Source organism: Phaseolus vulgaris, chromosome 5 (assembly GCF_000499845.2).
Source record: "Phaseolus vulgaris cultivar G19833 chromosome 5, P. vulgaris v2.0, whole genome shotgun sequence".
In the NCBI taxonomy this organism is placed as follows: Eukaryota; Viridiplantae; Streptophyta; class Magnoliopsida; order Fabales; family Fabaceae; genus Phaseolus; species Phaseolus vulgaris.
Window position 1 is genome coordinate 12,955,164 of NC_023755.2, and position 72,089 is coordinate 13,027,252.

General features: G+C 36.3%; 2 protein-coding genes across 2 annotated transcripts; both read right to left on the reverse strand.

Moving 5' to 3' along the window:
- Positions 1 to 30,277: 30,277 nt before the first annotated feature.
- On the reverse strand, positions 30,278 to 33,616 carry LOC137835181 (protein DETOXIFICATION 19-like). Its single transcript, XM_068643556.1, has 7 exons — positions 32,961 to 33,616; positions 31,916 to 32,460; positions 31,607 to 31,693; positions 31,454 to 31,510; positions 31,114 to 31,352; positions 30,793 to 30,911; positions 30,278 to 30,669 (listed from the first exon to the last, which is right to left on the reverse strand). Exons 1-7 carry the CDS (start codon positions 33,285 to 33,287, stop codon positions 30,538 to 30,540), a joined length of 1,506 nt encoding a protein of 501 aa, XP_068499657.1. The 5' UTR covers positions 33,288 to 33,616; the 3' UTR covers positions 30,278 to 30,537.
- Positions 33,617 to 44,177: 10,561 nt separating this feature from the next.
- Positions 44,178 to 51,301, reverse strand: LOC137835182 (protein DETOXIFICATION 19-like). Its single transcript, XM_068643557.1, has 7 exons — positions 50,926 to 51,301; positions 45,784 to 46,328; positions 45,248 to 45,334; positions 45,102 to 45,158; positions 44,779 to 45,017; positions 44,568 to 44,686; positions 44,178 to 44,432 (listed from the first exon to the last, which is right to left on the reverse strand). Exons 1-7 carry the CDS (start codon positions 51,202 to 51,204, stop codon positions 44,298 to 44,300), a joined length of 1,461 nt encoding a protein of 486 aa, XP_068499658.1. The 5' UTR covers positions 51,205 to 51,301; the 3' UTR covers positions 44,178 to 44,297.
- Between the last annotated feature and the right edge of the window lie 20,788 nt (positions 51,302 to 72,089).

Genomic DNA, 72,089 nt, shown 5'->3' on the forward strand with positions numbered 1-72,089 from the left:
CACAAGTTTGTCATGGGATTGGCGGACCTGATCGCCATTCCCAATATATCAGCTAGGTTGAAAGCGCCCGAGAAGGTGGGTGACAAGGTGCTGGGACCAAAGCCAGACGCCTGGTGTGAGTTCCACCAGGGCTTTGGCCACACCGTGGATTCGTGCTTGGCTTTAGGATACCAGCTCGACGATTTGGTCAAGAGCGGGTTCCTAAACGACTACTTGCTGGACAGAAGGACGGGGGGCGCGTCGAGCTCCCAACCAGCAGGTGGTGAGGCTCAGCAGCACGGGATGCCTACACACGGGGAAATCCACACCATTGCAGGGGGTTTCTCGGGTGGTGGATGCACCGCGTCACAAAGGAAGAAGTACGCGAGGTCTGTGATGACGGTGGATATGTTTGAAGACCACTCGCCGGATGTGGACATTACGTTCACAAAGCAAGATCTTCGGGACGTTGTGCCTCATGACAACGACCCCATAGTCATCTCGCTGATCACAGCAGGAAGGAAGGTCCACAGGGTTCTGGTGGACCAAGGAAGCTCGACAGACGTGATGTTCTGGCCGACTTTCACGCAGTTGGAGCTACCCCTTGACCAGCTGAGGCCCTATGGAGGGTGTTTGTATGGTTTCGCTGGTGACCAGGTGGAGGTCAGGGGGTACATTGAGTTGAGGACTACGTTTACAGATGAGGCGGGTTCGAGAACAGAGAAAATCAAGTACCTTGTCGTAAATGCTCCCTCAGCATACAATATTCTGTTGGGAAGACCCACGCTCAACAGAATAGGCGCTATACCGTCGACCCGGCACATGAAGGTGAAGCTGCCGTCTATGGAGGGGGTGGTGATCACCATCAAATCCGACCAGAAAGAAGCGAAGAAGTGCTACGAGAATAGCCTGAAGAACAAGAGGTCGGTGAGTTACGTGACAACCACCCCGCCTCCTGGTGTGAAGCCCAGATCGACGGTAATAGAAGAGACCGCCGGGAGTGACGTGGTGATGGTGGATGCTGAGTTGGGGGAGGGGAACGCCGGTCTAGAGGAAGAAGAGGCAAGGAATCGCCCTGAGGAAGCGAGGGAGCTGGGAATCGCCAGGGCGGTGATCGCCAGAGAAACCAGGCCAAAACCCGTCGAGCAGTGGCTCGAAAGAGAGATTGGAGGAAAGATCTTCAAGCTGGGAAGATCTCTGGAGGTTGAGCTCTAGGACCAGATCGCCAAGGTGATAGAACGGCATCTGGATGCGTTTGCATGGTCCGCTTCGGACATGCCCGGGATCGATCCCGATTTCCTGTGCCATCATTTGGCGATGGACAATCAGGTCAGACCGGTACGCCAGAGGAGAAGGAAGTTCAACGAGGAGAGGAGGCAGGCGATTAGAGACGAAACACAAAAACTCCTCGCTGCAGGCCATATCAGGGAGGTGCAGTACCCTGATTGGTTGGCCAATGTCGTACTGGTGAAGAAGAGCAATGGGAAATGGCGCATGTGCGTCGATTTCACTGATCTAAACAAGGCTTGCCCAAAGGATTCGTATCCTTTGCCAAGCATAGACGCCCTGGTGGACAGTGCTGCAGGATGTAAGTTGTTGAGTTTCCTGGATGCCTTCTCGGGGTATAACCAGATCAAGATGCATCCCATGGATGAGGAGAAGACTGCCTTCATGACCGAGAGATCGTGCTACTGCTACAAGGTGATGCCTTTTGGGTTGAAGAACGCGGGGGCCACGTACCAAAGGTTGATGGATCGAGTACTTGCACCAATGCTGGGAAGGAATGTGCAAGCGTACGTGGATGACATGGTCGTGACCTCGCCAGAGAAAAGCAAGCACGTTGCGGACTTGGAGGAGTTGTTCACTACGATCGCCAAGTTTAGGTTGAAGCTGAATCCTGAGAAGTGCATCTTTGGCGTGGAGGCTGGAAAGTTCTTGGGTTTCCTCTTAACCGAAAGAGGAATAGAAGCCAACCCTGACAAGTGTGCCGCCATCTTGGCGATGAGGAGCCCGACCACCGTGAAGGAAGTGCAGCAGCTTACAGGTCGGATGGCCGCCCTGTCTCGCTTCGTGTTGGCTAGCGGAGAGAAGGGCCATCCATATTTCCAGTGCTTAAGGCGCAATAACAAATTTGCCTGGACGAAGGAGTGTGAGGAAGCCTTCGTCAAGCTTAAGGAATATCTGGTGAGCCCGCCGGTTTTGTGCAAACCGCTGGTGGGAACCCCTCTCAGGTTGTATTTTGCTGTAACTGAGAGGGCGGTGAGTGCGGTGCTCGCCCAGGACCAAGATCAGGCTCAAAAGCCTATTTATTTTGTTAGTAAGGTGCTGCAGGGCCCCGAAACGAGGTATCAGGCCCTGGAGAAGGCTGCACTGGCAGTAGTCTTTTCGGCGAGGAGGTTACGCCACTATTTCCATAGCTTCATGATACTGGTGATGACCGACCTGCCCATCCAGAAGTTCTTGAAGAAGCCCGATGTTGCGGGGAGGATGGTGAAGTGGGCAGTGGAGCTGTCGGAGTTTGATATTAAGTATGAGCCCCGAGTTATGAGGTAATTTGAGTTATGATTACATTTAAAATGTTCTTCTATTATTCTACAATGTTTTTTTTGTAATTGATTTTTCATGCAGAAATAGTATAGGCAGGGATCTGGAACAAGACCAACTTATTAGATTTATTTTTTGAAAAAAAAGGCTCCCGTATCTTTAAAAATGCTATGAATAAAGTTAGGCATGGTCAAGATAAGGGGGCCTGAATTCCACCACTTGTTCGAGCAACCTTGGATGAAAATTAGAATTTTACAAATTTAGAAAACAAGAGTGTCATTGTCAAGGCAAATCGGGGTGTTGAGAAGGGAGCCTTAGCCTATTGTGGTGGTTCCATATCTACAACATCTCACTTTGAGAAAATGGTAATATTTTTATGTTTTCTATATTTAATTTAAATACAATATATTAGACTTGGTTATTAAATTATATCTTTTCATTAAATTTATATATACTAAGGAGCTTGAACGACAACCAACTATTTGGAAGACTGTAGAGAAAACAAAGAAATTGAAAACTGGTCAATGAGTCAATGACAAGACCTGCGACCTTGCGGTATGTTTAAACTTTAAGTTATAATTTACTTTTTACTATATGTTTTCTTCACAATAATCAATTTGACTTTATTTTCAGGAGAAATATAAGCAACGCCGAGGAAAAACCAAACAACAATAGATGCTTGAAGGCTCATCTTCGCAAAACTCTCATGATGCCTCCATTGATGACAATGAAATATACATTGATGTTGTTGGAGGTGGAAATAAAAAAAGGGAATGTCTATGGTCTTGGTGTATTGAGCAAAAGGTTTAATAGTTCTACAAGTGCTCACTCTGCTACAAGCCAGACTCCTGATAAGTGTCTGATTTCAATAATATTTCATATTAAAATATAGGAACTTATGAGGATTTATTGCTAATTACATATAAAATAATCCCTAATTTATGAATTTATACATTTTTACATTTTTTATGATCATTATTTGAATAAGAGCATTTTATTCCCAAATTTGGTGTCAATTGCAGATGTTTAGGTATGATTGAAGATTTGGAGTAAAGGAGAATAATTCGAGCTAAAGGGAGAAAGCTGGAAGGTCCCAGAATAGAAAAAGATGGAGAAAAAAAGACTATTTCGCAATAGTAGTATCTCGCTCAAGTGAGATATTCTCGCTTGAGCGAGAATGCGTCAAAAAGATTGGGCCTTTTTTTATGTTTTATCACTTAGCCCATTAGCGCCACACAGGAAGCGACCTAACCTTAGAAAATTAGGTTAAATAAGGGGCTAGAGGCTCAACCCTAGTGTGCCAGATTGAGAGGAAAACAACATAGAGTGAATTGTAACCCAATTGGGAGAATGGAAGGTGCTAGAAGTATGCGTGTCTAATTCTACCCTTTGAGATTTAAAGTAATATGTTCAAACTCTTATGTATTGAGGTGATATCTTATATATTAATATTCAGTTCTTGATTGATTATTGGTATTGTTTTTTACTTTTAACTTTTAATGACAAATTGAGAATCTTAAATCTGACCAGGGGGTATTTTTAGGGTTCAGACCTGAACAACAATACTTAACATATTTGAGTGTTAGGGATAGACTTGAAATGTTAATGCCATTAACCTCTGAATGTGATTCTAAGTTGTTTTTATAAATATGCGAGGGATCGATATTTAGGAAACATTCTTAAGGATTTTATATGCGAGGGATCGATATAAATTAAATTTTCTACGCGTTTCAATTTCAATCAAAGAACTCAATATTATCATGCTAATTAAAATACATGAGAATAGGAGAGATGAAACCTAATCCCTATTTTTCTAATTAAAGCAACTAATTCTTTGTTTGTTTTCTTATAGATCAGTGCCAACACAATCACTTCAAACTCTTTTTATTGTTCTGTTGTTATATTTAACGAATATTGTACTCGATAATTCATTGTTCCTTGTGGGATCAATATCCTTAGGGACAATTATTACTTCTGACAAACACGGTGCACTTGCCGTAAAAAGTCATTAAATTTTTGGCACGTTGCCGGAACAAGTTTGATTTGTTGAACGTTGTCGGGAACAAGTTTGATTTGTTGAGTATAATTTTTTAAATATTGTGAATATTTTAATTGTTTCAATTTTTTTTTAATTTTGTGTTTATATTTGTTACTATTTTTATTTTGTTTTAAAAAAAATTATTTTTATTTTATTTTAATTTTGCAGAGCTGTTATTATTTTAATTCCTATTTTGTTTTTATTTGTTTCTATTTATTTTGATTTTCTTTTGATTTTATAATATTTTATTATTCTTTATTTTAGTTATTTTTTTTAGGTTTAGTTACGTAGTTTTATTTAGGTTTACATAATTTTTATTTATTTGTTTTAATTATTTATCATTACTAATTTTAGTTTTTATTTTTACGTAAACTTAGTTTACGTAGTATCTTTAAAGTTAGTTAGTTGTTTACTATTATAATTTTCTGCTTTAGATTTATTTTGTTTTTATTTTACTCCTAGTATTTATTTGTTATTTTAAGTATGTTATTTTGAAGTTTTTATTTATTTTTGTTTTATATTTTTTATTTATTCATTTTTTTTTGTTTTATTGTTTTGTTTTATTTTGGTCTTTAGTTTTTAGTTTACGTAAGTTGTTATCTATATATTTTTTTTTTCTGAATATTTTCGTTATTTTTTTTCTCTTATCGTCATTTTAGTATTTTTTTTGTTTATTCTTTTAATTTTTGTTTATTTTATTTTAAAAATTTGTTTTTATTTTATCTTCAATTTTTTTGAATTTTTTTTTATTTGTTTTTAATTTTTTTAAAAAAGAAAATAAATATACTCTGTTTTTTTCTCACTAATATTTTTCAAGAAGATAGCAACATGACAGAAAAGGAGGCAACAGGACACTTGGAGATTATATCATGTACTGGAGGCCAATGCATTATTCTAGCATTGCAATACTTGCTATCACCAAAGCCTTGGAAATAAATCTCGATTTTCTCACTCTCATTAGTACCCATCAATTCATAGTAATGGAACATGAGGATCCATATTCACATTTGGACACATTTTATGAATTGGTGAGAACAATGAGTTTTTAATCAACTGATATTGAAATTGTTTAAATGCGTTTGTTTCCTTTTTCATTGGCAAGAAAGGCTAAGGATTGACTCAGATCACTTCCAAATCATAGCCTCACTAGATGGAAGGATGTAAATGAAAAATTTATGCAAATATTTTTTACAATCTTTCGCTACATCAAAGCAAAGTATGAAATTTATGTGTTCAGACAAGGAGCAGATGAATCATTCTGTGAGACATGAGAAAGATTTAAAATGATGCCTAGAAAATGCCCAAATCACGAGTTTGAAGATATTGCTCAACTGAGCATATTTCTCATTGGTCTTAGATCAGACACAAAGATGTTGTAACTGGCGGCACAATGATGGCTCTTGATGTAGAACAAGTGACAAGGATTATTGTTGCACTGGCGTCAACTGATTATCAAGCCCAACATGATAAACAAAATACTCATAAGGAAGGGTTGTTAGAATATGCACTCTTGGTTCAAAATAAAATTCTAACACAACAGAAATGGCTAAATTGCCCAACAATTATATGTTGTTCATTCATCTCAAAGCCAGAGTTAATCAACCAGGTTTGATTTTTGTGGAGGTGGTCATCCTAATGGTCATTGTTCTTATCAGAACAATTCACCTGAAGCTGAGGGGCCATCCATGCTTGAAAGAATGAGTAAAGTTGAAGATGCCCTAACAATGCTTGTGATAATGGAAGAAAATAGCATGGCAACGATAAGGAATATAGATATCCATATGGGAAAAATGGCTAAACAATTTGAAGAAATACAAAGTGGCCAGTTTTCAGTCGACAGCCAAACCAACCCAGAAGTGTTGAAGATGAGGAAGCTTTGATGTATCAAATCCTCATGGAACCTAAAGCTATGTTACTTTTTAGGCTTGAGTTTAGTTAAGGGGGGTTTAGAATCTTTGTAAGATCAGTCTTGATTCTCACACAAAGCTTGTTTCAATATGTTTCAAAGAACTAAGTGTTTTCCATGCAAAGGGAAAAACAACCGATTAAAGTTTCGAGACAATCGGTTGTTTGTCACTTAGCTGGCAAAGGAGTTTTGAAAATGCTTTTTGAATCAGTTGTATAACTGTTGAAACCATTCAACCGGTTAAATCTCAGTTTCAACCGATTAAATGTGAGTTTTCATAACAACTTTTTGAAAACCTGTTTTAACTGTTTCAGTTGTTTAAATTTGTCTTAAACGGTAGTTTTTCAAAGGTTATAAATATAACCTTCTTTCAAATATTTAACACGAATATAAAAGAGAGAAGTTTTATCAAAAAGAGAGATTACCAACTGTATGTGAAAAGGTGTTTTTCCAAGTTTAACAAAATTGTTTTTGGGCTTTGTTGTGATTCAAGAACTAATCAATAGGGTTTCTGGTGTACTGTAATTCCAGGTGTTTCCTACCCTTTCTTAGTTTCTTGTAATTATTCAAATTACACTTTGTAAAATTGTTTGTAAAAATTTTGCAAAGTCAGTGTGATTCTGGCTTGAAGTGTTTGTTGTGTGCAAAGAGGGTGAGTATGCTTTTTGGGATTCAAAGTCACCTCTTTGTTGTGTGTTGTTGTAATCTGTGATTGGTTACTTAGTGGAATACTCAGTGCTTTGACTGAGAACTGGATGTCGCTCAGGGATTAAGTGAACCAGTATAAATCTTGTGTGTAAATCTCTCTATCTCTCTTCTCCATAACTGTTTGATATATCCGCTGTCATAAACAACCGGTTAAATCGTGTTTTTAACCGATTGAATTTATTATATCAGTTTCTGTTTGACTATTTGATTGACTTTCTGAATTTCTTATCCGAATTGATTGTTAAAGATTCATTCTAAAGAAAGTATTTGTGAAAATCTTTTATAAACAATTGACCTCTCCCTCTTGTTTTAGCCATCAATCCTAACAATTGGCATCAAGAGCTATGTTCTTGAAAGGTACTCAAGTCTTTGTTTTCTGAAAATCTTTTGATGGCTGATAAAAGTTTTTTTTTTGGGAAGGTGCCTCTTTGAATAAACCACCTTTGTTCTGTGGTCAAAATTATCCAATTTGGTGTATAAGAATGAAGTTCTTTATTCAATCCTTATATAAGAATATTTGGAATGTTATTTCAAATAATACCTATGTGCATATGCCTGAAATTAATTATGCATCATCTAAAGAACATCTTGATTGTATGGCACAACATATTATTGTGTTTGCTTTAGACTCTGATGAATTACTCAAGATTTCATAATGCACTTTAGCTAAGGAAATGTGGGAACACTTGAGAAATGGCACAAGAATCCAAAGAGTGACTTGATGGATAAAGAAGAGTCTTCTGCTGATTTAATCTCTTCTGAAAACAAGTTAGAAGTCTTCTTAATGACCAAGGGAGAATCAGAATCAAGTCAGGTAAGTACAACCTCTTCTAATAAGTGTGAAAGTTATTTTCAATTACTTGATGCTTTCCAAGAAATCCATGAAGAAGCTAAGAGATTAACTTTTTCAAATAACCGATTGAAATGTGAAAATAACAAGTTGAAAATGAGAATCACAATTCTGGAAAAAGATTTGAATCAATCAAAAGCTGATTTAGAAAATTCTGAACTGATTTATGAAAAATCCTCTTGCAAATGTGATTCAAGTTTCTGCAAAAACTGTAAGTCTCTTTAAGAGAAAGTTTTATATCTTGTGAAAACAATTGATATCATTTCGAAAGGAAAATCAAATTTTGAAGATGTGTTGGCATCCCAAACATGTGTTTTTGGAAAATCTGGCTTGGGTTTTAACCCCCAAAGCAAACAAAGTGGGTTCTGTAGGATCAGGAGGTTTTCTGTTCCTAAGGGTATTCTGAAATGGGTTCCTAAGGATCCTAATGTTCATTGGAAACACATTAACACTTATGGACCCAAATTCGTAAGGGGACCAGATCTAGGAACTTGATTTTGTTTCTTTTGTAGGGTTGTTTGGGGAGAAAACAGCACCTATGGTATCTACATAGTGGTTGTTCAAAACATATGACAGGTGATGCATCCAAGTTCATCAGCATCTCTCTCAAACAAGATGGGCATGTAACCTACGGTGACAACAACAAGGGAAAAATCCTTGGCAAAGGTACATAGGTAATGAAAATAGCTTGCATATTCATGATGTGCTCTATGTTGAAGGTTTGAAGCACAACTTGCTCAACATTAGTCAGCTATGTGACAGAGGTTACCAAGTTACTTTTAGGACTAATTCATGTGAGATTCGCTTGCCTAATTCAAAGGATGTTCTGTTCATTGGTAAGAGGTCTAACAACATCTATTTGCTTGATATATCTAGTTCTACTTCAATAGGTTGTCTTTTATCAAAACATGAGGAATCATGGCTTTGGCATAAAAGGATTGCTCATATTCATATGAATCATTTAAATAAGCTTGTTTCAAATGAACTTGTCCACGGCTTACCCAAACTCAAATTCGAAAAAGAACATGTGTGTGAAGCATGTCAAAGGGGGAAACAAAGTAGAAAATCTTTTAATTTGAAAAACTGTGTTTCAACTTCAAAACCCCTTGAACTTTTGCACATGGATCATTTTGGTCCTTCTAGGACTATGAGTCTTGGAGGAAATATGTATGCTCTTATGGTTGTAGATGATTTTTCCAGGTACACTTGGACTCTTTTTCTACACTCAAAGAAGGAAGCATATTCAGAATTTAAGAAGCTTGCAAGGAAACTTCAGAACACATGCTGCAGCAACATAGGAGCAATAAGAAGTGATCATGGAGGGGAGTTTCATAATGAAAAGTTCATCATCTTTTGCAACAAGATAGGAATCTCTCATAACTTCTCTGCACCAAGAACACCTCAACAGAATGGAGTGGTGGAGAGAAAGACTAGGTCTCTAGAAGAGCTTGCAAGAACCATTCTAAATGACTCTGCCCTACCAAAATGCTTCAAGGCTGATGTTGTGAGCACTGCCTGCTACGTGATGAATCGTGTGCTGATCCAGCCTATTCTAAAGAAAACTTCCTATGAGTTGCTGAATGGAAGAAAGCCAAACGTGAGCCACCTGAAAGTCTTTGGTTGTAAGTGTTATATTCTAAACAATGGCAAAGAAAGCTTAGGTAAGTTTGATGCTAAATCTGAAAAAGGTATCTTTCTTGGCTACTCTCTTAATAACCATGGTTATAGAGTCTATAATAAAAAGCTTATGACTGTTAAGGAATCTATTCATGTTGTTTTTTATGAGACTGACAAGTGTGAACAAGGTGCAGCTAAGATCAACACAAATGAAGATGATCAAAATATCTTTTTAAAGAATCTTGACAACAACACAAAAATCCAACCGGTTGAACCCTCGAGACAACCGATTGAAAATCTGCAGCAGGAAGATCTTCCAAAAGATTGGAAGATTCCAAAGGATCTGTCTATTGATAACATCATTGGTCAAATCCACAAAGGAGTATCCACCAGAAGGAATATGGCGAATTTCTGCAATCATACAACATTCGTCTCAAAGGTTGAACCTCAATCAGTTTGTGAAGCTCTCAAGGAAGAGTATTGGATAGCAGCAATGCATGAAGAGCTCAATCAGTTTGTGAGAAATGATGTATGGACTCTTGTTCCAAAAACCACTCAAATGAATGTGATAGGTACCAAGTGGGTGTTTAGAAACAAATTGGATGACTTAGGCATCATTACAAGAAACAAAGCTAGACTCGTGCCAAAGGATACAACTAAGTTGAAGGAATCGATTATGATGAAACCTTCGCACCTATGGCAAGGTTAGAAGCGGTAAGACTATTATTAGTTTTTGCTTGTATGAGCGGTTTCAAATTGTTTCAGATGGATGTGAAAAGCGAATTTCTCAATGGAATCGTGAATGAAGAGATCTATGTCTCACAACCACCTGACTTTGAAGATCACAAGTATTTAGAGTATGTATACAAGCTTAAGAAAGCCCTGTATGGCCTCAAACAAGCTCCACGTCAATGGTATGAAAGGCTAAGTCATTTTCTTTTATCCCATGAATATGAAAGAGGAAAGGTAGATAAAACTTTGTTCATTAAGAAAGTTGGATCTGATATCATCTTAGTGCAAATATATGTAGATGACATTGTATTTGACTCTTCTAATGCAAAACTTTGTGAAAATTTTGTCAAAGCTATGCAGGGGGAGTTCGAAATGTCAATGATGGGAGAGCTTTCATTCTTCCTCGGTCTACAAATTAAGCAATCCAAAGAAGGAATCTTTGTATGTCAATCCAAGTATTGCAAAGACATTCTTAAGAAATTTGAGATGGAAGCATGTAAAGCAGCAACAACACCTATGTCAACAAACTGATATTTAGGTGTTGATGAAGTTGGACCAGAAGTTGATAAAACCATATACAGGGGTTTAATAGGTTCTCTTCTTTATGTAACTGCAAGCAAACCAGATATTATGTTTGTTGTTTGTCTTTGTGCTAGATTCCAGTCCTGTCCTAAGGAGTCACATCTCAAAGCTGCAAAGAGGATCCTAAAATATCTAAAAGGCACAATATCCATGGGTTTATGGTATCCCTCACACTCTCCTATTCATTTAGTAGGTTATTCTGACTCTGATTTTGCAGGTTGCAAATTAGATAGGAAGAGTACAAGTGGGACATGCCACTTACTTAGATCAAGCCTCATTTCATGGCACAGTAAAAAGCAAGCATGTGTAGCTCTATCAACTGCTGAAGTTGAATATATAGTTGTTGGTAGCTGTTGTGCGCAAATTTTGTGGATCAAACAACAACTTGAAGACTTTGGATTAAAGATTAACAAAGTACCTCTTATGTGTGACAACACAAGTGCCAGCAACTTGACAAAGAATCAAGTTCAACACTCAAGGAAAAAACATATTGAAATAAGACATCACTTCATTCGTGACCATATAAACAATGGAGACTGTGAAATCAAGTTCGTTTCAATAGAGAGTCGGCTTGCTGATATCTTCACTAAACCTTTATCAAAGGACATGTTCTATTCTCTAGGAAATGAATTGGGAATACTTGATATGCATGCTTTACCTTAAATGTATCTTCTTTTAATTTGTCTATTTGATGAGATAAATAGGGGGAGAAATTGGATGATTGGCTTTGTAATGTAATGTTCTTAATTGTGTTTTACTGTTTCTTTTTTAACATTGCTATTATAAACTGTTTTAGTTGGTTTAATTTTATCTGTTATTTCTGGTTTACAGAATTTTAACCGGTTATCTATGTGAAATAACCGATTGTTCTTATATATCTCTATTTATTTGAAAACTGATGTATAATGTATATCTGTTTTGGATTAGATTATCCTGTGTTTGTTCAGTGAATGCAGGATTCAACAAATTCTAAACAAAGAACATTTCTAAAAGCATCCCAAGGATTTGTCTCCATCAAATAGGGGGAGATTGTTGAAGATGGGAAGCTTTGATGTATCAAATCCTCATGGAACCTAAAGCTGTGTTGCTTTTTAGGTTTGAGTTTAGTTAAGGGGGTTTAGAATCTTTTTAAGATCAGTCTTGATTCTCACAAAAAGATTGTTTCAATATGTTTCAAAAAACTAAGTATTTTTCCATGCAAAGGAAAAACAACCGATTAAAGTTTCGAGACAATCGGTTGTTTGTCACTTAGCTGACAAAGGAGTTTTGAAACTGTTTTTTGAATCAGTTGTATAACTGTTGAAACCATTCTACCGGTTAAATCGTAGTTTCAACCGATTAAATGTGAGTTTTCATAACAACTTTTTGAAAACCTATTTTAACAGTTTCAGTTGTTTAAATCTGTCTTGAACGGTAGTTTTCAAAGGTTATAAATATAGTCTTCTTTCAAATGTTTAACACGAATATAAAGGAGAGAAGTTTTACACTCTGATTTGAGATCAAAAAGATAGATTACCAATTGTATGTGAAAAGGTGTTTTACCATGTTTAGCAAGATTGCTTTTGGGCTTTGCTATGATTCAATAACGGATCAATAGGGTTTCTGGTGTACTGTAATTCCAGGTGTTCTGGTGTACTGTGTTTCTACCCTTTCTTAGTTTTTTGTAATTGTTCAAATTACACTCTGTAAAACTGTTTATAAAATCCTATAAAGTCAGTGTGATTCTGGCTTGAGGTGTTTGTTGTGTGCAAAAAGGGTGAGTAGGCTTTATGGGATTCAAAGTCACCTCTTTGTGGTATGTTATTGGAATTTGTGATTGGTTACTTAATGGAATACTCAGTGGTTTGACTGAGGACTAGATGTAGCTTAGGGATTGAGTGAACCAGTATAAACCTTGTGTGCAAATCTCTCTATCTCTCTTCTCCATAACTGTTTTATATTTCCGCCGTCATAAACAACCAGTTAAATTGTATTTTTAACCGATTGAGTTTCTGATATCAGTTTCTGTTGGACTATTTGATTGACTTTCTGAATTGCTTATTGATAAGTGTCAATGTGTAGTTTTTATGATTTAGAAAATTGAACACTTTGGAATTTAATTGTTGCTTAATGTAAGAAAATTACCCTAATCTGAGAATTATTGAATCTGATTATATATTTTGAACCAAGAAACAAATGAAGAAATTTAATCTCAATTTTTGTGTAAATTGCAGATGAATATGAAGCATTGAAAGAATGTACTCAAGCTGACATTGAAAGAAAGAAAGTAAAAACTTAATTGGATCATAAGAAGATTTAGCTCAAGCTAGAGGATTTAGCTCAAGCTAAAACTGTCCAAAGTTGATTAAAGGTGCAGTACTAATCTAGCACAGGCTAGAATTGCTAGCTCAAGCTAAAACTCTCAAGAGTTGATTAAAGGTGCAATACTGATCTAGCCCAGGCTAGAATCGCTAGCTCAAGCTAAAAATGCACCGAAAGATATAACTTAAGCTAAATTGGCTAGCTTGAGCTAAAGTTCATTATATAAATTTTGAAACACAACTCAAAAGGAAGCGGTGGAAAAAGATTGGATTTTTATAGAGAGAGGTTAGTGAGAGAAAAAGAAGAAACCTCTGTTCTTAGGAGAATAACTTGCTCAGATCAGCCCTTCTTATGCAATCCAGATCAAGAATGAAGATTGGAGGAGCTGTCATGAGTGGCTAAGTTCTTTCTACCTTGGGATTGAATGTAATTTACCTTGATCAAATGTATTCTTGGTGATATATATATATATATATATATATATATATATATATATAATATTCTCTTTTCTACTTGTTCTTGGTATTTTCGTTTTATGCTTATTGCTTGATTCTGTCTGATCAATAGAGTCTTGATTTTGATCCTTAAATTTAACTGGAAAGTACCTTTAAGGATCTGAAATAGACGAAAATACTTGATAAATTGTAATGCTAGGAATAGATTCCAGGTTATTAATTGCATCATAATTCTGTTCATAAAGCTGGATGATTTGTTAGATATCTGAGGAATCAGTATTTGAGAAATTATCTTATGAATTTCATCTGTGAGGAATCAAGGTGAATGACTTTAAATTAAGCATCAAGAATAAGTAGTTTTGAGTATTATGTATTATATTATTCCAAAATACAGATGATTGAGATAGACGCAATTCAATCCCAAGTATCTTTCTCAATATTTGATAAGTTGGTTTTGTTTTTGGTTGAATCGAACCCTAAACCTTTGAGTTACTTCTTGTGAAATCTTTTATTTGGTTATGAACAAGTTCTCAACATTATTTTCTATACTTAATGAGTTTTATAACAGAACATCTTAATTAGGATTGTTCCCTGTGGGTTCGACATTCATACTTTAAAGAGTACTATATTACAGTTGATTCGGTACACTTGCCAAGAAATATCAACACTTATCTGAATTGATTGTTAAAGATTCATTCTAAAGAAAGTATTTGTGAAAATATTTTATAAACAATTCACCGCCCCCTCTTGTTTTAGCCATCAATCCTAACAAAAAGAGCATTGCAATAATGTAGTAGCTGAAAAAGAAGATGAGACTGAGAAGTTAGAGAGAGAAAAGAAAAGAAGTGAGGAAGAAAAAATTAAAAATAAGGAGAGAAGTGTTCTTGAAAAAGATTTATCATATCCTCATCCTCCTTCAAAAAAAGAGAAGGAAAGAAAATTCTTTGACAAATTGCTCCCTAAAAATTATTTTGTAGGAAATTTGAAGCAAGATTAAACATTTGAAAGATTTCGAAAGAATAGGAGCTATATTGAAGAAAGAAATAAGTGCTGGAGGATAGATACAATGTCATTATTAAAAAAGGCTTGCCTAAAAAATTCAAGGACCCAGGGAGTTTTAACCTTCCCGTGTCTATAGGTGCTTTATTTGTAGACAATGCTTTATTGGATTTGGGAGCAAGTGTAAATATAATTCCTTTGGCAATGCTGAAGAAAATAGGTGATTTGGAGATTAAAGCCACCAAGATGACTTTAAAGTTAGTTGATCAAGTAACCAAGTATCCATATGGTGTGGTTGAAGATGTTCTCGTCAAGGTGGATAAATTCACATTCATTGTGGATTTTGTTGTGATGGACATGAAAGAAGATGAGGAGGTTTCCTTGATACTTGGAAGACCCTTTATGAAGACTGCTAGAATCATAGTTGATGTTGACAAAGGAGAACTTCAAGTTAGAACTCAAGATAAGGAGGTAACTTTAAATCTTTTTTATGGTCTTAAAATTTTTAATGCAGGGGAAGAATGTGTACAAAAGGATGGATCAAAGAGATATTCCACCTTGAAATAAACAGGCGTCAAGCTAGATGACATTAAACGAGCACTTACTGGGAGGCAACCTAGTCCACATTTTAGTTTTATGTTGTTTTGTTACCTTTGTTGATTTTATTTTTCAAAAAAAAAAAAATTCCTATATGCCTCCTAATCATTTTGCAGGTTATGTATTTTGACCTGGGGACAAGTTTTATTATTCAAGGGGCAGATCCAGAAAATGAAACAAGACTATAGATAAAGATTTTAACAAAAAGTTGGATGACTTCTTAAGAAGAGAGGATTGAGCAAAAATATGATTTTATCTTTCTAATTATTTATTCTTTCAGTTATTTGAATTTTGTCTTATTTTTTTGTTTAGTTTTTCGGTTATTTTGTTTATTTGCTTATTTTCTTAGTTGTTTATTTGGTAATTTGAATAAATTTGGTTTTGTTAGTTTTATGTCTTGAATTAATTTTATTGAATAAATTTCAATTTAATGTTTTGTTTTCTAGTTTTATTTTTCTCAAATAAAAAAGGACTAGAATATTAGTTTTGAATTGTGGGAAAAAAATTGTTTTTAAATAATAAATAGTGAGATGAATTAAACACAGGTTAAAAAAGAAAATATGATTGAATCCCTATTCAAATGTAGTTGAAATTATGATACATGAAAATTTAATAGGATGATTGATTATGACAGAGAATGACAAGACAAAAAAGGAATGAGACCAATTAAACTGAGTGTGTAAATCTTAAACAATTTTGAGAGTTTTACTGATGAATTGACAATTGTGGTTGCTTAATTTTTATTTTTGTTACATCATAAAAGAGAATGAAGATGATTGAGGCATTTGTTGTGTTAATTAGGAACCTAGGGCCAAATAGCCAACCTTTATCTTATTAGAATTCCATTTTCTTTTTATCCCTTTTGGGCCAAGATTTTTTTTGTTAATATTGCACCTTAACCTTTATGATATAATTTCCTATCCTTTAGCATGTCTAAGGAAGGAGAACATAGATTGCAATACATATAGAAAAGGGAATGGTTGGTTCTGATTGTTGAAAATTCAAAAAGTTGAAAATAGGAAAAATCTATTCCTATTGATTGAAAAAAAAGAAAAAAAATTGTTGAAAATAATAAAAAGATAGAAAGAAAAATGAGAAAAGTGTGACATTGAAAGAAAGTGGTGATTAGATAACATATATGTTCTCTATAATTAGATTGTAGCTATGTTCTTCTTTAAGATGTGCATTTTGTTATCTAAGAAAAAACAATATTTTTTGGAAGCCCAACCTCATTACAACCCTAGAAAAGACCTTAAGATTCATGTTTCTAATATGTTTGTGATTTGAAGATGAAATGAAAAACAATTATGATTTGTTATGATTAAGTGAAAATAGAGAGAAACACTTACCCGTGAGCATATGAGAAGATATTCCTTGATGAATTATCATTTATTTGTTTTGATTTGATCTTGGAAGTTTATTGTGTATATATTTTTCAATATTTGAATTTGGAAGCATCATAAGTTTCTAATTTGATTTGTTGTTTAGTGTATTAAGCTGTTTGATGTTTAAATTCAAATATATTCATTTACTTTGCTTGAGGGCAAGCCAAATTCTAAGTTGGGGAGAGTGATAAGTGTCTGATATCAGTGATATTTCATATTAAAATATAAACATTTATGAATATTTATTGCTAATTTACATATAAAATAATCCCTTATTTATGAATTTACACCTTTTTACATTTTTTATGATCTTTATTTGAATAAGAGCATTTTATTCCCAAATTAGGTGTTAATTGCAAATGTTTAGGGAGGATTGAAAATTTGGAGTAAAGGAGAATAATTTGAGCTAAAAAGAGAAAGATAGAAGGTCCCAGAATGGAAAAAGATGCAGAAAAAGACTATTCCGCAACAGTAGTATCTCGCTCAAGTGAGATATTCTCGCTCAAGTGAGATATTCTCGCTTGAGTGAGAATGCGTAAAAAAGATTGGGTCTTTTTATGTTTTATCACTTAGTTCTTTAGCGCGACGCAGGAAGCAACCTAACCTTAGAAAATTAGGTTAAATAGGGGGCTAGAGGCTCAACCCTAGTGTGCCAGATTGAGAGGAAAACACCATAGAGTGAATTGTAACCCAATTGGGATAATGGAAGGTGCTAGAAGTATGCGTGGCTAATTCTACCCTTTGGGATTGGGAGTAATTTGCTCAAACTCTTATGTATTGAGGTGATATATTATATATTAATATTCAGTTCTTGATTATTGGTATTGTTTTTTACTTTTAACCTTTCGTGACAAATTGAGAATCTTAAATCTGATCCGGAGGTATTTTTAGAGTTCAGACCTGAACAACAATACTTAACATATTTGAGTGTTAGGGATAAACTTGAAATGTTAATTGTCATTAACGTCTGAGTGTGATTCTAAGTTTTTTTTATAAATATGAGAGGGATCGATATTTATGAAACATTCTTAAGGATTTTATATGCGAGGGATCGATATAAATGAATTTTCTACGGGCATCAATTTCAATCAAAGAACTCAATATTAACATGCTAATCAAAATACATGAGAGTGGGAGAGATGAAACCTAATCCCTATTTTTCCAATTGAAGCAATTAATTCTTTGTTTGTTTTTCTTATTGATCAGTGCCAACACAATCACTTCAAAACTCTTTTTATTGTTCTCTTTTTATATTAAGCGAATATTGTACTCGATAATTCACTGTTCCTTGTGGGATCGATATCTGTCCTTAGGGACAATTATTACTTCTAACAAACGCGGTGCACTTGCCGTAAAAAGTCATAAGCTCCAATAGTCCATCAAATAGAAGAAATGCGTGAGACTATTCAAAAGCTAAATGCTGAACTTATGGAAAAAGATGCCAAGGAGTGGACACTAGAAAAAAAGATGGAGCTAATGTTGAAAAATCATGAAAAACAAAGTGAACCACCCATGCTCAAAAAAGTTGTGTAGATGCACAAACAAGCTGAGCATATGTGCAAACAAGATGAACAAATGCAACTCATTCAAATGAATAATCTCATGTCAGGCTCTTCAAATCCTACTACCAGTGGACATCATAAAGGAGATCACATTAAAGATAATAGTGCAGAAAAATATTAGTTGTCTTTTGAATTATATAATAGATTTGACTCTTTTAACTTGTTTCCAATAGTGTTTGTTGTGTAATATGATTTACTTTTAATTTGTATATAACTCTTTCTTAAACTATGTATTAGAGTTAATTCCAGTTTAACTTGATTCAATTTTGAGTATTTATAAGCAGATTTAAAAATTGTTTATAAACCGAGATTAATAATACATATAAAAATAGCCACCAAAACTGATTTGATAGCTGATTCTAAAGTGACCGACATAGGATTGACTGATCTAATTAAAAAATTATATTTAGCTATTGAAATAATTTTGGTTGCTATAGGTCTCCAATTCAACCACCAAATTAGCCACCACAATTTATTTATTTTTAATTAATTATTTTAACTCATTAAAGACTGATTTAACGACTGATTTCCAATAAAAATGGTCGCTAATTTGGTTCTTGGAATTCAGGTTACCAAACTTTTTGTGACCGATTTAGAAACTTAAATTTTCATCGCTAAATTACGACCACTTTATTATTCTATTCGTTAAATGCTTTGCAACTAGAGTTTTCACTTCCATCTTTATTTGGTGTCTATTTCAGTCGTGTATGTTCTTAGCAACCTATTTTAGTGGTAAGTGATTTTTTTGTAGTGTATGATAGGTTCAAATCGCTACGTCTAAGTCAATGCACGAGTTTTTTTTGGAAGTAGAGTCAAATGTTTGAGTATGTGTGTCAGAAGAAGTTTAACATGAGAAATATTGATCATAAAATTTTATAGACACGTAATTTCCTTGTGTATATCTATGAGCATTGATGAATTTCTGAGTGTTAATTGAAGTTCAATTTATATTAGAAGTTTTAAAAATAACTATCTTACCCTTTCTTTTTATTTTATATGTGATTATCGGGTATTTGTATTGAAGCAGATCATTTTACTGGTGATAGAACTCTACTGATGGAGAAATTTGTGTTTTATCAAATAATTATTTTAAGTTATGTAAATATTAAAATCCTTAATAAGAGTAATATATTTTGAAATATTGTATGAATGAGATGTATATTTATAAATACTTAATTAAATATTACATGTGTATTATATTATTCATAGTTGGTAAATGTGGATGTTGCAAAGAAGAACTTACTAGTTACAACCATTCACATAGTTCTATACAAAATCACCAACATTATATATATAGGTACACAAAAACTTGTAACAGATTATTAAAAAAAAATCAAATGAAGAAACGATAGATACATAGATAAAAATATACATGGACTATTTTAAGATCAAAACTGAAATCCTCATAACATTTTGTGTTGGTTTCAAAGATTGCACTTATTTTCGCACATCTTAGCACAGAGATTCTCGGCTTTAGAGTCAGTGGGGTTGACGCATCCTGCAACGCACTGTGCATAACAATGTTTATTCGACGTTTCATCATTCTTAGCGTTATTCCCATTTCCACGTTCCATCACATGTTGAAACTGACCTAATCCCTTGCCTATAATCTCTTTCTGAGTGGTTCCTCCTAAAACATCATGTTTAAGAACAGTTACACGACGACCATGGCTCGTCATGAACATGGTGGCAACCAAGAGGATCAATGCAACTTCTTTAGAACTCATTTTGTGACAATTGTTTGTGAAAAGGTTGATTTACTTCTCCACCAAGAGAAAAAAAAAACCTTAATAACATGTGGGGTGTGCTTAATTGGGTTTTCATTGGAACCTTAGATAGTGTTTGTGGTCGTGAATGACGCTAATGGAAGCATCTATATTTTGACATGAAAATAGTTAGATTGGTGAATGTGTTCTTGTGATTTTTCTCTCTATAAATTGCACTAAATTAACACCACTAATTTCTTCCTTTTTTTTATTGTTCTTTCTTTATTGTGGATCCTTTTCCTCTGTCATCACCCACCACTAAACAATGCATGAGGAATATGTACCATTCCCTTTTTCCTTTCCCTCACTTATTCATTGGCATTATTAGTTATTAACATGAATTTCTTTTTAATTTCCTAAAACAAATTTAATCATTGTATGTACATTTTTTAATATTTTTAATTTTCTCGTAAAGTATTGTTGCTTACTAATGAAGTCATTATGATGGGTAAATTTTTAGGTAAATTATATTCTTGGTTTCTGATTTTTCTATGGGATTCCATTTTAGTTCTTCGATAATTTTCCAATGAATTTTAAGTATCGTACTTTTTATTTGTCATTTTTTTAATCTGTTTCATCAAGTATATCGTTAAACAATGATATATCTATCAGTTGGATACTTTTACATGAATTACAACTGTGACATGTCATAAAATATTGTAATTTAAAGCATTGCCTCTCAACAATATTTGTATCGATATATATGTTTGCATCGAAAAGGTCCCCACAAATCATTTAGGACGTAACTCAAACTTGATGCTTTCAATTAGGATATGGGAGTTCTTTGCTTTGAAAGCAAATATCACATTTGTCCTTGGATCTGGCAAATTCAAGGTGCAAGCACCAAAATGATAAAGAATTTTATTTTCTATTAGAAAGGTGCAATATTTTTTAAGCCAACCTGCCCATTATATATGTAGAATTAGGTTAATACAATTCATCTTTATTAATTTATCCTTTTTTATTTCATGTTGTCCTTCTTAGATTAGTAGTTGCTATTATCTAATAAATTAGTGTCGATATCTTGTTGAAATAATATTACTAGGTCAATCATTTGAAGTATAGTTTGTTTTGGAGTTTAGAATTCTATTACGGTTTTATCTTTAAAAGATATTGTGAATAGTTGATGGAGGAATGTATATTTAAATTATTCTTTGTTGGGTCTATTAGTGTCTAAGTTCAAGAGGGGATGGGTGAATTGAGCTTATAAAATTTTCGCAAGAACACACAATTTTCAGTATACCAGAGACAAAAAGAACAGATTGATTTTACATGAAACAGATTGATTCTTCAGAGCAGTCTAGCACAATTTGACTTTGTTCAAATTAAAATTGTAATCAACAAAGAGTTATAACAGAATCAGATTAATTTTGATTTTATGAGTATGAAGAATACAGCTATGCCAAGAAATCAATCAACTTCATTCAACACAAGGTTTTAATGAGAATGAATCTTTCTCAGGTTTTAATGAATAGACAATTTGTTTTCAAATCAATTAAAACAGCATATACAACTGCCTTGTTTGAGATTACAAAGCTTTAACAAATCAGGAAGAACAGTTCTTATTTAAACCCAGAATTAACAGATTCAATTTCAAAAGAACATATTTAGTTCTTGACAGAATTAAGCAAAACCATAAATGAGTGCAGGGATGAGAAGAAAATGCACACAAGTTTTTATACTGGTTCACTCATACAGAGCTACGTCCAGTCTCACCTTACCCCAAGGTGGAATCCACTAAAACAGTACCAATTACTTACAAACACAGCAGTTCTTGAACACTACAAGAACAACACAAACAATGCTGAAAAACCCTATTTCAACACACCTTGCACTCCAAGAAACCCTATCAAGGAGTGACTAACATTTACACCTTTACAAAACAGAATAAAGGAAAGATTACACCTGAAAAGAAGATGCAAGAACTCAAAACCAGTAGTTCAATTTGCTGCAGAACTGCACCAACACCTTCACCAAGATCAAAGGTTTCCTAGAACAAGCACACTTGAAAATCTCTTTGGAAAACCTTTCAAAAAACTTTCAATCCTTCTTCTCACATGGAAAACGTTTGATCTCTGTCAAAAACGTAATTGCTCAGCTCCCTTTTCATGTGAGAGAGACTTTTCTTTATATAGAAAACAGTTTCTAACTTCTTTTCAAAAAATAGTTGAAAAGCAGTTATGAAAACAACAGATTCATTTTTGAACTTAACAGATTTATTTTGTGAAAACCGCCAACTCAGCTAACTGAAATAACTGTCTGAGTTGTACCTTTGGTGCCCTAACTAACTTGTGAAAAAACCTTTCAGCTGACCAAAGAATAAACATGTTCTTTCTCAGTGAAACAGATTAAAATATAGCAAACAGGCCAGCTCAGCTTTAACTGAAATAACTAACTAAGCTTTACCTGTGGTGCCCTAACAAAATTTTAGAAAAGCCTTTTAACAGAGAAGAAATAAACCGATTCTTTCTCCATAAAACAGATTTATTTTGTACTGATTTAAACTTTTAAGAGCACTTTTAAAAGCTTTTCAAAAACCCTTTAACCACATCATGTGCTTGATCTAGACTTGGTTAGGCATCTAGGATGGGTCATACAGCAAAAGGCAACCTTACACAATTACAAGCCTAATTACAAATGAATCTAAAACCTATTATAATCTTCAAAGTACTCAAGCTATTTTCTTCATCAAACACACATCAAGCCTTGGTAGGGAAGAAGCTTCCTCCACCTTCAACATTCTTGACCTCAATTCATAAGCGATGTAAGATTATTAGGCGTACCGGAACAACCCCCAATCAAAGACTAAGAAAATAAGGGTTCGTCTGAAGTGGATGATTGAGCTATTGGACATGTTGGCTTGATGAGTTGCCAAGGTTTGTTTAATAAAGATCAAATGGTGTTTCACCTACAAAAGATTCTCCGACCCCAAGTTAGTAAGAACTTAGAGAAATATAATAATATTTAAGTGAATGTATGAGATTGAGTTAGTACTCCCAGAAGAATAAAGTTATATGGGTCTAGTGAAATAACCAATAAGATAGGTATAAGATATTAGTCTGACTAATCTATTATCAAATAGAGTTGATTTCTATTGTAACAGAAATTAGTTTTCAAGTGAACCCGAGTTGTTCAGATTTATAGGTGGTTTGACCAACTATCTCAAGTGAATAGTATATTCTCAATATTTTTCGGTAGTACAAGTGCTAATTTCATATAAAAATTACATGTCACATTTGAGGGTTTAGACCTTTTCAATTGAATTTTACAAGTTGAACAATATTTTACTTTGTACCATGTGTCCATTTACTAACAATTGTGTATAATTTTATTTTATAGGATTCTTTCACTAAAACCCTTAAGAAGTGCTTTGGTTATTTCACTTATGATGAAAATCATCAAGTTGAACTATTTAAGTTTCGCCAATATGGTTTTGTACCTTATTATTAAGCAAATTTTAGTATGGTTTTGTAGCTTATTATTAAGCAGATTTTGAAAAGATATGTAAGTGAGTCCTTGGCTTACCTATGAGGTTATATTTAATTCCTTTATTTTATTTTTGTCTCATTCATGATATTTGTAGATAATTAGCTAACTTCAATAACCAAACTTATTGAAGTCAGATTGAAAGGCTTTAAACCTTGTCTTTCTAAATAATAGTATATCCCATTTAGCTTTCATTATCCATTACCTTCTACACCTATCCTACCAAAAATCTTCAACCTCTTCTAATCCTAACTTAACTCTTACTTTACCCATCAAACACCTTAATGCAACTCAAGTTTAAGAATGACGAGCCTAATGAGTATGTTAGAACTATGATGAGAAATTTATACCAAACCACAAGTTTGTCACGTCACGTTTTTTTCCTTTTGTTGTTGAATGAAGACACCCACACTAATCTAGTGAATCCCTAATAGCTAAAGATTGACCCTCTTAACCCACCTTAATATCCCCTTCATTTCCAATTGTCAACACAAGCCTTAACCGACCAACAATTCTCTCAAACCCTTAAATTTTTTAAGGCACCATCCAAAATCTATGGTGGACTTTGGAAGCTCCCACAACATCCTCCAACCTCACTTATGACATCATTTACAGCTACACACTTATTAGCTCACCATTTTTTTTATCTTGGTGAGAAACGACTAAAGAATCTCTTTAAACGTGTAAATGTGTCGTCCCAAGCATCGAATGGTTGTGCACACATGGTTTTATCACACACAAATTTGTTGTCCTCGACATTTCCTTCAATCACTTTCACAAAAATTATTATCCTACTTGGTGATTCCCCCACACCCCCACAACATACATCATACCACAAACTTTGTTAATTGATACATATGAACTATATTACATCAACAATCCTCCTTTAACCTGCTAATTCAAGATTCTCCACCCAACCAACCCAAGTGTAGATACATTTCCAATTCCTCACAATTACACCTTTCTAAACCTTTCCCCAACCCATACAACACTCTTACACAATCACATTTCAACTTTCTGTAAACCTCATGACCTTCCACCACCGAAAATCGTAATAACCATTAATTAATCTCCTTCCTGACACCCTACTGACCAATGTCTGACCACTACCCACATGTTTAGAAGGATATCACAATGATGATACAAGAAGACATCGCTTCTCCTAACATAAGCCCATTTTCTTCACCATTTCAACTTGTCAAGAAAAAGAGTTGTGCATGACTTTTTTGTGTTTACCATTGAATACTAAATGTTATTACCATAAAAGATTGTTTCTCATACACACAATTGATGAGTTGTTGAACAAGTGAAGCATTGCTACTATTATTTTTAAGATTACTAATTTTTTGTGGTTCCCAAAGATAAACAAAAAACAACTCTTAGAAAATCACATGACCATTGTGAAATCCTTGTTATATCTTTCGGTTTAACTAATGCCTCCTCTATTTTTCAATCACTACAAAAAAACGTGTATGTGGTGGCGATTATAATATGACGGTTATTAAAAACCGCCACAATTTACTGTATAATACGACAGTTTCATAGACGCCATAATCTCCCTTCGAATTGTGGCATCTAGAACCGCCATAATTATCCTTCGAAATAAAAACTCTCCCACGTTTCGTTCCCTCCGTAATAACAATGTGTTTTAGTCCCAAGAAAGCCCAATAGTGGCCCAAACATTGAAGTATTCCTCTCTCTTCAAAAACCTATTTTCATCAACGTTGCCCCAAAACCCTAAACCTAAACCCTTCAAACGTTGTCTTGGCAATCCTCTGTGGCAGCTTTCTCTGATCACTAAATAATTAGACCCCTGGAAGCGTGGGCGCGATGGGGGTTTCAAGAGTGGGTGCGACGGTGGCAGTTTCAGGGGTGGCCGTGACAGTGGCGGTTGCGGTAGAGGTGGATTTGGCCGTGGCTGCGGAGGATGCGGCGATTTTTGCAACGAAAGGTCACCCTCCGAAGTCATAGGTTTTTTTTTCTTCCAGAACTTAAGAAACGTTTCAATTTCTTTGTTTTTTGTTGGGTATTTAACGAACACTGTTTGAACCCTGAAAAGTATCCTCTAGTATGTTGTTGATGACACAAGTCCATGGAAGGAGAAATCAACTATGGTTAGGCTTGCAAATAAAGTAAACAAGTCTAAACGAAAGAAACTGTGGAGGAATAACAAGAGGAAGGGTGTTGCGGAGATGATTGCAATGGTTGTCCTGCTTTGGTTTGGTTTTGTTAGGTTTTAACTTCATTTTAGTTGCTGTTAGAAATTGATTAATTAGTTGCTTTCTTTGTTGGATGATTGGATTGCTAAGGAAAAGGCCAAGGAAATTGCTAACAACAAGGTATGGAAACTCTTTCAATCTATACCTGCTTTTATTTTGACTGAAATTAGTATTTGTTTTTACTCAAGGTTGAATGAAATAACAGGCTAATATGATTTTAAATTTTAATTAGAAAGAGTTTTAGAAAAGATATACAATTAGGATGGGTGCTTAAATAAACATGGACTATTAATTGATTATGGTAAAGTTCTCATACTTTTTATTATTATTAATTATTATAATTATTATTATTCTGATTTATAGCGAACTCCCTGTTACTGTACTGTTTATATGGCTATATACTTTCAATTTCAGATTAAGAGTGGGGCTAAGTGAAAGACATTCAGTTTATGGAATTTCAAATAACACATTTGTACATATTGGTTTAAACCAATGTGTCTATTTATTGAGTTGTTTCAAACTCTTTGCTACTATATTGTCTTTATTGTTATCTGTGAAAAATTGGGAAGGGTAATATTGATTTTGTTTTGGCAGTTGCTTATGGATATATTAGCAGCTACATTAGTTTGCATTGCAAGTCTTATTCAGGAAGAATTTCTGTTTACAAGTATTGTGTTTACAGGTATTGTGTTTACAACCCTAAAAATGTTATAATATTGTTTCCAGTCCTTAAAACTTTATTATAATATTGTTTTCATTTATTTTTTAAAAATTTAAAATTAACTCTAAATATATTTTAATTTATTCCAGGCACCAAATGTTAGAAGTGGTGCTCCATCACCAAACCAGAATATTATTGGATCAAGTGGAGGCAACAAGACAAATTAGAATTAGGATTATGGCTTTAGTTGTAATATGTTCAAATATGAAAGAAATTATATTTTGATAATTTAATTTACTTGTTGTTTGGATTAGTTTGACATTATCAACTTTGTTCTCTTAATGAATGAATGAAGTCATCTTTTGATTATTATGTTTATCAATTTTAATTATATTATCAATGTTATAATTTAATTATATTATGAAACTTAACTATGTACTAAAATTTAATTATAATATGAAATTAAATAATATTATGAAATCAAATTATAAAATAGAATTAAAATAATTATTATAAATATTAAAAATAAAATTAAATATTTAATATTCGAATTATGATAGTTATAAAGTGTATTATAAATGGCATACTATACTGTATTAAGTGGCGGTTAAAACTGCCACTATTTACGTTGAAATTGGTTTACACAGTTTTAAAATTACGACATTTATAACTGACGCCAATTACATGCTTAAAATCGCCACTTTATACAATGCATAATATGGCGTCTGCTACAAAGGTTCTCAATTGATCGCCACATTAAACTTTGTGGCGGCAAGAATTCTGGCGGTACGCGGTACCGCCACAGACGTATAAGGCGGTGGTTAAAAATGTCAATTTTCGCAAAAATAACCGTCGCATTATACACGATTTTTTGTAGTGAATCTCATATGAATGATTTACATAAAACCTATCTGAGAAAATTTGCTTGAGCTTTCTTTCATGGCATCTTATTGTACAACCCTAATTTTGATTCTTGTGTTAAACATAAGAATTAGTTTTACATTAGTTATTTTCCAACCAATTTCTTTTTAAGTTTTCTAAATGTACTTTCACTATAGATTCAATTAATTATTTACGTCACATTATTTTTGCAACATGTGTTTCTCCTAATGATGATAAAGCTCAGGTTATCCTACGATGACTAGAGCCATACTCTCTCATGTCCTTAGTTGGATTTCTTGGTCTCACGAAATTTAATCGATGTCATTGCACCTCACTCATCTCTGTTGAACCAAGTGGTATTCAAGCTTTGAAGAATCCAAACCCTTTGAAGGATGTTGAAGGATTGGCTGTGCTTGCTGTTGCTGAGCTGTCTTAGTTAGGATCTGGGGTAGTTTAAGTTTTGTAATCCACTCTTTGATTGAATCCAAAGCATAAGCATTCTCAATCTTTTTAAAAGAAAAGTGTTTTTCAAACTAAGTGAAAAACAACCGATTGTTTTGTCGAAACAACCGATTGTTTTATACTTAGGTGTTTTTAGAAAAGATTGAAAAATGTTTTTCAAATGGTTGAGCTGTTAAAACCAAAACAACCGATTGATTCGAGGAAACAACCGATTGTTTGTTTTGGTACCATAACAGAAAAACTGTTTTAGCTTTGACTGAGCTTTAAATGTTTTAATTGATTACGCTCGAGTCTTTAATGCTTTGACCAATCTTTAAATGCAATGAATAAGTTTGTTAAGATTTGATAACAAACATCTTTGAATAAATTCAAAAAAAAAAAAAGATTTGAAAAATAACAATCTTTTGAGAACAACAAGATTCTGATTTTCAAATAGTTGAGATTGCTTAGAGATTGAGATTGATCAAAGTGTGTGAGATAGGATTTCTGCTTGTATTGATTTCAGATTTACTTCTGTAACAAGAGTAGTCCTTGTATTCTGTTGAACAAGTTTCTTCTGTGTGTTTGCTGAGAAGTGTTGTGTGTTCTTGAGGGGATCAAGATCAGCATTCTTAGTGTTGGTGTGTTGGCCAAGAGAAGTGTGTGTCTTGAGGGGATCAAGGTCACTTTCTTGGTTGTGTTGTAAGTGATCTAGGTTTGATTGCTTAGTGGAATTCCTCAGTGGTTTCTGAGAAGACTGGATGTAGCTCTGGGTTTGGAGTGAACCAGTATAAACATCTGTGTGCATTCTCTCTATCCTTAACTCTTTAAATTCAATTTTGTTTTTGTTTACTGGTATAAACAACCGATTGTTTCTGCGAAACAACCAATTGTTTTTCTGGTGCTGTTGTTTTTGCTTATTATTTTGGCAAACTGGATTCCATATGAATTGTTTCTTGAGATAATTTCATTCTTGACTTAAAAGTTTTCGAAAACCCTCTTTAAACAATTCACCCTCCCTCTAGTTTAAAGTCATCCATTCTAACAATCTCTCCTTTCACTACTATTATTTATTTAAATAATTTGACTTGGTTTACAAATGCAGCACAAGCATTTACATAATTGAGATTACAAATGGCAAAGCTACATACATTCTTTTTATAAAAAAATTTCAAGTCTTCTAACTTTAAAATGAATATATCTAGGTGATTGATGTTGTCCCCGATCAAGAAAGGTACCTTTTGACCTCTTTTAGCATGAAAATTTGACCAAAACTTAAGAATTTTTCTTTCTGCGAGGCAAATGTTCACCATCACCAAAAAAAAATTGTGAAATGGAGGCAATACTTGTTAGGTCATTTTTAAATTAATAGTAGTTGTTGTCTAACAACCTTTTCATTAACATGGATTAGACAACATATAAATTGATTAAAGTTATAAGCCTTGTTCCTTGGTGTGTGTTGTGTCACTAGTGCTAAATTCCTAAATAACAACAGTTAAAAGGCGACCATCATCAAAGAAAACGCGATAGAAATTCTGTAAAAGGGACAAACTTTTTGGCAATAGTTTACCTAAAATCGTTTTCAATTGAGAAAAATGACGATGATTATTTCATAAACTGTCATTAAAAGTAAAAAAACATAGAAACGACGGTGGTTATTAACATAATCATCATCATTTCTTTGATTTTATCCTTGCATCACGCTCATTTCCGCATTCTCTTCTTATTTTTGCCTTCTTCTTTAGGTTGCACTTCCCTTGTGCCGAAGGTTTTTGTGATTGTTGTTCGTGCCTCTTGCATTGTAGTCCCAGACTTAAGAATTCTTCTTTCTATGAGGGAATAGTTCATCACCACCAAAAGAATTGTTAAGAAATGGAGACAATACTAGTTAAGTCATTCTTAGATTAGTAGTAGTTGTTGCCTAACAACATTTTTATTAACATGGATTAGACAGAACGTATATAACAACACTTTTAATTTATTTTGAGATGGTTTAAATTTATTAATTATGTTTTATATACATTTATACTTGTGGATTCATTAATTTGTTTATAATTGTCAAATTTGTAAGTGTTTGTGCTAATGTAAGGGTCTGATAATGTATTATTTGCAAGTTTGTCAATTATACAAAAATAACAAATTTTAAAAAATACACATACAACGACAGTTCAAATAAAATTGTCGTTGTATTGAAGGTTTTAGCGATGATTTTGGTCGGTCATCATTTTTTTCAGTAACTTAAAATTTTAATGTTTTTTATTTCAAAATGGAACTCGCCTTTATTGAGTCTATTTATACGACAATTTCAAATAAAATCGTCGTTAAAACGCGATTTCATAAAGATGGTTTAAGACATCATTAAATTATAAAATCTTTATTAAGTACAATTTCAAAACTTTTTCTGAAAATATTTTTTTAACCATTGTTAAAAGTTGAGTGGTGTGTGCAGTAGTTCCTTCCATGCATAAAACTACCAGAAACAAATCCTCCTCGTTGCATAAAAAAATAGCGTCAAATTTGCAAGGACTATTGTGATAATTACATATATTGTCCCTCATAAGTCAGAATTAAGAAAGAGTTTTCTTCATTCAAATATAAACTCGAGTGAAGAATGCAGGAAAAAAAATAGAGGTTCCATTCTTTGTGTGAGAAATTACTCTCTCGTCAATCAAGTGATTTTGTTGGCACAATACCTTAGTTTCTTAATCTATATCTATAGTATTCTCAAAATGAGTATAAGCAAGAAACGTTTAACCAAAATCAAGTTCCCACCATTTTGTGATAATCTTCTGTTCATAAATTCAGTGGCTGTTTTGAAGATGATGAATTAAACAAGAGGATGACGGTCTTTATCTTTGTCTCTAAGAAGATCCAGTTTGGTCCATTTGGCACGCCTTAAGAAAAGGAAGAGTGTTCCAGCTTGACATAGCAGCCCGCAAATCAGGCCAATCCATAAACCCTATAGATTTTAATACAAGCACAATAATAAACTTATGAATGCAACAAGTCTCAGAATCAAGATGATTCTTCAAGATATCAGAACAAAATGAATCAGAATGTGTAATAACAATATTTTATTTACCTTATACTGTAAATTGGTCTTAAATCCGAGGAGACACGATATTGGTAAACCAACAAGATAAAAAGTTGCAAGATTAATATATGCAGTGGAGTGTTGCAGGCCACATCCTCTTGCTGCCCCTGTAGTATTAAACACAATTTTCACTTAAGAATTCGAAGTTTTTCAGATTTCACATAACTTTTCAGATACATAGATTTTTTAAACAAATAAGGGACCATGTAAAAAAATTAAAGTCGGAGTAAGGGCAAAAAACAAGAGGTAGGCCAAGGAAATTTGACAAAAAAACATCAAAGATTTTACTACAATTTAAGAAATTCAAACCTTGCATGACACCTTGGACAGCATCTAGTACTATGGAAATGGCAAGCAAGGGTGTCACTGCTGCAAACTCATCTTTAATTTTAGAACTATCAGTAAAAAGCTGAATCCAGATATTATGTCCAAATCCAAGTGCCAAAGCAAAACAGAAACTAAGGAGGAAAGAGAGCTTGACAGTGACATTCATTGCATGTTTAGCTCCTTCCGGGTTGCCTGCTCCCAATTCATTGGATACCCTTGTGCTGTCTAAGTTAAATTTCAACTCTTCAATTCATATACTATAATGTTGATTCAGAACATATTAGAAAATGCATGCAAAGAAGAATGTGTTCAACCCTCTAACCTTGCAGCCGCTCCGAGACCAATAGGAATCGTGTATGCAATGAATTGTGTGTTTAAACTGCAGATTATTTTGAAGATTATAACAATAATAAACCATATGAATCTTTTGTTGTTTTACACGAACAAAGAAAATATAAAGGTATTGGAATTGTACCATATTGCAACCAACGAAGTTGTTATCTGTGAGTTGGGCAATAGACCACCTAAGAAAACCAGAACTTCAAAAGCCCAGTACTCCAAACTTGCATAGCATAAACAACAGATAGTGAGTATGATGATATTATTAAGGACCTTACATTATTACATTAAATTCCAATAACATTCTCATAATTTGAACTGCAAAAAGCGTTTCAATATACAAGCTATATCGTGTATCTTTAGCAAATTAGGCTACTTGTCCTTAATTAGCAAAGATGAATAGTCAAAAGGACTAGCAAAGTGAAGGGTTGTTAGTGACTCGTACCATACCATTGCAGCAGAGGGCAGAGCTAGTTTAATGTTTGTTAACACGTAATGGAATGAATGCGTGGAAAACCCTTGCCATGTCTGCTGGAACTTCTTAGCATGCATGACATACAAGGCCAATAATAGCATTGATATCCATTGTGAAATAGAAGCTGAAACTGGTGCACCTGTAAAACTCAGACCTGACCACTGAACCAAGGCATATGCAATACCAATATGAACCAACAATGGAAGAGCTGAAAGTACAACCAATGGCATGACCACAGATTGTGTCTGCAGAAACCTCAGGATATTTTGCAAAAAGCTATATGCAAATAATCCTGGGATCAAAAACTTCATATAAAGAGCAGTTGTTCTTGCAATGTCCTGAGATTGATGAAGAAACACAAGGACAGGTTCTGTATAGAACCAAATAATGGATACAATGATGGAAAAAATAAGAGATATGATGCAAGAGGCCTGTAGGTAAATTCCCAACACTTGGTATTCCTTTGCACCAAATCCTTGCCCACACAGTGTTTCCAATGCCCCACTCAAACCAACCTACAAATAGAATAAAGGTATGATGAAGGGAGTTTAATCTAGTAACAACATTTACTTTAATTGCATTTAGTACAACAAGCTCTGAAACAATGTTATGATGTTAAGTTTGCGAGAACATTGATGAGCCAACATTCAGTATAGAGATAAAGATTAGAAACAATAATTGACACTTCGGTATAACTTTTACTGTAAAAATTCTAGACTCCAAAGACAAAAAAACATACAACCTAAGTTATTTTAAGAATTGGCAATGCTAAATGAATTTTTATAAATTAGTAGTGGGTAATTGGATCTACAGGCTTTCCACAATTTATAGTGATTTGTGAAACTCTTCTCAGAGCAACTACTACATTGAAATGTTTGTCATATCTACTAGTAATGATTCTTCTATTCTACAAATTAAGTGTATAAATATAGAGGTTAAAGCAGAAAGCTTTTGTTAAAAAATGGTTATTTATTATATTGTAGGAAAGGGTTTTGAGAAGAGAAAGAGGAATTACCATGACTGCAGAGCCAGTGACATTGAACCATGAGTTTGCAAGAGTAGCACCAGCAAGCTGAAGCTCTCCAAGGTGACCTACTAGAATGACAGAAACCGAAGTGATCAAGTAATAGAATATGTTAGTAAGAATCATTGGAAGTGAAAACAAGATTTGATGCTTGGCCTCTTCCATGTCCAACACTCTATTCCACCAACCCCAAACTTGGGGTCTTCTGTTTTCTTCTCTATCATCAGTTACCCTTAATAGAGGTGTTGCTGTGCTATCTGAACTGGGACTTCCTTCCATCTTCTCTGTCTCCTGTTTCATGTTCTCTATGCTATCCATGTGTATATGTGTTTAATGAGGAAGCACTTCAATGATTGCTATATACATGTCGTCAAACAACTTAATTTTACAAAAATATGCGCCAAAAATTACTTTATGACAGATAATTTCTTAAAGCGACATCTTAAAGTTCCGCAAAATCATAAAAGCAGAATATGAGAAATAACTTTGCTGATCTGAATAAAAAATCTGGGTGGGTGTTGTTTTTTGGCTTTCAAACTTGGAACACTGGATCATGTTTGGACTGGGTCTAGTGTGCATTATTAGAATATTCTTCACGAGTATGTTAGTGTTTTGTCTGACTCTTCTCCAATCTTACCTGTCTATATGAGAACTTAGATTTGTAATAAAATTATTATATTTTCAGTAAATTTGATAACGATGGTATACTGGTTGAACAAGCTGGATGGATATTGTTTTGTAAGTTGGACTGACCAAAATTCTTTATTTAGGCTCTTGTTTATTAATTTTCCAATTACGAGGGGTTGAAGATTAGATTTCATAAAAACATTTATTTTTGTACTACCCAGAAAGGCTTGGAGCAATTAATAACCACTCTCAACTGAAGAGGTGATTTCAATTGTAGATTTCAATCACCTGCAGTTACAATTCCTGTATATCTCGGTAATAATGGAAAGTAAGTGACCACGTTCCCATAAAAATCAATTTTATAGTTGATACTAAAATATTATACCGGTCCAAAAAGTCTATAAATACCATTTTAAGAAGATTTTTTTACTAATGCAATACTTTTTCACTCACCTTTTACTCAATTATTTTAAATTTCTTACTAACTTGAGCGTCAAATAGTCATTTATAGGTGGACTACCACGTGGTTCACCTATAGTGCACTCAGTTTTCAACCATAAAGTCAGGAAACCCTTTATAGGAGAAGTTGGTTCACTCACTGCTCGAACATCCACCTTGGATGACTCCAATTCATTATTGGTAAGAACATTTGGCGCTCAGGCCGCGATAAAACTTTTCTTGGGCCACATTGACAGCATCGTCTAACATGCCACCACTGGCATATAAAAGATATCAAAGAGGTGCATAACCAATATCAAGACGAAATGCAATCTCTAAAAAGGCAACATCACAACAAGATCATTACTCTTCACTTGTAGATCGCTTCTCTTCAACATGACCATGAAACTCATAATTCAAAACTGCCAGTTCAACACAATACGGAACATGAGGTTGAATCTCACCCTACACACCCTCTAAACCAACAGAGGATACACACAGATTCGTGTCGAGTACACTTAGCAGGTTGGCTGCACATATCCCACCAATTTTATATCATGATCGATCTCAAGGACCAACGACGACAATCAATGCCTTTAATCCGGTAACTTGAGTCCGTTCACACAATGTGGAATCTCATCGTGCCCATAGTAGTTGTCTTTCAAAGCATTACCTCCTCCCCCGAGGAATAGTAACACACATATTTTAGCACGTTTTCATCCATTTACCTCTAAGGTGAGGCAAGTCCAACTTCCAGAGTCATGGCGATGGCTAAACTTTAAAAAGTACGATGGGTCTTGAGACCCAGAAGCTCATGTCCAGGCCTATCTCACTTAAGTCAATCTTTTCTCTAGAGATCTTCACATGCCTTGCCAACTATTCCTGACAACCTTGAAATGAACCACACTCGAGTGGCTTCCTTTTTGAATGATTCCTTCGAGACCTTCTATGACAACTTTACAGCTTGGTTTTCAGATTGTAAACCCACAGTAATAGATTCTATGTCCCTTCACAATGTCATTCAAGGGGACAACAAGCCATTACAACAATATATGGCTTGCCTTGCCAAAGCATCTATGAGCATTCTTAATTTGCATCCTATTGTGGCTATACATTCTATGAAGCTCGGATTCTGACCAGGCACTTTAGATTCCTTGTATTTCCAGGAACCCAAGGGTGTGGGAAAACTTGCTTCCTCACATTGAGTTTGCTTATAATCGGGTAGTTAACTCTACTACTTCTCACACCCCTTTTGAGGTTGTGTATGGGTTCAATCTCCAGGTTCAAAGATCAATTCTTTGTGCCCCTTATTGGCATGCGTGGCATACTTGCCTACCTTCCTTTCAATTTGAAGCTTGATGTTGTGGTGCAAGTCTTTAATAAAATAAGTCTTTTCAAAACCATCTTTGCACAACACCTCATCAAGTATAGGAATAGGAAGGAGGTCAAGGGGTGTGAGGGGATTGAACCCATACACAACCTCAAAAGGGGTGTGAGAAGTAGTAGAGTTAACTACCCGATTATAAGCAAACTCAATGTGAGGAAGCAAGTTTTCCCACGCCCTTGGGTTCCCTGAAATAAGGCATCTCAAAATTTGAGCCAAAGTCCTATTGACCACTTTTGTCTGACCACCATTTTGGGGATGGCAAGTAGTAGAAAACAAGAGTTTAGTGCCAAGTTTTTCCCATAATGTTTTCTAGAAGTGACTTAAGAACTTAGAGTTGTATGATACTATACTTCTAGGAAGCCCATGCAATATAACAACTTCCTTGAAGAAGAGATTTGCAATAACAAGCATAATCTACTTTGTGGCATGGTATAAAATGAGCCATTTTGGAAAAGCGATCCACTACCACAAAGATAGAGTCCATACCCTTAGATGTCTTGGGAAGACCTAGAATTAAATCCATAGAGATGTCTACCCAAGGCATGCCTGGGACGAGAAGAGAGGTATATAAGCCATGGGGTTGCACCTTAGACTTAGCCTTCCTACATGTTATGCATTTATCAGAGAAGCTATGTACGGTTTTGCGCATGTGGGGCCAAAATAAATGCTCATGCAATGTATCTAAGGTTTTAGCTACCTCAAAATGTCCCATAAGACCACCCTCATGCGCCTCCCTAACAAGAGATTGCCTCAAAGACCCTTGGGATATACAAAGTCTTTTCCTTTTAAAGAAAAAACCGTCATGTATGAAAAAGTCTTTGTGTCCATCATTTGAGCACTCTTGAAAGATGTGAGAAAAGCTAAGGTCATCTTTATAGATTTCTTTTATGTGATCAAATCCCAAGTATTTAGTATCCAAAACATTTAGCAAGGTGTGCCTTCTTGAAAGAGCTTTCATCACCACATTTGTTTTACCTTGCTTATGTTTGATCACTTAAGGAAATTGCTCAATACACTCTACCCATTTAGCATGTCTCTTGTTAAGCTTTCTTTGACCTTTCAAATATTTAAGGGGTTCATGATCGCTATGTATCACAAACTCATTGGGAAAAAGGTAATGTTGTCAATTTTGCAAGGCCTTAACAAGAGCATAAAGCTCCTTGTCATAGGTTGCGTAATTGAGATGACTCCCCTTGTGTTTATCACTAAAATAAGCTATGGGGTGACCCTCTTGAAGGAGGATAGCCCCAATGCCTATGTTGGAGGCATCACATTCAAACTCAAATGTCTTAGTAAAGTTGGGAAGTGCTAAAATGGGTGCCTTAGTTAATTTATCTTTCAAAGTCTCAAAAGCTTTTTCTTGTTCTTGGCCCCATTTAAACACCACATCCTTCTTTACTATTGCATTGAGAGGTGCAACAATGGTACTAAAGTCTTTCACAAACCTTCTATAAAAACTAGGAAGTCCATGAAAGCTCTGTACCTCACTAACAATGGTGGGTGTAGGCCAATTTCTAATTGCTGCTACCTTTTCTTCATCCACATGCACCCCTTCGAACTCACAACAAACCCTAGGAAGTGTGTGTGATATATTGCAAACACATCTTTCTAGATTAGCATACAATTTTTCCTTCCTAAGGGTTTCTAAGACTTTCCTAACATGCTCGTTATGGTCTTCAAAGCACAAGCTATAGATAAAGATGTCATCAAAATAGACCACTACAACCTTGCCAATGAAAGGTCTTAAAACATGGTGCATAAGTCGCATGAAGGTGCTTAGAGCATTGGTTAAGCCAAAGGGCATGACTAACCACTCATACAACCCAAATTTGGTCTTAAAAGTGGTTTTCCATTCATCTCCTAGTTTAATCTGAATTTGGTTATAACCACTCTTAAGATCAATTTTGGTGAAGATTTAAGACTCATGTAACTCATCCAACAAGTCATCTAATTTAGGGATGGGATGCCTATACTTAATGGTGATATTGTTTATGGCGCAAAAAATTTGGAAGGCTGGGCTTGGTCAGTGGGTGCGCTCTCTCCTAGGTCCTCATCAAGTACCCAACTCAGCAAATTCGACCTTCAATTTTGCTTCACTCTTGAGTAAGTTCTCTTTTTCCTCGTGAAGTTGAGTTGAGCACTCCCCGACCTCTTTTAGCTTGGCCAAGGCCTCCTCCTTGACATATTTAATCTTCTTATTGGTCTCTCTCACCTCCTTTTTCTTCAACATTGCCAGCTCGGCCTCTACGACCTTAACTTGGCCACAGATTTGCACGATCGCCAAATTTTGTGTTCAAAAAGTAAAGTCTATCTCAACCTTATTGATGTAACCATGAATGGATCATCACCATCTAAGCTAGCCCAACCTTATTGGATGATTAACAGGAGCAGGAAACAAGACTCAAGGCTAGGTCACAAGGTCCCATCATTCCTTAAAGGATCATCAAGAGCAGAGGACCAAAGCATGGGCCAAAATATACATTGTTCTTTCTTTTAGTCTTTTTAAGAGTATGTGTTAAATAACATTAAATTGGGCTTGTTCATGGCCCATAGGTGGACGAAACCCTAGCTTTCTAGAAATCTTCACTAGTGTCGCACGTGTAGTCACACTTCCCACATTAAGCACATGCTTAAATGTGTAAATTGTGGCCCCTTCTAGATCCACAATTAGTGGCACATTTTTAGGAGTTAAGTACGCTTAGTTTGAATTTCAAATTTCTCTCCTTATCCTAACCACATGGCACCTATCACTATAAATAGGTGGTCACCCCCTCTTGTATTTCACATTGAATTTTGAGTAAAGACACTTCGCTTGAGCGAGAACCTGAGTGTTCATGAATTTCTCTAAGTCTTATTGGATGTCTTCAAATGGCAACTCTTTTTCACTTATCTTGGATCCCTCCTCCAAGTGGCATGAATACCTCCATGCTTCCATCTTCACTGAATCATCTTCATCCATCTAAGTGTCTCCTTCTTTTCTACTTTTTCTTGTTAATCTCCTTTGTTCAATGTCTTTTAATTGTGTTGTCTTTTCCATTCAGCTACATATAATCTACTAGTGTGTGTGTGTATTTTTCTCGTTTTCTCTTTGAGGAGAACCTTCAAACTTACTTAACCTCTTGGCTAAGTACATGTCCAGTGGAGATCTTCACTGGGTTGTCACCATAAATGTCAAATCAACTTCTAATACAAGTGAAACTTATGAAAATATGTGTAATCTTAAATTCAACTCATATAATGTGGTACTCAGAGCATGGTTTTATTTGAGCTTAATTTGAGTTGAAATTGTTATCTTATCTGGTTATGTTTCATTTATGCACATTTCAGTTTGGTGTGCTAAATTCCTTGTCAATGAAATTACTTATATGTTTGTTTTTAAAATTTCCATAACCTACTTTGCTTGAGTCATATGTTCTTTACATGTTCTAGGATTGTATTTATATTTGGCTTATTTGATTTTAATTGTAAAGAATTCAAAACAATTAGAAGTTGTCTTAGTAGTGTTGGACATCTCAAGGATCCAACTTTGGTGTTTGATGAAGTCATGTTGAAACCATGTTGCCTTAAGTGTCTAAGTAGTTTAATTTCTATTTTATGTGTCTCGATTTATCTTTTTCCTTAAGAAATAATGATGAATCCAAGGACAAATAGTTTTTAACTGGTTAAAAAGTTTTTGAACTATTTTAATTTGTTTTTTTTTTTGGAAAGTTACAATTTTTCAATCTGTTATCTTTTAAATCAATTGATTGAAAATACTAGAAATTTTTTAAACTTTTTTTAAATATGTTTTATATTTTAAAAACCATGTTTTTACATGTAACATAAGAAATGTTTTTAGTTTGAGTACTTTCTATTTGAGAAAATTCAGTTTTCATGCATATTACATTTTTTAAGAGAAATCAACATATTGTTTTGATTTTTTAACAGGTTGACTTTACTTAACTGCTTTCTTTTAATAAGAACCATTTCTGTTAAATCTCTATAAAAGGGTTTGCATTGTTTCAGAAAAAGGTTACTCATTCAATTTACAATTTTACATATATGAGAGCCTTAATAATAAAAGTTTTTGAAAGAAATAGTCTTTGAAAGATCATCTTTATTAAGGTCAAAGATATTTCATTGCAGCTATGAATTTGAGAGGTCCTATTGTATTTTTTGGTTCATGGTCAAGGTTAATTCGTTTCCTTCTATTATTTTTTGTATTTTTGTAACTATAGGGGCCAAGATAGGGTTTCTTAGTGTGTATCACTACTGTGATGTGATAGGATGTTGCAGTGAGTGGTTTATGTTCTTGTAGTGTTCAAGAACTGTTTTTTATTTCTTGTAAAGAAATTGCATTGTTTGAGTGAAATCCACCTTGGTGTGAGGTGAGACTGGATGTAGCTCTGTTGTGAGTGAATCGGTATAAAATCTTGGTGTCTTTTATGCGTTCTTTATCATTAATTTATAATATTTCTGCATAATAATTTTCACCGGTATAATCAATTGGATGTTTTAAAAAATCAATCTGTTGTTTTTGTTTCCTACGAACTTTTTTTATTCTTTGTAATATCTGAAACTTTTGTGACAAGTGATATTGGGTGTTATAGTGAATATTGATATATTTTGTATCGATTTGTATTAGTTATTGATTAACAATATATATTGAAACAATTCACTACTTAAAAAGTTTTCATTAATTTGGATATAATCAAAGGTTTTCTTAAAAGCTTCTGCACTTGCCATATAATAAGTAAAACATCTCTTTTATGTAATTCTTGATCATAAAAACAATCTGTTAATTTCAATAATAACCTGCTGAAATTAATTCATATATTTTTTTCTTTTAAGAAAAATTAGATCTTCTCAAACTATATTTTTAATTTACAAGATTATGTTTTAAGATATGTGTATTAAAGATTTTAATCAATTGATTTTTAATAAAAACAAATTCATTTTCTATATCAGTGTATTTCAACTATAAAATCAATTTGTTGTTTTAGAAAACAATCTGTTAAAATTTTGTCGGAATTGTTGTAAACAATTATTTGGGAAAATCTTTCAAAGTAGAATTCAACCCCCTCCGTTCTTGAACTTAGTTTCCCCTTATTTCAATAAGTAGTAGTTGATTTAATTCTAAGAATAGAATGTAAGTGTTCACATAATTTGAATCCAGATCAAAATTAACTTTAGAATTTTAAAAGTGAATAAAAAATGTGTATAAGATGAATTTGGAGAGTTGAATAAATTTAAAAACAAAGAAAGTTATATGTATTCACATTTCAAATCAATTTGCTTAAATGATTCTAGGTATGTGGCAGATTGTGTTCATATTTTGTAGAGTTTTATCCTTCTAACATTGATATTTTCTAGTGCTTCATAGTTAAATCTAAGTAAGTTTCTTAGAGTCTTCAAACTCCTTTATTGATATTCTTGTTTTTAAAGTTTTGTCTACATTCAAATTCCTAATTTGGTTTAGCTTTCTTGATTAGTCCTTTTCTTGCTTGTCTTAAAAATATTCTTTAGTTTTGTTTGGAGGAGGTTCCTTGCTTTCATTTTAACTGAATTAAAGAGTTTTGTCCTATTTCATTTTGATTTTTTTTTCAAGATTTGCACTTATTGGTTTATGGATATTTCTTGCTTTAATTTTGAGTGAAGAGTGATCATACCTTCTCTTTTCTTTTATTTTGGTATATGTTTGTCTTTAAAATTTCTATAGCCTACTTTGCTTTAGATGTTCTAGGATTGTCTTTGTATTCGACTTATTTGATTTTAATTTTGAAGAATTTAAAATAATTAGAAGTTTTCTTAGTAGTGGTTAATTTAATTCCAAACATAGAATCCAAAGTTGTCTTAGTAGGGGGTCATCCTTCTCGCGACAGATTAAACCCGACAATGGCAACACGGAAGGTCGAGGATCAATAAGCATCGCTTTAGAAGTTGTTGGCATAGGCTGTAGAGTTGGACCCTGTTCTACTAGAGGAGGCGATACCACGACGACCTCAACAATTTTGTTCTTCTGGATTACCTAGACATTTCTCTAGGAAATTTTCAAAGGGCCAACATCATTTAGCTTTCTTATGCTTTGCAACGGAAGAATTCAGACTCTTCTGGTCAGCTAAGGAGAGCGCCCCAAACTTGGTACACAACTTCTTTTAGTTGAATACTTTGCCCATAAAAAAATGAGGTTAGTTAACTACATTATAGAAATCAAACAAAGAAAATAAATGTAGAGCCTTACCTAGGAACAAAACATGAGAATCCTTGGCAAGGGGCACACTGAGGAGTTTCTGGCTGCTAATCGAGAAAAGTAAGTTCTTTATTAACTCTACATCCACTCTCTCCTCAGGAGAGAGTAGATATTTGGCGCAGGACTTAAACTTGCCCGACCTTTGCCAATATAGGGGAAATCTAGGTGTAAAATTGGGATAAAAGACTAGTCGCTTCCTTTGGTCTCATAGTTCAAACTTTAAATTGAAAATTTTATGTTTGAATTTTTTGAAAAAGGAGGAATAAATTGTAAAAACATGTTCAAATTGGGCTCCATTTAGTGAAACTCAATCGATCTCGACACCATTCTTAAGTTTATCAAAGTACATAAAGGTATTTATTGAGGGTTGTATGTGAAGATAAGTACAAAGTATTTGAAAGGATTTAAAGAAAGCCCAACTACTGGGATGCAACTGACTTGATGCCACGTTCATGGAAATCAACATGAGACACTCGAAGGGAGATAAAGGAAATTGAATATCAAGTTCTTTAATGAAGTACTTAAGTGAAATCCTCAGTATTCGGCGAAGGCTTCATGTAGACTCGGTCAATCTTAGTGCATGGCTTGGCCACGATCAACTCGATTATTGCGTCAAGGCATACACTAAAGGTGGAGACAAACTCCCCCACCTTATCCTTCGAGATGAACTCGAAGGCATAAGAAGCAACATACCTGAGATCGAAAGGAACTTGTCCTAACTAGCCTTCTTGTCCATGTTTAGCTAGAAAGAATCCCCAACATCTTGGGAAGGAGCCTTGCGCCTAGCCAGAGCGATGTTAACCTTATTCCTCCTTGATGCAATAACAACCACCATTGCCATGACAGGGATGCCCTCAAGAATAACATTTGTCCCCTTCGACGGAGAACAAGTTAGTACGACTCGTGGAGAGATCTTTTTCAATGCAAGCAACCTCTCTACTTTAAGAAGAAAAAGTTGATGAAGAAGAAATATAGGTGGTAGAAATACCTAATGAGGAGGTACAATGATTGCAGAGACAAACCTAGGGAGTACGAAAGCAAAGAGCAGGGAGAGCGAAGAGCACGAGAACAAAACGCACCAACAAAAGCAACTAAAGAAAAAATAGCACAATACTTACTCTTTTGTTTTATAAGTTTATGGAAACCCCTCATTAAAACCCTAACATTTAAAATGTTATGCCAAAACACAAAGCATTACAACGGTCTAGGACAACATGTCCCTTCATAATAACTTTAGAATGAAACATCAATTGCCAAACTAACGTGGTATCTCAAAAATATATAACTCACCATTATATATAGAAACCCTTCATTAATGTGCATGGGGTTTCAATCTTCTCATCATTATATCACATTATTATTGCTTTAATTACCTTTCATAAGCGCTAATTACCACCTTAATTACATCAAGCTTGGATTGTTGAATCCAAAACCCTCGAACCAGCAAGGTGTTTAGATAATCGCAAAGCCTGGCCTATGATTAGTCGTGAAAACCCGACCTATTTCTAAGAGCTCGACTCAAATGCAAAAAAGAGCTTAAGCTCAAAATAAAAACTTGACTACCCTAAAATCGGGTTCCCGGACTTGGGGGATTTGTGTACTACCAAGTATCGGAAGGCATGGAGCAATTAATAACCACTTACAATCGTGTATTTAACCCACCTGTAGTTACTGTATATCTCGCTAATACTGGAAAATAATTGATTCACGTTTCCATAGAAATTAGCTTTATATTCGATAATTGAATCACTTACACTATAAAGAAAATCATGAAATAGAAACCAACTTTTAGATATCAAAATAATTAGTTGCAATAGTAACTAAATTAGAGACCATTTTATAAACTAAAAAAAAAATTGGTTTCTAAATTAGTTTCTATTATTGTTAAATAGTTTCTAAATTGGTATCTAATTAGCTACCAAGGTTTTATCTACCAATTATTTAGTTTCTAAATTTGGTAGTAAAAAACCATTTAACAATAATAGAAACTAATTTAGAAACCAAAAATTTATTTAGTCCCTAAAATGGTCTCTAATTTAGTCACTATAGCAACTAATTATTTTTTGTATCTAAAATTGGTTTCTATTTCATGATTTTCTTGTAGTGTTATAAGATATTATACAAGCCCACAAGCCTTTAAATACCATCTCATGAAATTTTCTTCTTCACTCAATACTTTTTCACTCACATTTTACTTAATTATCTAAAAACTCTTATTAACTTACACGTCGAAAAACCTTATGCTGGTGGACTACCACTTTATTTTTAATCATAAATCTGACAACCCTTCATAGAAAAAGTCGGTTCATTCAAACAACTCGAACATTCATTTCGGACGAATCCAACTCATTCTCAATAAGAACAATTTTAGAACTCCTTTGCAATTAATGCTCATGTTTTAATCTCTTAGCTCCATGAAGATGAACTCATTGAGTTCAAAAGTCATAAAGAACGCTTCTATCTGCGATAGTTAGTAAATGAAAATTATCATGAAAATAGTAGATACCAAAAAAGAAAGAAGTGTTGGTGAAGATAAGCAAGAAATGTTATGCCAAATTATGTTAATTCCAACCCATGTGTGATCATCTTTTACAAATAGAATGTGAACCTTTTCTTTTTCATAATTCCATGTCAGTATGGCGTAAGTTTAAATAAGAAGAGGATGGTTTTTCTCTTTGTCTTCGCGGGAAAGATCCAATTTAGACCATTTGGCACGCCTTGTGAAAAGGAAGAGAGTCACACTCTGACAAAGCAGTCCACAAATCAAACCAATCCATAAACCCTATATATCAGAAAGCAAAGTCAAGACAAATATATTAGAAAAACTAGTGAAGGCAAACTGTTTCTCAGACTCAAGGTGATTCTTTTTTACATAAGAACAAACATAACCAGAATGTCCAACAAATATTTTGTTTACCTTATACTGCAAATTGGTCTTAAAGCCTAGGAGACATGAAATTGGCAGACCAATAAGATAAAAACTTGCAAGGTTAATGTAAACGGCCAAGTGCTGCCAGCCACATCCTCTGGTCACCCCTGCAGCATTAAACAGAATTTACCTCTTAAGAATTTATAGTTAATGTTGAAGGTGCAATGATAGCAGGTTAAAAGTAATGAGGAATTCAAACCTGACAAGACACCTTGGATGGCATCTAGTAATATGGAAAGGGAAAGCAAAGGTGTCACTGATGCAAACTCCTCTTTGATTATAGAACTATCACTGAAAAACTGAATCCAGATATTATGACCAAATCCAAGTGCCAAAACAAAACAGAACCCAAGGAGGAGAGAGAGCTTGAGAGTGACATTCATTGCATGTTTAGCTCGTTCCGGGTTGCCTGCTCCTAGTTCATTGGATACCCTTGTGCTATTAAAATAAAATTTCAACTTTTCAATACATGTATCACAAAAGATGCGAAACAGTGCAAGTATAGGGAATGTACCAACTAACCTTGCAGCTGCACTGAGACCATAAGTGATCATGTAGGCAATGAGTTCCGTATTTGCACTGTATAGTTTTTGAATATTAACGGTATTAAATTACATGAACCTCTCATTTTAATTAGGAATAGAAATATAAAGCCATTAGAATCTTACCAAATTGCAATCAAAGAAGTAGTTTTCTGCGAGTCAGGATAAAGTCCAGCTAAGAAAACCATAACTTCAAAAGCCCAATACTCCAAACTTGCATATCATAAACAATGGATAGTTACAAGGATTTTATATTGATAACTAAATTTATTTGACATCCTCCCTTTATTAGATATAAAAAGGGCAATTATCATCTTACAAGTTCCTTTTGTGATAATGAGTTAGGCTTCAAGTTTATTTTTTAATATAATATCAAAGTTTATCTTAAAAAAATTTGATAAATCTATCCTGTAATTCACAGTGTAATTCACAGTATGTTATTGGACCTATTTAGATCCACGATCAATGTGTATATCTCATGATATAAGATTATTTACAGTATATAAGTGGACAATTCTGACCTTACAAACCCGGTTTGTAAAGATGATTTTAGGCTTAAATTGTGATGTAAGTTTAGCAAATGAAGCTAGTGCCTCTCATTCAGCTTTTTAAGATCAATAGTGAAAGGGAAATAAAAGTTAAAGGTGGTTAGTGACTCATACCATACCATTGCAGCGGAGGGCAGAGCTAGTTTCATGTATGTAAGTACGTAATGGAATGAATGCATTGAAAATCCTTGCCATGTCTGCTTGAACTTCTTAGCATACATTACATACAAGGCTAGTAACAGCATTGATATCCACAGTGAAATAGAAACTGCAACTGGTGCACCCGTAAAACTCAGACCTGACACCTGAACCAAACCATACGCAAGGCTAATATGAACAACCAAAGGAAGAGCTGAGAGTACAACCAATGGCATTACTACAGATTGTGTCTGAAGAAACCTCAACATGTTCTGCAAGAAGCTATATGCAAACAATCCCGGCATAAGAAACCTCATATAAAGAGCAGCCGTTCTTGCAATGTTATGAGATTGGTGAAGCAGCACTAGGATGGGTTCTGTATAGAACCAAATAATGGATAAAATGATGGAAAAAATAAAAGATATGATGCACGAGGCTTGTAGGTAACTTCCCAGCTTATAGTATTCCTTTGCACCAAATGCTTGCCCACACAATGTTTCCAGTGCCCCACTCAAACCAACCTAAGACAAGAATAAAGGGTATGAACCACGAGTTAAATAATAATAATTCAAAAATAAAGTGTTACTAGATGAAGGGGTGCAAGTTACCAAACATGAACATCATTGAGCATTTAAAGGGGATTTGTCTTTATGTCCATTGAATATTGTAATTGAGAAGTCACGAGGTATTACTTTAAATTTAGTATCAACTCATGGTGTAATAAAGCTATACAATATTCTCTGATTCCTATAGTGTTAAGATACTGGTTATCTGCTCTGTTGTTTAGGTTTTCTGGTTTTCAGTTTTTGTTTCCTATATATAGGAAGTCCCGTGAATGTTTTCAGTAAGAGAATAAATGTTCAGAAAGTTTTCTTCTACCTCATTCTCGTTTGCCTTACATGCCTTATAAATATGAAATTCTCATACAGAGAATTATCCCTTTCTTAGCTGCTGTGAAGATGGATACTAATACCGTCAATACCATCAACTAACATATTCAATATGGTGTCAGACTCAGCTAAATCCTCCTCTGCTTCCGTTATCTATCTTGTTTATTTCCTGGTTTCCTTTCCTTATGTTTATGGTAACAAAACCGGTTAAATCCTACTCTGCTTCCGCTATCTATCTTATTTCTTTCCTGGTTTCCTTTTTATTTTTTTATCAGGGAACCTTCAACCATGGATTATCTCTTAAATCATTCTAGCCCATATTATTTGCATCGTGAAGAGAATCAAGGAATAGTTCTTGTTTCTCCAACACTATCAACTATTATTCTTGGAGCAGAAGTCTGAGATGAAAGTATCAAAATTTCTGAACAAGTGACTTGAAGATTGAAGTCTGGGAGAGATACAATGTGATACTTTCTTCAATCACACGCACCTTATCTCCTCATATTACTAAAAGCATAATCTACATTGACATTGTCAAGAATATTTGGAAAGATTTGAAAATAAGGTTTTTAAAAGGTGATTATTTTAGAATTTCATATTTACTTCAAGAAATTCATGTCCTTAAACAAGGAGAAAGGAATATGACTCAGTTCTATACTGGTCTCAAGATTCTTTGAGAAGAGCTTGAGTTCCTAATGTCTATACCGGATTGTGTTTGTGATATACCATGTAGAGGACGAGGACATTATTCTACTCAAGGTAAACAATGTGCATATTATCAGAGGATGAATCACACTATATATGACTACTACTCTAAACATGGATATCCTTCATCGTACAAGCAAAAAATTGAATATTTTGCAAACAATTTAGACAAAGGAAATGAACAATCGTGCAATCTCAACTCAAGAAACACCTATGTGCAAAATAACCATCAAGATCTGAAACAAGAAAGTAACCATTTTTCTGCTGAACACATGCAAAAGCTTCTGAATCTTTTGTAAGACTCATCCAATCATAACGTTAATTATATATATAGTCATAATGGTGAGTCTTTTGCACTAGAATCACACACAGGTAAAATTTCTTGTATTGTAGACACTGGTGCAACTATTCATGTTACTCACATTAAAACACATTTTGTTTCTTTTCATAAGATTAAACTTGTTCGTTCATGTTAAGTTCACATTAAAACACATTTTATTTCTTTTCATAAGATTAAACTTGTTCATGTTAAGTTTTCATTTTATTTTATTTTATAGCTATTTATGAAGGTACTATTGAATTTATTGAAAACTTCACAATTTTTAATGTTTTGTATATACCTAAGTTTACTTTTAATTTGATTTTGGTTGAATGTTACATTATGGATTTGAATTGACAAACAAACTTTCATACAAGCTTTCCCAGATTCAAGACAATGATACATTCAAGATGATTGTATAGGTTGATTTGAATAGAGGGTTGTATTATCTTTATCATTCTTCCATTCCAAAAAAAATTCAGTTTTGCGTTAATGCTGAATAAAATTATAAGAAAATCGATATAAATGTTTGGCATCTTAGATTAGGACATGCTTATGATAAAGTTGTTGAACATGTATGCACAAAATTTTCCTTACATACATTTTGATTGTGGAAACATTGCTAAACAACATAAGCTTCCTTTCCAACAAAACAATATTGTTTCTTTAAAAAATTTATTCTTATACATGTTGATATATGGGGACCTCTTGTTATTCCTTTTGCTCATGGTCATAAGCTTTCCCTACTATTGTAGATTACTACACTTGATATACTTGGATTTATCTCATGAAGACTAGAAGCGAAGCTAGATTTCTTTTATTCAGTTTTGTCATGTATGTAAAAAATCAGTTTAATCATAATGTTAAAATCATTAGATTGATAATAGTAAAGAATTTGATTATGATGAATTATGTGAAAACTTGGTATTTGCATCAAAGAACTTGTGTGAGACTCCACAACAAAATGTTATTGTGGAAAGAAAGTACTAAAATATTTTAAATGTCACTCGTAGCTTTTTTTTCCAATCTAATATATATAAGACATATTGGCATTATGTTGTTTCTCATTATATTCACCTAATAAACAAACTTCTTTTTGTTTCTCTTAATGGAAAATATCCATATGAAATATTATATAATCTTCCTCCTAACTATTTTAATTTAAAGGTTTTTAGATTCCTATGTTTTGTTTCCACCATAGAAAATGAAAAAACTAAACTTGACTCCAAATCTAGGAAATGTATTTTTCTTGGTTAAAAAATGGTGTTAAAGATTATGTGATTCTTGATAAACAAAGACATTTGTTTTATAAATAGATATGTTTAAACAATATTTCAGATCTTGATAAAGGTTTTGTTAATAATTTTGTTCAACAATGTTTCAATTTTTTTTCTTGAACCTTTAAAGTACAACAACAATGATCAATACAAATTGCTAAAAGTAGCATAAATGAAGATAGTGATCATATAGTAGTTCCACCAGAAAAGATTTGGAACATATCAAGAGCATAAATGCTCAAGTTCAAGCAGAGATTAACAACATCAATGATAATCATGATCTTAGATATTCCAAAGGGGTCATAAGTGCTCCAAAGTTTCTAGTGGACTATCATCATCAAATCAATAATTCTATTATTTTGAAAGTTTATCTTCACAACTTAAAGTTGTTTTTCCTATACAATTTTTTTTATCTTATAATTCCTTATCTGACAAGCCTTTACATTACATTATGGTCATCTCTTTAAGGTAACAAGACTTCTGCTTGACTGATTTACCACCTGATAAGATACCTATGAGTTGTAAATGAGTGTATAACATTAAATACAAGGTTGATGGCTCCATTGAACAACACAATGCTCACCTTGTAGCAAAGGCTTATATGTAACTTGAGGGAATATATTTTTTATATACTTTCTCATCAGTAGCAAAATTAACCACGATCAAACTTATTTTGGTCATGGCTGCAACTTAACATTGGCATCTACATCAGTTAGATGTTGATAACTCCTTTCTACATGGAGATTTTAATGAAGAAGTATATATGATACATTCTCCTAGTCTTATACAATCCAAACAGAATCAAGTTTGTAGACTGACAAAATCCTTGTATAGATTAAAGCAAGCTAGTAGAAAATGGTTTGAAAAAGAAGTATGCCTTGGATATTCTTGATGACACTTGAATGCTTACTAGCAAACCATACTCCACTCCTCTTGCTTGTGATGTCAAGCCTCTTTTGATCCTAAATTTCCTCTTCAAGATGCAGAGTCTTATCGTAGACTTATAGGAAGACTTTTATATATCTCACTACCACTCAACCTGATATTTGTTTTGCTATTCATCTTCTTAGTCAATTTCTTCAAGAATGTACAACACATCATTATCATCAAGAGGCTCAACATATCTTTCAATATATTAAACTAACCCTTAAAAAGAATTATTTTTTGCTTCAAATACTAAGATACAACTGAAGGGTTTTAGTGACTTGGATTGGACCTCTTGTCCTAACACCGGATGCTAAACCACATGGTCTTGCATTTTCCTAGGATCGTCTCTCATTTCATGGAACTCAAAGAAGCCGACCACGATTTCACGTTCTTCTTCTTCTTCATGAAAAAAATCACGCCCTTGCCACAACCACTTGCAAATTACAATGGTTAAGTCATCTTCTTCAAGATCTTCATATTCAATATATATAATTTTCTCAATATTTTTATCTGTCATAAACAACATTTAGTCATGCTGCATTCAAATCTATGAGCTTTGAGAAAATGCTATGATGTTAAGTTTATTATGTATGTGACGAATTTTTGATATAATCTTTCATGTTCATGTAATTATACCACTCACTGTTTCGAAAACAATTATTTCAGTAAAAAATTTATTATTCTGGACATGGTGAAAACATGCACTGAAAAGAAGACACAGTGAAGACTTTTTGTACTGCAGAAAGAGTTGTGAATCATTAATGGCAATTAGTTAAGTAGGTTTACAAACATTTATTGTGGTTGGTGAGCTGGTAACAGAGCAATTACTGCTTAAATTGAAAAGTCTGTCCTGTACAATTAAGCAGAGATTCAGAAGCTGTATAAGAATACAATACTTTTTGTCTGAAAAAAGTCCTTACATTGATAACTAAAAAACAATTTATCATACTACACACTGAGGAAAAGAAAGGCAAAGGAGGGGGAGAAAAGAATGAATTACCATGAGAGCCACACCAGTGACACTGAACCATGAGTTTGCAAGAGTAGCACCAGCAAGCTGAAGCTCTCCAAGGTGACCTACTAGCATCACAGAAACCAAAGTGATTAAGTAATAGAACAAGTTGGTAAGAATCATTGGAAGCGAAAACAAGAGTTGGTGCTTGGCCTCTTCCATGTCCAACACTTTGTTGAACCATCTTCTGTTTTCTCTTCCCTTGTCATCAGATTCTTCCAACAGAGCTGCCGTTGCTCTGCCATCGGAACTGCTGCTTCCGGCCATATTCTCTACCTCCTGTTTTATCTTCTCACTGTAAACATTATGATTAGATATTTTCGTGTGGTGAAGCTTTTTAAGCAAAATATTTTATATCATGTCATTTATTTTCATATCACATGTAACATCTATTAACAAAAACTAACTTTTTATCACAAACCATCATTTCTTGTATGTTATTATGCTCTATTTGACTGGATAAACTTTACTTATTTATAAAATAATTATAAATTAAAATCATTTAAAATACATAGACTGAAAAAATCATCATAATAACTAGATAAACTAAAAAAACAAAATTACATCTAAATTTTGTTTCTTTTTTTATAAAATAAGATTTTAACAGTTGTCTTGTTAATGACTAACTTAACACAAGGTTTTGACCTTTACAATGCTTAAGAGGATTAAGTCTTGGACCAATAGTAATTTACATTGCTATATAAGTCAAAAATCTTATTATATATAGTTTACAATTGAATGATATAAATTTTTCTTTTAATATATTTCCTCTTAATGTAAGTAAACACGTCATTAGCAACCCTTTCTCTTTATATATAATTAAAAAGTAAATGAACAGAACCCATTTAACACGTCTAATGGCAAGTAGTTGACAAATGAAATTGGATCTGTCTTATTCAAAAGTATAAATTATTATTTTTATGGATCCATGTGAGAAGCATGATTTTCGCATGGATCGAAGAACACATGGTTTCAAGTGGGATTTCTTCTTCTCTCCATATTTCTTTCCATTTTTATGAATATAAAAATTCTTTTTTTTTTAAAATTATAAAAGAAATTCAATTATATAAATTAAAAAAAAATTGGATTGCAAAATTCAATAAGTTGTTTCTAGTTTTAATATTATATAACTAGAAAGTTAATTCAAAAAAATTTAGATGGTATAATTTGAAAGTCAATTTTAGCTTTCAATTTGTACAATTCCATAGTGTAACCAGAAGTCATAATATTTTGTAAGAAAAAAAATAACTTTCAAATTATACAATAAAAAAGGAAAATAAATTTTTTTCATATTTATAGAAGTGCAAAAAAAATTATGGAAGTGTTGAAAAATATATTTGATTCAAGTTCATAAAATGATTCCATTTTCATCCTCTCAACTTTATCATCATATCTATGTATACACCATGTCAAATGCTATTTGTAACATCCCAAAATTTCTGTTAAAGGGTTTGTAATTCAAAATGTACACATAAACACACACGTCATATATGCATAAATACGAATATTTAGAAAAGGAAAATAATTTTTTTTAATTCTTTTCCCATGTCGCTCATATATATATATATATATATATATATATATATATATATATATATATATATATATATATATATATAACAAGTAGGATAGTAATTCATAAATAATCCAATTTTCTTTTTAATCAAACATAAACATACAATGTACCAACCACAATAATCCAATTTTATTCCAATACCAATATACAACAACTATATAGACCACACATGGATCTATGCATCAAGGATATTCAACAAGCACAATATTAATTGATGCTTTCTGGAAAACTTGTATTAAGTATGTCCTACCATATGCTAATATCTAATCCAATCCAGTACTTAGATTTACAAGCGAATCTAAGCATCATGGCATCAAGATAAGTTCAATACAACTCAGGTCGTACATCTACATATGTCATGATGTATAAGAGATCTCCCCTCAACTTCTCACCATTATATATTTTAGTCTATGTGACTTAGATTATGAGTGATGCAATAAGATTCCTATTACAATAGGTGTAAATACTTAATACACAATCACACAATGGCTCATGCATTATCCCAAATGCATGACCTCAATTTCATAGGAATTCCATCATTCACAATAACCATTTTCATACAATACTTATCATTTTAAAATTTCACAAATAAATTGAATATACAAACTAATATTCACTTTGCATTTATAAAAAAAAAAAATATGCATAATCAAATTCATTACATGAAGAAGAAAAAAAGAAAGAAAGAAATTTTGTTTAGCTTAAGTGAGATTTTGCTAGAGCGAAAATTTGGCCAAAAGATTTGAGTTTTGGTGTTATTTTTGCTTGAGCGAAAATTTGTTCGCTTGAGCGAGAATCTCTTCTGTACCGCCCTGGTAGTCGGGAGTGATGACGTGGCATCCTGCTACAGTATAGGCGTGTTGGCAAGGCGCCAGGCTGGCAGAAGGAAAGGAAGTCGGGGGGGCTCGTGAAGCCGCCAGTTATTAAGTTGGCGTGTTCCGATCTCCAGCATATCAGAATAGGCGATCACCGGGTTAAAGATGAAGTCGCCAGATGTGAACTCAGGCGACCAAGCAGTTGGAGATCGCCAGAGAAGGCACATCGCCGAAGATGAAGGAGAAGCAAATTACGAAGGCGGCCGGCGAGACCACAGGGAAGGTGTATGAGGGCACCCTAACTCGCCAATTCCAGTAGAGATCGCACTCCCAAGTTAGCTATGCACTGGGCAGTACCATGCATAAGTAACTTAGCCAAAATGAGAGTAGAAGCAGCGCCAAGTCAAGGAGGCTCCAGATGATGGCACGTGTACGACTGGATGCGAGCCACGTGTCCAGGTCTGTAACTACCAGGAGAGAGAAAACAACCAGGTATATAAGAGTTCTCAACAAACTTTCTGAGGTACGCACGTTCAGTTTATACTCTTTACGCTTGCGAGTTATAGAGCGGACTGTGAGAGAGGATTTGCACGGTTCTTGTTCTCTTAGTATTTGGTGATTCGGTCACTGACTTGGGCGTTGGAGTGCGATCGGCCGCAGCGGCGCCGCTTTGTTTCTTTGCAGGTTCTTGAGGTGGATCTCGAAGAGGAACGGAGGTGTGAAGCGGTGCGCACGTCGATCCTTTGACGAGGCAGTTTCCAGCGTTCCGGTCAACAGGCAGGATCATCAGGTGCCCACCGTGGGGCCGTGTAAAACTTGCTCCCATCCACAGCGTGAGTTCTTGGAGGTTTTCGAAGTTTTCTGCGTGGTTGTGTGCTGGTGCAACCATCTTTCGCTGTTTGCTTGAGTTTCGTTCGGTGAATTCGCGTTTACACCGTTCGTTTGGGTTTTCGATCGGTGGAGTGAGGTTTTCCTGCTGTTTGCGCGTAGTTTGTTCGGTGGAGTTCGAGTTCTTTCGCTCGTTTGGTTGTCCGTGGGGAAGCGGTAGTTTCTGGTGAAGTTGTGGTTTTCTTTGAAGGTTTACGGTGTTCTTGAGTTTTCTTGCGCAGTTTCGCACAGTTTTCTCCGATTGATCGCTGAATCGATCGTGGTTGAAGTGTCGTTCGCTGCATTCTGTGATTCGCTGAGTTTCATGAGAAAAATGAGAAGCAATCGTTCAAGTCCAGTTGCGCCCGTCGCTGCCGAAGGCGCCGCTGCCATGACCATGGCGCAGATGGCAGAGATGATGCGTTCGTTACAGGCAACTGTGGAAGCCTCACGCGTAGAGCAGGCGAGAATGCATGAGGACCTGGTCGCCTTTCGCGCCAGGAACGAGGAGCTCAGCAAGGTGACTGAGGAGCTGCGTCAAGCTCTTCAGGAGCAGCAAGGGCGTTCTTCTGCTGAGGAGGTGGCGCCGTCATCGCCACCTCGTGTTTTCCCTATGCCTTTTGTTCAGGCGATTACTGACACGCCTATTCCTGCGAGCGTGGTTTCGGTTAAGGCTGTCTTTACCGGCGTGGAGGATCCAGAGGCTCATCTAACCACGTTCCATACGCAGATGATGCTGTCAGGAGAGTCAGACGCCGTCTACTGCAAGATGTTCGTGAGTACGCTCCAGGGAACGGCGATGGAGTGGTTTGTGAGCCTGCCTAATGGCCACATAACCAATTTTCAACAGTTCTCGAAGATTTTTGTCGAGCAGTACATCGTGAATAAGGCACCGCCCAGGGTGTCTTATGATCTGTTTGATATAAGGCAGTACCAGGGAGAGTCCCTCAGGGATTACCTGAATCGCTTTGGAGCACAGATGGTCAGATCGCCGGCCAAAGATGAAGAGATGCTGGTCTATGCCTTCAAGAAGGGCGTGCTGCCAGGACCATTCTGCGAGGCCTTGATCAGGGCTCACCCCGCGACGTTTGCTGAAGTCAGGCGACTTGCGGTGGCTCACATCGCCGACGAGAGTGAAGTCGCCGAGAAGAGAGGAAGCGTGGTTCCCGCCAGGCCACGCGCCCAGACCAGGATCCAGCCGCAGAGGGTGCTGGAAACAGCGGCGGCGACCAGGAAGGACCAGAGGACTCGCCATCCTTACGATAGGAGGAACAAGGGAAGGAGCCAGGGGCGCCAGCAACCAGCACGCCGGGAATACAATCGCCCGCCTAAGCACAAGTTTGTCATGGGACTAGCGGATCTGATCGTCATTCCTAACATATCTGCTAGGTTGAAAGCGCCTTAAAAGGTGGGCGACAAGGTGCTGGGGTCAAAACCGGATGCCTGGTGTGAGTTTCACCAAGGTTTTGGCCACACTTTGGACTCGTGTTTGTCCTTGGGATATCAGCTCGACGATCTGGTTAAGAGCGGGTTCCTAAATGACTATCTGCTGGACAGGAGGACGGGGGGAGTGTCGAGTTCCCAGCCAGCAGGCGGAGAAGCCCAGCAACATGAGATGCCTATCCACGGGGAGATCCACACCATTGCAGGGGGCTTCTCAGGTGGTGGATGCACCGCATCGCAGAGGAAGAAGTACACGCGATCGGTGATGACAGTGGATATGTTTGAAGATCACTCGCCGGAAGTGGACATTACGTTCACCAAGCAGGATCTTCGGGACGTTGTGCCTCATGACAACGATCCCATAGTCATTTCGTTGGTTACGGCGGGAAGGAAGGTCCACAGAGTTCTGGTGGACCAAGGAAGCTCGGCAGACGTGATGTTCTAGCCGACTTTCACGCAGCTGGAGTTGCCCCCTGACCAGCTAAGGCCCTATGGAGGGTGCCTATATGGGTTCGCTGGTGACCAGGTGGAGGTCAGGGGGTACATCGAGCTGAGAACCACGTTTACAGATGAGGCTGGGTCGAGGACGGAGAAAATCAAGTACCTCATCGTAAACGCTCCTTCAGCATATAACATCCTGTTGGGAAGGCCCACGCTTAACAGGATAGGCGTCATTCCGTCGACTCGGCACATGAAGGTAAAGTTGCCGTCCATGGAAGGGGTGGTGATCACGATCAAGTCTGATCAGAAAGAAGCGAAAAAGTGCTATGAGAATAGCCTGAAAAACAAGAGGTCGGTGAGTTATGTAACAACCACCCCACCTCCCGGTGTGAAGCCCAGATTGACGGTAACAGAGGAGGCCGCCGGAAGAGATGTGGAGATGGTGGACGCTGAGCTGGGGGAGAGGAATGCTGGTCTGGAGGAGGAAGAGGCGCGGAATCGCCCTGAGGAAGCGAGGGAGCAGGGAATCGCCAGGGCGGTGATCGCCAGAGAATCCAGGCCAAAACCTGTCGAGCAGTGGCTCGAAAAGGAGATCGGAGGAAAGATCTTCAAGCTGGGAAGATCTCTGGAGGTCGAGCTCCAGGACTAGATCGCCAAGGTGATTGAGCGGCATCTGGACGCGTTTGCATGGTTCGCGTCGGACATGCCCGGGATTGATCCCGACTTCCTGTGCCATCATCTGGCGATGGACAATTTGGTGAGACCAGTGCGACAAAGGAGAAGAAAGTTCAACGAGGAAAGGAGGCAAGCGATCAGGGACGAAACACAGAAACTCCTCGCTGCAGGCCACATCAGGGAAGTCCAGTACCCCGAATGGCTGGCGAATGTCGTGCTGGTGAAGAAGAGTAACGGGAAATGGCGCATGTGCGTCGACTTCACCGACCTGAACAAAGCTTGCCCAAAGGATTCGTATCCTTTACCAAGCATAGATGCCCTGGTCGATAGTGCTGCAGGATGTAAGTTGCTGAGTTTCCTGGATGCCTTCTCGGGATATAATCAGATCAAGATGCATCCCATGGATGAAGAGAAGACAGCCTTCATGACGGAGAGATCGTGCTATTGCTATAAGGTGATGCCGTTTGGGCTGAAGAACACGGGGGCCACGTACCAGAGGCTGATGGATCGAGTACTTGCACCAATGCTGGGAAGGAACGTGCAAGCGTACGTCGATGACATGGTCGTGACCTCGCAGGAAAAAAGCAAGCACGTTGCAGACTTTGATATCAAATATGAGCCCCGAGGCCCGATCAAGGGGCAAATCTTTGCAGATTTCGTGGTTGAGCTCTCATCAAAGGCGACGCGGGTTGAAGGAGACGATTTCCGTTGGGTACTTTCGGTGGATGGATCGTCGAACCAGCAGGGCAGCGGTGCTGGAGTCATATTGGAAGGACCCAACGGCGTGCTGATCGAACAATCTCTGAGGTTCGCCTTCAAAGCCAGTAACAATCAAGCAGAGTATGAGGCGCTGATCGCCGGAATTTTGCTGGCCAAGGAGATGGGAGCTTGGGTGCTGATGGCTAAGAGTGACTCGCTGCTAGTCACGGGGCAAGTAACAGGCGAGTTCCAGGCTAAAGATCCACAAATGGCGGCTTACTTGGTGTATGTGCAGGAATTGAAGAGTTCCTTTGCCTCCTTTGAAGTAGTACATGTACCCAGAGAGCAGAATGCCCGAGCTGACTTGCTAGCTAAGCTCGCCAGCTCAGGCAAGGGGGGTAGGCAGAGGACGGTGATTCAAGAAACTCTGAAGACGCCGAGAGCATTTGTGGCAGATCACCTGGTCCTTCAGATCAGCAAGTCGACGGAGAAAGCCGCGAGAAGCCATAAGTCCCTGACGCAAGAAACTCTGAGATCGCCGAGAATTAGAGCTTGCCGGGGAGAGAAGGTGAACGTGATGCAGGTCTGCGCTACCCATGAGCCAGACACTTGGATAACCCAGTACAAGCGGTGCCTGGCGGATGGCCTTCTCCCGCTGGATCCGACTGAGGCTAGGAAGGTAAAGAAGAATTCTAGCAAGTACACCCTGATTGATGGCGATCTGTACAGGTTTGGGTTCACTCACCCGCTCCTGGAATGTATACACGGCGAGAAGTGCACAAGAATCATGGCGGAGCTCCATGAAGGTATATGCGGAAGCCACGTCGGGGGTCGAGCTCTGGCCGCGAGGACTCTCCGTGCAGGGTACTACTGGCCATCGATGAGAGAAGATTGCAAGAAGTATGCCCAGTATTGCAAACAATGCCAACAGCACGCCGATTGGCATAAGGCGCCTCCCGAGGAGTTGAAGTCGATCTATAGCCCTTGGCCGTTTCATACCTGGGGAATCGACATCCTGGGACCTTTCCCGCTGGCGATCAGGTAGATGAAGTACTTGGTGGTGGCGATTGAATATTTCACCAAGTGGATCGAAGCAGAACCAGTGGCCCAGATCACCGCACACAAGATCGAAGGTTTCGTGTGGAAGAATATTGTGTGCCGGTTTGGTGTGCCCAAGCGCCTGGTGTCGGACAACGGGACTCAGTTTGCAAGTCACCTGTTGAAGAAGCTTTGCGAAGGGGTGGGAATTCAACAAGTGTTCGCATCCGTCGAGCACCCTCAGACGAATGGCCAGGTGGAGTCAGCCAATCGGGTGTTGTTGAGAGGTTTGAAGAGAAGGCTTGAGAAAGCCAAGGGAAGTTGGGCTGAGGAGGTACCCCGTATAGTCTGGGCGTACCACACCACCGAGCAGTCAGGAACCCATGAGACCCCGTTCAGCTTGGTCTATGGGTGTGATGCCATGATTCCAGTAGAGATCCAAGAGAGCTCGCCCAGATTCCAGAACTTTGTAGAGGAAGACTCGAATGAAGAGAGAAGGCTGAACCTGGATCTACTGGACGAGGTCAGGGAAGAGGCGAGACTGAAAGCTGAGGCAGTGAAGAGAAGGATTGAACGAAGATACAACTCGAAGGTGATGCCAAGGCAGTTTAGAGAGGGCGATCTGGTGATGAGGAAGGCCCACCAGTACGAGATGGAGAATAAACTGTCGCCCAAGTGGACTGGACCGTTTAGAATAACCGAGGCGCTCGGGAACGGCGCCTACCGCTTAGAGACGCTGGAAGGAGGGGCGATTCCTCGCACCTGGAACGCCACGCACCTGAAGTTGTACTATAGTTAAGAGCTTTGTAAGTAAAGACAAACACAAAAGTCATATTACAATGTCTCTGATGAAACGGTTTGAAGGGGGCACTCTTTTTTCCCTAAGGAGGGTTTTTAATGAGGCCACCCAATAAAAGAAGAGTTTTCGAAGTATAAGGCGTTTTCAGATTGCATGTTTGCTATTTTCCAAAAGTTTTGAAGAAAGACCTTGTCACTTGTACGTGATTTAAGGCAAGTAAAGATATATCGCATGCTTTCTAAAAAGTTTTTAAGTCCTCATCGTTTTTCGGCGATTGGAGGCACCAGTTAAAGTTTTTAAGTCCTCATCGTTTTTCGGCGATTGAAGGCACCAGCTAAAGATTTAAAGTCCTCATCGTTTTTCGGCGATCGGAGGCACGAGATAAAAGACCTCAACGCCTCGCGCGTTCTGAGGCGAGATAAGGACCTCCTCGCCGTCGAGCGAGTGCAGGCGAGGAAGAGTAAAAAGTCCTCCGTGTTTCTGGGGGCGAGAAGATGTAACCCCTGGGGCAATGTAGAGGCGAGTTAAAGACCTTCTTGCCGATGAGCGAGTTCAGGCAAGTTAAAGACCTTCTCGCCGATGAGCGAGTTCAGGCAAGTTAAACGCCGATGAGCGAGTTCAGGCGAGTTAAAGACCTTCTCGCCGATGAGCGAGTTCAGGCAAGTTAAAGACCTTCTCGCCGATGAGCGAGTTCAGGCGAGTTAAAGACCTTCTCGCCTACATGCGAGCTTAGGCAAGATAAAATCCTTCTCGTCTCGAACGAGTTCAGGTGTGGTGCAGAGGGTGGAAGAAGTTGGAAGGTGGCTAAGGTAGGTTCGAAGAGAACGCCTAGTCACCCGGTCTTTTGTTCTGAAGTTCAGGGAGGTAAAGAAGGATCCCAAAAGGCGTTTCTACCCCCAGACAAAGAAGCAATGGCCAAAGCATGAGGCTAGAAAGAAGTTGATATCATCAAGAGTCTTTGGCGATCAGGAAGAGTTCAAACAGCGGCGAGAAGGTTAAAACACCCGTTTGATGAAGCAGGTCGAGTGGAGAGGTGTTTAAGCCAGTGACTGAGTTACAGTTCATTGCTTGAGGGATATTTTTACGATAAGGTTAATTGCCTTAAGATTACGAATTGTTAAGTGTTTGTTGCTTAAGGCTGAAGTGATCCGAAGCAGTTAAGTCAAAGGTTGTACCTACAGTTTTCCTAAGTCATTTCTTTGAAATTAAACAAGCAAGGAAAGTTGGAGCGAGTGAAGAAGTTATAAAAGGAAAAACGTAGACCTTTTGTCATTAACAGTTAACAGTTCAGAGCATATATACGAAGGGACATAAAGTTTATTACAAGTTATAATACAAGGGAAAGCACGAAGGTAGCAGATGAAGAAGAGTTGATTAGTCTTCAACAGGAACGACTTTTCCATCCACCACTTCATTGTTCAGCGACACCATGCTAAGATCCAGGTCGGGAAACAGGCAAGCAAATTGTTCCCGCGCAGCTTCGAATCCAGCAGCCAGAATTTGAGCAGAGTTCAGCTTGAATTCTTCGATTTGTTTCTGAAGTTCCTCAATCCGCTTCTTGAGGTCTTCAGTTTGCTCTTCCAGCTCTTTATTCTGTTGCTCCAGCTCTTCAACCTGTTTCTTGAGTTGTTCATTGGTCTCTTGAGCCTGGAGAAGGTCTTCAGTAACCTTCTTGGATTCCGCTTGTGCTTGGGCCAGTTCAGCAACTGCCTTTCCCTTCTCTTCGTTGGCTTTGGCGAGATCAGCTATGGCGTCGTCCCTCGCCTTTTCCACCTGCCCGAGGAGGGTCTCTCGGTCGGCTGACCTTTTCTCCAGTTTTTGCACCTTGACGGCGTCGGCCTTCATGAGAGCCTCCAGGTCGACCACCCTGACGCGAAGGGGCACAATCTTGCTCTCCAGTTCGACCTTCTCTTGAGCAAGTTGATGCACCTTGTGGCGAAGGTCAGCGGCCTCCTTGCGCGCCAGCCTGAGCTCGGTGTTCATTGCATCCTCCACTCGGGAGTGTTCGATTTCTGCGAGCGTCAGGTTGAAAGACAACTTCTCCACCTCGACCCTCATGGTGTTGTTTTCGGTTTTGAGGTTGAAGAGGTCGTCTTGGAGCCTCCTGGTTGAGCTCTCCACAGCTCTGGTTATGATCGCCGGGATATCTTCTGCTATGGTCTTCAGCTTGGCAGTTAGAGGCTCCCATATCCTTGTGACCTCCAAAGGGAGGTTTGCTGCTTGGAGAGGCACCAGGTGAGCCTGTTGTTGGTTCTCGTCGCCACCTTCCTTAGCGGGTTCTTCAGTAGGCGCTTCCTGGCGTGGCGACGGAATCGGGGATTCGGTGATCAGAATCGGAGAGGTATGAGCAACCTCATCCCCGAGTGGAGCAACTTCTGCAGCTGAGGTGTTTGAAGGGGGACCCCTTCCAGCTGACACATATGGTGTAGAGGCGCATGGGGGGTCCTCCATGAAGTTTGGCTCTTGGGCCTCAACTGCAGGTGGCGCAGTGGCCAGTGGGACCGCTTGGACTGGTGAAGCAGGAGCCTGTGGGGGTGGCGATGATGGAGGAGGAGCAGGCGTCGATGGAGGTGTTGAGGTTGGAAGAGGGGGTGGAGCAGGCGGTGAAGAAGGTGCCACCCTCTTCCTCTTTGAGACCAAACCGTCTTCGGTGGCCTCGTCATCTTCTTCCTCTTCCTCATGGATCACCTGAGGGGCTTTCCTTTTAGGTCTCTTGAGGACCAATTTCTTGCGTTGGGCAGGTTCCTTGGGTGGCGATCGCCCGTGAACGATGGCTGTCTCCATCACCGAGTTAGGCACCGTTTGAGAACCCGTCGCCAACCCGTGGTTTCGGGCAAGCGCCTTCAGTTCAGCGAGCATGCCTTTGCCCAACATGTTATCTGCATAGAACGAAAATGCATGGGTTAACTCAAGGAAAAAATAAGTGCATAAGGTAGTACACAGCAAAGCAGATGATATGTGCAGGAAAGATAAAACCAGCGTCTTGCGCATAACGCACAAGACGCCCAGAAACAGTTAAACAGAAGCAGTATTAAAACAACAGTTTTTAATGTTCTAACCTATTCGAATTTCTAGCTGGTCTTCGTAGAATTCGAAGCAGATCAAGGTGGTGGTAAGGAAAGTAATGTTGGCGTCCGCCACCCTTTTCCAGAAGAGACAGAGATCTCTGTCCAATGCTCCCATGCTGTCAGAACTTCTGGGTCTCCTGAAGCAGCTCTTGGACTCTTTCTTTCCCTTGTCCACCCAGTACAAGGGGAAGCCGTCGAGAAGGGAGGCGTCCTTGTCATTAGCGCGTACTTGGACGAACTTCCCCTTCCAGTCCTTGTAGGATTGCTGGAAGATAGCAAAGATGGACCTCCCAGCAATCGCGTTCAAGCTAACCCACAGGCGGTCTCCTGGGTGCTTGGCTTCGAAGAGGAATAGGAACACGTCCACTGATGCGGGCAACCCCAGATGATCGCACATCACTTGGAAAGCTCGAACAAACGCCCAGCTGTTGGGGTGAAGCTGGGCGGCGGCAATGTTGAGCTCGGTAAGGAGTTCCCTCTCGAATCGGGTGAAAGGGAACTTGAGCTTCACCTTCTTGAATAAGGTCGTGTAGACGAAGCAGAAGGGCCCGTCGGCGCTCACCTTGTCATCGGCACAAACAGGCAGATCGGGGGGGCAAGGCAGCACCATCATCTTTTCGTCGTGCTCCTTATGAAATGATTGATGAGGCTCATCCCCCTTAGTCAGCCGCAAAACTGCTCCCGCAGTGTTCACAGAGGATGTCTCCCTCAGAAGGGTCGAGTTGGCCCAGGGATACAAGGTTTTGAAGTCTGGCAAGGGAACGGGGGCTCCTCCGGCGATAGGTGGAGTCGCCTGGGCCAGGATAGGACGGGAAGACGCAGGCCTCTCAGCCTGGGAAGATGAAGCGCCACGAACTCGTGGTGGATCGTGTGCTTGAGAAGGGGGGTTTCTTGATGAAGGGGGAGGATTCGGGGTGATCTTTGTGCGAGTCATTGTTGCAGCTGCAAAGGAAGAAGAAAAGGAAAAATGATCAGGGGTTACGGAGGCTGACTCGATCATAGAAGGAAGGTGAAAAACGAACGAATGTAGGTTCGTTGCGACGATTGACGAAGCCCTAAGTTACGCAGAAGGAAAAATGGAAAAGCAGCCCACAGCGTATGCACCAGGCAGTTACAGGATGATGCGAATCGGTTAAAATGCAAGGAAAACCAGCAGAAGAAGGAAAGTAGGTACCTTTTGATGATCGGGAAGACGATGAAGGTTGATGGTGATTCAGAATGCTGGAGAGCGCTGAGAGTTTTCCGCAGAAGAAAGTTAGAGCGTTCGTGAATGCGAGGGAAAGTGATGGAACAGTGTTGAGTGAAAACGGGTTTAAGGGTTTTTTCAAAATGGGTTTAGGAAGCGCAAACGGCAACTGAAGAGAGCCGTTGATGAAGCCACGTGTCGAGCGATGGGCGAGGGGTTTGGTGGAGCGTCAGAAAAGCAGAAGGTACAACCGTTTGGAATTCTGCGTCAGTGCCACGTAGACCGATGTTGGAATTCTGCGTCAGTGCCCTGGTAGTCGGGAGTGATGACGTGGCATCCTGCTACAGTATAGGCGTGTTGGCAAGGCGCCAGGCTGGCAGAAGGAAAGGAAGTCGGGGGGGCTCGTGAAGCCGCCAGTTATTAAGTTGGCGTGTTCCGATCTCCAGCATATCAGAATAGGCGATCACCGGGTTAAAGATGAAGTCGCCAGATGTGAACTCAGGCGACCAAGCAGTTGGAGATCGCCAGAGAAGGCACATCGCCGAAGATGAAGGAGAAGCAAATTACGAAGGCGGCCGGCGAGACCACAGGGAAGGTGTATGAGGGCACCCTAACTCGCCAATTCCAGTAGAGATCGCACTCCCAAGTTAGCTATGCACTGGGCAGTACCATGCATAAGTAACTTAGCCAAAATGAGAGTAGAAGCAGCGCCAAGTCAAGGAGGCTCCAGATGATGGCACGTGTACGACTGGATGCGAGCCACGTGTCCAGGTCTGTAACTACCAGGAGAGAGAAAACAACCAGGTATATAAGAGTTCTCAACAAACTTTCTGAGGTACGCACGTTCAGTTTATACTCTTTACGCTTGCGAGTTATAGAGCGGACTGTGAGAGAGGATTTGCACGGTTCTTGTTCTCTTAGTATTTGGTGATTCGGTCACTGACTTGGGCGTTGGAGTGCGATCGGCCGCAGCGGCGCCGCTTTGTTTCTTTGCAGGTTCTTGAGGTGGATCTCGAAGAGGAACGGAGGTGTGAAGCGGTGCGCACGTCGATCCTTTGACGAGGCAGTTTCCAGCGTTCCGGTCAACAGGCAGGATCATCTTCATTTAAACAAAACCAGGACTGAGAACAAGTTTGAGTGCAAGGCTATTTTCACTTGAGTGAGAATTGACTTGCTTGAGCAAAAATAAAAATAAAAAATCAATTTGTACAAAAAAAAAATTGTTTTTAAAGTTGTATCCAAAACCAATTCAACAAATACAAGTATCAAATGCCCCCATCTAGCACAAAGATGATAACACACAACAAATTTCATTCATTCAACTACACAAATCTCATTTCAAATTCAAACATTAAAAACATGTTCACAACACACAACCTCACATAGAACATCAAGAAATGTAACCACATCCCTCACAAACCCAGATTATTTGTGCTAAGATTATGCCAAAAAACAATTAGTTTCTCTTACCTGAAATTCCTTATTCCAAGAAAAATTCCAGCTCAAGTAAGAAAACCACTTAATCTAGAGACTTAGAGAAAAGTATCCAAATATAATCAAATTTCAATATGAGGTTAACCAAGTTGATATGTTCACTTTTCTCAATTGATCTATTGGAATATCTCCATGGTAGAGGCATGAAAAATTTAATGATGAACAATGTATGTGGAAGGAAACAACTTTGCACAAAAACGAATATATGTAAATGCAAAGAAAACAAAACAAAGAGAAGAGACACATAAGGGGAGAAAAATGAATTTGGTATTTTGTATATATTGTTCTGCTTTTACAAAAGAGAGAAAAGCCTATTAAATAGGCTACATAAAAATAAAAGCAATCGGTTAGGAAATCGCCCAAATGCTTAGGAGGAAACGCAATAGCCCAAGTAGCATGATGTATGTTCATTAGACCCAATTTTGAAACATTAGGATCAAATCTAACCAGTTCAAGTGGTTTAGTAAATATGTCTGCAGCTTGTTGAGAAAATTTATGGGAAGCAATTGAAACAGCTTTGCCTGGAGTTTTTTACGAACGATATGGCAATCAATTTCTATGTGTTTCGTTCGCTCATGAAAGCTTGGAATTAAGGCTATGTGTCTTGCAGATTGATTGTCATAATACACAAATGGTAGAGAATGAGTAGTGATGCCAAAATTGTCAAGAAGGTACTTCAGCCATTGTATTTCACAAGTTAGAGCTGGAAGAGCACAATATTCTGCTTCAGAGGATGATCATGACATTGTGGATTGCTTCTTTGATTTCCAACAAACAAGGGGTGATCTAATACAAAAGCCTGAGACAGATCGTCTAGTGTGAGGGCATGTTGCCCAGTCTGAATTAGAGAATCCTTTCAATTAAATACTAGAATTGTTGGGGACAAACAAACCTTTTACAAGAGCATTTTTTATATACCTCAAAATACGTTGAGCAACATTATAATGGTCAGTGGTTGGAGCACGTAAAAATTGACTTAGAAATTGAATAGCATAACTTATATTAGGTTTAGTATTTGTAAGATACAATAACCTACCAATCAATCGTTGATACGTATTTATGTCTTCCATAGGAGTCTCATCTTGAAACAAATGTTTTATATCTTTGGTTATAGGAGTTGAGCATGGTTTAACTACAACTAATCCTGTTTCTACAAGAATGTCTAGAACATATTTTCGTTGTGAAACGTGTATACCTGCACTGGATCGTGCAGCTTCAAGACCAAGGAAGTATTTTAACTTTCTTAAAATTTTCATCTTGAAAGCTTTATCCAAGAATAAAGTAACCTGTTGTATTTCAGAAATAGAATTCTCAAAGAGTATAATATCATCTATAGAAGAATGGTGAATGAGTTATCTGTTTTCTTTGTGAACAAAGAATAGTTAACGGTGGATTTAATGAATTTGATACTTTTAAGATAAGAGGATAACTTTGAGAACCATTGTTTACTGGCCTGTTTTAAGCCATATAAGGATTTTGTTAATTTGCAAACTTGACCAAATTTAGAAATAGTCATTTCAAATGGCGGAAGCATATAAACTTCATCATTTAAATCTCCATGCAAAAAAACATTATTTATATCTAATTGTTGTAAATGCCAATTATGAATGGAAGTTAAGGCAAGAAGTAACTTGACTATTGTGAGCTTAGCAACTGGAGAAAAAGTATCCATGTAATCAATTCCTTCCAACTGAGTATAACCCTTTACAACAAGTTTGCCTTTGTGCCTTTCAATCTTTCCTTCTGCATTGTATTTTATCCCGAAGACCCATTTACATACAATGACTTTTTTGTCTTGTGGTATATCTGTCATGAACCAGATTTGGTTAATCTCCCGTGCGTCTATTTCTTTCTTCATTGTTTCACACTACTCAAGTATTTTGGCTTTTTCATTATAAGATTGCAGCTTAATGCTGGAAGGTATGGCTAAAGAAAAATGAAGATTATTTGTCATAGTTAATAACAAAAGAAATAGGATAAACAATGTTTTTAGAATCAACAACTTTTTTTCCTGCATAATTAATAATTTGATGGTGATAATCCTTTAAGAAACTAAGCGCTTTTCTATTTCTATTTGACCGTCTCATGTTTTGAAAATTTTGATTAGTGTCAATAGTGTCACAATTTTGTTCAATGATAGTATTGGAAATAAGTTCAAAAAGAAATTTGAAATCATCTTCAGTTGAATTTTTCTCTGTATCATGATTCTTTATACTAGGAAAAACATGTCCGTAGAACCTTATATTCTTAGTAACCAAAATTTCTCTTCTATTAATGCCCAAAACAATATAACCCTTAGTACCACTTTTGTATCCAAGAAAAAACACATTTCTTGGATCTCAAATCGAGTTTGGATTTGTTCCTTTCAATGGTACAAACAAAACATAATGATCCGAACACTTTTAAATTCTACAAATCAAGTAACTCCTTATAAACTAATTCATATGGAGATTTCTTTCCTAAACAATAAAAGGAATTCTATTTATTAAATTCACAACATGTATCACAACAAAAGACCAATAAATTTCAGTTATCTTGGATTGAAAAAGAAAGCTTCTAGTAACATTAAGAATATGTTGATGCTTTCTTTCCATAACAGAATTTTGTTGTGGTGTTTTTATGCAACTAGTTTGATGAATGAGACCAAAACTATTGTACAAATCATGATAAGAATTCATTTCCATTATGATATGCCCCAAATTTAAAAGGAGATGACCAAGGGCACAAAGGACTATTCGAGGTTAGGTCAATCATCTCAGGCTGTGACACAAGGCCCCACGATCCCTCAGAAGAAGAACAACCAAACATGGGCTAGAATATCAATTTTTCTTCCTTTTAGTATTTTTAAGACAATATTAAATTTTAATCAATTGGGTTCACATTGGCCCAATTTAAAGAAATAAGCTAGCTTAAGGCTTCTAGAAAACCTAGTTTCCAGAAGATGACCTTCATGTGCCACCCATATGCCTCACACTTAACCTAACTTATATAAACCTTTCAATGTTTGCGAAAACCCTAGGCTAGACCTAGTTTCAAGAAGGTACTCATCATTGTCACCCCCTCCATACTTTCTTGCTCACCAAGGCATTCATATCGATAAATAGGGAGTCTCACCTCATGTAATGGACATTGAATTTTGAGTAAAGAAACTCTGTGAGAGTGAATTCCTGAGTGTTCTCTTTTTCTCTGAGTCTTATCTTAAGCGGAGATTGCTGCAAGTGGCGACTCATCCCTCACTCATCTTGGAGCTCCCTTCCCCAAGTGGCGTGACTCACTACCATTCTCTCCACTCCATAAGTTTATTCATCCCTTCTCTTTTCCCTTTCATTATTCAGCCATTATGCTTTCCTTTACTTGTTCCTTTTCTTCCTTTTTAAATTTGGTCTTTACTTTCCCTTTGCCTTATTTTAATTTCGTGTTCATCATTATCATCTTAATTGTGTTTTTCTCTTCGCTCTTTTGAAAAGAACCTTCACACTTAACCACTTGGTTAAGTTCGTGTCCAATGACAATCTTCACTGAGTCTCACCATATCTTGTTAAATCAAAAATCATAATCCAAGTAAAAACCTTTAAAAATGTGCAATCCTAAAATCAATTCACATCACATTATCAGACCTTATGATTTTAATTTTTATTCTAAACTGATTATGTATCAAATTAATGAAATTGGATAATAATCTAGTTTCATATTTATTTCTCATAAGAAAAATCAAGTGTAACGACTATGGTCATCCACAACAATTAAGAAAAATCTATGTCCATGAATAGATGAAATAGGAAAAGGCTCTCATATGTCTACATGAATCATATTAAAGATACGATTAGAACGATTATCACTCTGTAAAAAAGGAAATTTATGTTGTTTTTCATAGTGACAAGTATCACATATAGTATTTTGTTTAAAACAAACATAAGGATGAGTGTCACTAATGTACTAAAGAACTTTATCTGAGGGATCTCCGAGTTTGTGATGCCAAACATCTTCACTGCAATTTTCATTCTCGGGTATTCTAGATCCAATGATATTCATGCAGATTGTTTAGGAATTTGTAAGAAATATAAACCATAATGTAACTCAGCTAGACTAATCGTCTTCAATGAAATGATATCCTGAATCTGAAAATGCTTAAAAGAGAAAGTCAGTTTACAATTAAGAGATTCAATAACACGTTGAACATAAACAAGGTTAAAAGTAAACTCAAGAATGTATAAGACATCATACAAGAAAAAAATATCAGATATTCATACGGTTCCCGCATGTTCAACTATAACATGAGAATTGTTTGGTAATTTAACAATTATATGTTTTATCTTGTAAAAAAATTTAAAAAGAGTTTTACAGTGAGTAACGTGATCTGTTGTTCATGTATCTAAAATCCAAGAATTGTTTACATGCTTACCTTTTTCAATTTTTTAGAATATAACTCACCAGTGAAGTGGTTCACCTTATGAGTAGACTTATTTTTTTTATTTTTGAATAATCTTCGAGATTTAATGAACCTGTTCTTCTGAAAATTGTACACTCTCTTGACTAAGGGAATGCTTATAAATATCTTCAGTTTTATTAGTTGCAGCGTAACTTTGTTAAACAATATTGTTGATGGCTCATCATCTTGTGTTTATACCATGGAGGGAATCCATGTTTCGAAAAACATTCATCATTAGTGTGATTTCGTTTGTGACAATAACTACATTGCTTACCATAATTCTGATTTCAACTTCTTCCTCTCCCTTGTGATTTCCACCCAGTTCTAATGACTCTATCTTGTTTCCAATTATTTTGGTTTGAAGAATTTTATTGTCAAAGACTATAGTCCCTGGTAATTGCTTTTCCTTGTTGTAAAACAAGGGAGAACACATGATTGATGCTTGATAAAGGGTCCATGAGTAAAATTCGAGTCTTAACTATGCCATAAAGATCATTGAGACCCTTCAAAAAACATATAACATTTTTCATCAAAGAATAGTTACATTTTACCTTACAGATGCATTTTTGGAGTTGGTCTTAATGACTCAAGTTCCTCCAATAGGATCTTCAGGTATGTAAAAAATCCATAAACACTTATTTCTCATTGCTTCATTGAATGAACTTCTTGCAAAAGATCAGAGATCCTAATATGATCTCCTTTTGAAAACCTCTCTTTCAAATCCTCCTAGAGTTCCATTCAATTTTCTATATATATAGTGCTTTGTGCAATCTGGCCATTCAACAACCCGTGTGATCCATGAGATCACCATCACGTTACATCTCTCCCATGCTTCAAGAGATATGTTCCTTGTTGTAGCATATCCAAAGATCTGTCAGTGAACTTCAATTTATTCTTAGACAATATGGCCCTTTGATAGCCCTGCTCCACGTATGATAATTTGCACCATTGAGTTGTATATTTATCAAGATCATGTCTGGGTTTTCTCCATGATGAAGATAATAGGGGATGGAAGGATTCTAATGATATTTAACACTATTGGCATTTGACGAGCTCTCCATGAAAACGGAAAATCAAAAGGCAAGAAACAAACAAGATCAAAGGAAGAGAAAAAAAAAGAGAAGAAAAAAAGGACATCAGAAGTAGAGCAGGTCTTAGTCTGCTCTGATATATTGGAATATATCCATAGTAGAGGCGTGGAAGATTTAAAGATTAATAATGTATGTGGAAGGCAGCAACTCTGCACAAAAAGGGATACGCGTAGATGCAAATACAATATGTGTTAAGATGCAAAGAAAAGGAGGACAAAGAGAAGAGACACGTAAGGGGAGAAAACTGAATCTTGTATTTTGTTTATACTGTTCTACTCTTACAAAAGAAAGAAAAAAAACCCTATTAAATAGGCAACATAAAAACAAAAGTAAGCGTTTAGGAAACCGTTCAACCGCTTTAAGAGAGATCCACCAAAATTGATAAAATCTTAAAAAAGTGATTATAGAAAATCTTTGAGGTAAACGAAAACTTACTTTATTTGAAAATCTAATTAAATACAACACTTAGTTTTGAGCTATATTACAAGGTATAAGCAATTTTTGAAAGTTTTTTAGAAAGATGAAATATGAAGAAGAAGGGGAAAAAAATTAGAGAAAATATTCGAAAGAAAGAACAAATATTTGAAAGAAAGAGAAGAAAGAAAGTGAGAGTAGAGGGAGGCTCACGGGTTACACTATTTTCCTTAATGTAATTATTAACAAATAAAAAGACAAAGATGCTGATTCAGACCAGCCGAAAAGAAAAATAGGGACAGTTTAGTGTATGTTTTAGACTTTATTCCGAACTAATTTCTTTATTGTGATATGCAGCAACCTGAATCCAAATAAAAAAATGTTTATCAGCTTTTCACTTCTCAAAGTTTATTTTTTTTATCTATATTTTTCTTTTTTTAACTCTTCTCTTATTATTATTATTATTATTATATATTCTATTTTTACTTTATAGTTTTAAATCCTGTTAGAAAAAATAAATGTAGATAGCAAATGGACCCCATTTCTTTAATAAAATTGAAGGAATCCTACTTTTCCTTGTCATGCCAACGCACCCTCTTTAATACTGAGATTTTAAAGTTTGGTATATTTCGCTGTTATGATTTGAAATCTTGAATCATTTTATATATTGGTTGTTGGATTGAGTAATATATTCGGAGAAAAGCATATAGTAAATTAATATAACACACAATTAATACAATCCATATGTGATAAATAAAATTGATATATTAATGATAATATTAAATTGAAATGAAAATGGTAATGTTTCATAATCAATTGTAATGATGGTTGATATGGCTAAAGTATACTTTAATCATTTTGGCTAACTAGTTGCATTGGTACACAATTTAAATATTATTAAAAGTAAAAGCTAGGAATGTATAAAAATATAAAAACAAATAATTAATATAATGTATAACAAATTTCTATGTATACACAGAAGAAAGTAAAACAAGAATAGATGTGTGTTTAAGATGAATTTAACTTATTTTCCAACACTTTCTTTCTGGTTAAAAGGATGCATATGGTCTGATTGGATGTGTTGGACCACTCTTTGGATATTCTTTCATGCATCCAA

What these genes read in the sequence shown, in the direction of transcription:
- LOC137835182 (XM_068643557.1), bottom strand. Translation starts at nt 51,204, where the DNA reads ATGGCCGGAAGCAGCAGTTCCGATGGCAGAGCAACGGCAGCTCTGTTG. An exon ending in CCCTCCGCTGCAATGGTATG is followed by an intron (nt 45,335 to 45,783) that starts GTATGAGTCACT and finishes ATGATATGCAAG; the next exon opens with TTTGGAGTATTGGGCTTTTG. An exon ending in ACTTCTTTGATTGCAATTTG is followed by an intron (nt 45,159 to 45,247) that starts GTAAGATTCTAA and finishes AAAACTATACAG; the next exon opens with TGCAAATACGGAACTCATTG.
- LOC137835181 (XM_068643556.1), bottom strand. Translation starts at nt 33,287, where the DNA reads ATGGATAGCATAGAGAACATGAAACAGGAGACAGAGAAGATGGAAGGA. An exon ending in ACTTCGTTGGTTGCAATATG is followed by an intron (nt 31,511 to 31,606) that starts GTACAATTCCAA and finishes AATAATCTGCAG; the next exon opens with TTTAAACACACAATTCATTG. An exon ending in GGTCTCGGAGCGGCTGCAAG is followed by an intron (nt 31,353 to 31,453) that starts GTTAGAGGGTTG and finishes TAACTTAGACAG; the next exon opens with CACAAGGGTATCCAATGAAT.